Source organism: Rattus norvegicus, chromosome 12 (genome assembly GCF_021556685.1).
Source record: "Rattus norvegicus strain SHRSP/BbbUtx chromosome 12, alternate assembly SHRSP_T2T, whole genome shotgun sequence".
NCBI lineage: Eukaryota > Metazoa > Chordata > Mammalia > Rodentia > Muridae > Rattus > Rattus norvegicus.
The window spans coordinates 52,211,130-52,282,553 of NC_141545.1; the positions used below are offsets into that span (position 1 = coordinate 52,211,130).

Genomic DNA, 71,424 nt, shown 5'->3' on the forward strand with positions numbered 1-71,424 from the left:
ATCCTTACCAGACAGTTCCACAAACTTAGGACCCAGTACTCAAATATAGGAGCCAAGATCATCCAAGAAACCGTATCATCTTCGAGGGAAGTCAGGACAGGAACTCAAAGTAGGAGCCATGAAGAAGGCTGCTGACTGGCTTGTACCCAGCTTTCTCATTGGCTCCAGCTCAACTTGCTTACATATACATGTCAGACCCTCTGCCTAGGGTGGCACCGCCCACAGTGGCTGGGCCCTCCCCCATCAATCATCAATCCAGAAAATCCCCTCCCTACAGGCTTACCTCCAAACCAATCTGAAGAAGGCAGTTTTTCAGTTGTGCCTCCCTCTTCTCTGGTGACTCTAGGTTGTCACATTGAACAACCCAGCATGGGGAGTTCCTCCTCCCCACAGAACAGAAAAGGAAACCGAGGCACAAAGGGCGGGCCTCGCCTTGGACTCTGCATTCCCTACCCTTCTCACTCCCCTGCTACTGCAGAGTCCCCGAGTCCTGACTGGAGTGGGTCAGGACCTCTGGCCACCATCTGCTCCTTGTTCCCAGACTATCAGGGTAGGGTGGAGGGGGAGAGTCCGTCTGAGGTGGTGTGGGTTGGGGGCTCCCCTGCCAGAGTGGGAAGGCTAAGCTATGAGTGGCAAGTCCCTGAGCTGGCATTCTCCAGGGCTAGCCCCTCCCTCCATTGCTTGCATCTGGGGGTCCCAGGTCATCTGCAGAATGACTCAGTCCCAGAAGCCCCCATCAGGCCAAACACACACATTCTCCACATTTGTGCCCTTCCCTTGGTCCTGACCATGTTCATCAGTGACACTCTAGAAGGAACCTTTTAAAGGTTAAAGGATCCTTAAGCTGAAGACAGAAAGTCTGTCCTTGAGCTACTGAAGCTCTATGATCTTGATAAAGATGACTTCATACCCCTCCCAAAAAATCTGAACAATCAAGGTCAATTTATATGATGAGAGAAGTAGGATAAACTCCTACCCATCCTTCAAAACCCTATCTGGACATGCCCGGCTGGAGGAATCCTTCCTTGGGACCCTTATGCCAGCTGTGGCTTGACTCACCACTTTAAACTGTCAGTTAACTCTCCATGTTCCCTTCCTAGACCTGGATAATTTATGGATAGGGAGGCCATGGTGTCTGTTGTAACAGGACTCGATGAAGCTTTGTAAGCTGAGTCCTTGGTCCCATCTGGCACAAGTGGCCATGGACACTCAAGGAGACAACCTCGGTCTGGGGCATGCCTCCGAGGACCCCACCTCTGGCTTGTGAGCATTGAATAGTCATCTGGGCACCAGAGGAAAAATAAAATGGCTGAGTTCAAACACAGCACTGATTTCCTTGTGCCCCTGGTGTCCTTTGTAAGGGGGTTCAGGTCTCCCATCTGCCCCCCACCACCACCCTGCATCTGGCTCTGTGCCTACAGACCAGCTTTGTGGGGTCAGCAGTGAGTGCTCTAGGTGCACTGCATCACGGAGGAGTGGGGCTCAGGGAGGTCCAGGTGAGGCCCAAAGCATTGTGGGAAACAGTATTCTTTGCTCCTGAGAGAAGCATGGACAGCCTAGCTGGCTAGTTCAGTGCCTATCTGGGGATCAGCTAGGTAGAATAAACAGCTGGGGGAGGGAGAGGGGGAGGGGCAGTAGAGTCACATGTGGCGGGGAGCATGCCGCTGGGCTCCCATGAAGTATCCAGTGTCACTGTTGACCATGGCAGGCTAGGAGAGAAGCCCGGGCACATGACTATGAGGTTCAAGGTCAGGGTCTAACTCTGGCCAGCAAGCCGATGTCAACAAGCCCTTCTGGGTTTTTGCTGGCACATTTCATGTACCACACTGTAGGGGACACATCATTAAAGATGTGATGGGCAGGAGGGCCATCTTAGTCACACCATAGGGCTGTACTTGGAATTCTGGGCCACAGAAGATGGAAGGAGACCCTCAGATTGGGTGCTACCTGCATCCCTGGAACATGAGGGGTGGAATCCAGGGCCGCACACCAACATTCCATGGAGCATAAGAACCCACAGGGGATGGGCTATGGCTCAGTGAATTCAGTGCTTCTTGCACAAGTGTGGGGACTAGAGTTTGGATACCTCACATTTACATATCAGATGTGATGGCCACCTATCACCCCCATACTCAGGAGGTAGAGATGGCATCCTCAGAGCAACATGTCTAACCACACTAGCCAAACTGGTGAAAGAAGGGCTCTACAAGTGATAGGAAGTGATGAAGGAAGATGCATGTGCACACATATCTGAACACACAGGTGTGTGCACATGCACATGTAAACACACATGTGAACACACGTGAGCATGCATGCACACATGTGTGTACATGTGTGAACACGTGTGTGAACTACATGTGCACACATGTGAACACACATGTGCATACCACACATAACACAAGCCCTGCCCACAAACACACCCCAGACACCGTTAACGTTGTATTTATTGTTATTTAAGCTGCTCAGCAAAACATATACACGTATATACAGTATGCGTGAATACGGAAGACTCAACTTTACATATTTTGTTTTTTTTAAAAAAAGAAAGAAAAATACCACTCAGTTTCATGAGCTATTGTCAGTCACTGTCTTCCAACCAAGCATTCAGAAATGGTTTTCTTTAAGAGTCAAGAAAGCTGACAGGCTCGCGCACCGCACCGCACCGCAGGGCTAAGGGTTCATATGATACATGTGCAATAGCAATTCCCTTCTCTCTACTGGAGTTGGCTGCGCACTGATTACAGTGTTCCCAGGCTCCTGCGCTTCGGGCGGGGTTTTCTTCTACTTTTATTCTTTCCACCAAACCAAATTTTAGTGACACGATGATGTCCTTTTGCTTAAGGCTATTTTAAAAGCTGCTCCACCCGGGGGTCGTGGGGAGTGAGAACAGATAACACTGTGGACACTTCCGGGTGACCTGAGCCACACGCTGCGTGTGGGTTGATGCTGGGAAGTTCACAGGCGGCCGTTAGCATGCTAGTCCCAGCCTTAAGCACTGCAGACTGTCGTTCTTGTTTGGGGAGTGAAAGGCTGACACTCTCAGATAGCTAGATGTCACAAACTCTGGGCAACCAAAGCCTGAAGGATGCCTCTGTGGAAGAAGGAAACCACCCCTCACTGCTTTGGGCACAGAACAGAGGGCCCTTCTTCCTCACCAGCCCGTGCCACCTGTCTCTGCCCTCTGAGTCCTATCACACTACCCGGGCAACAAGTACAGACCCTGGGGGCTCAGGCCTCAGCCATGAGGAGGAGGAGGAGGGCTTGAGGGAGATAGCCTGCTTTTGGGAAGGGGCTCCCACAGTTGAAAGTCCCTTGACACGAGCAATATGGGTATCTGGACAGCCCCAAGCTTTCGGACCTCTTGCTAAGAAATGGAACAGGGAGGGGTCTGTCAAGTTAGGGTTGGGGCTTAGAAAGGAGTAATTGAGGAGACGTGCCGACAGCAAAGACCGAGCTCTGAAACATCAGTGCTAGCCCTGGCCTGACCGTCCCAGGGATGCACAGCCCCGCAGCGTAGCAGTGGGCCCTGTAGGTTGGCAGAGGACAGATCACACCCTAAATGCTGTCCATATCAGCTCGGCCATCTCGACTCCTCTCCACTTAGGTGGAAGCGTCTCTCGTGGAGGACATAGTGGGCAGGGCTCTGCTTTTAAATCAGAATGAAAGTGAATCAAAAGGGCAGGAGACATCCACGAAAGGGAACGTGAGGACCAGGGATGGGCATCACGAAGCCACTACTCCGTTTATTTTCCTTCCTTCCAGGATCTGTGAGTGTCTGGGATTGAATCTGGCTGCCTCAATGCCTCCTCCTGGGGATAGAATCACATAGGGCATGCTACGGTAGATGGGACTCAGGAAGCTGAGGCACTCTGTCCGCCATCTGGGAAAGCAGGGCCAGGAAGTCCCTTGGACAACTGACAGACCCTCCCTTGTGCCCTTTGAGGGTCACAAGGCCACAGAGAAAGCAGATGGTGCCACGGTCACTTCAGTGAAGGAGAGGATGCCTATGGCCCTGACAGGCTCCTCCCCATTTATCCCAGCATCCAGTTCACAACTTAGGAGGGACCAGAGGGACAGCTCCCAGTGGGAGGGATGGAAGCTAGCTGAAGGCTAAGAGCCAGTGAGGAAAAGACCTCTCTGCAAATTCTCAGGGAACAGAGAAAACCCAGTGCCTGAAGGCTCTTCTGAGCTGTTCGGTGTCTGTCAGCAGTCAACGCTGCCATGACCCTGCGGCTTCCACCCAGCAATGCTCCTCCAAGATCTCCGTAGGGATGAACAAAGCAAACAGAAAAGAGTGAGGGAAAGAGAATCAAAGAGAATTTTTAAAAAATGGGGTTACAGGTACCCCTGGCCGGGCTTAAACAAGGCAAGAGCCTTCTAGAACACACAAGGAGTACAGAAAATGGGGTTTCTCTAGCAGGGAAAAGGCTTGCACCAGCGTCTGCTCTTGAGGCTGACACAGGCACGTCACGGTGTGGCACACCGTTTCTTTAAGATAACTTTCTGAGGTTCTTTTCTTAAAATCACACTCCCCAGCCCCTTTAAACCAACCCTTTCCATTCCGAGTGCCACTAAGCAAGTACCAACCTAGACCAAAAAGAAAAAAAAACAAAAACAAAAACAAAAACTGTAAAGAGTCTGCTCAGCCACAGAGGCCCTCGCTCGAGGTGGTTAGGGCAGCGGCTCCTGTGGGCTCAAGTCAGGGCAGCCACAAATGTCCCGAATCGGTTGGAGATGTCAGAGTGCAGAGACCGCCAGGTGGGTACGGAGGTGCGGGCCTTGGGGTCGCCGTCTGTGCAGTGGACAGTCAGACACTGCAGGTGACTGCCAGGCTGGGTGGCTGAGGCCTTGTTGGTGGGGTGGTCATGAACTGTGGAGAAAGAAGACACAAATTAGCGACCACTGGGAGACGGTGCAGGGTGACAGCAGAGGGCGGGAGATGGCCTCAGAAGCTTGGGCTGTGAAGACCATGTGAGCAAAGCCCACCACACCATGGTATGCCATACCGCATCCAGGTCTGTTACCCTCTGGGAAGCGGGGGATGGATGGGATGGGATGACATCATAGTGTGTCCATCTCCAGTGGACAAAGACTAATCAGAAACCAGGAGATCGAGAAGCCCATCTGAAAGCACATCGGAGGGCACACAGGGCTTTACAGAGGCTCTGAAGGGGTGGGGGAGACTGTCCACTCCTTTGGACAGACACCTGCTGTGGGCCTACTATGTGCTTGTAACTTCCTTAAATAGACTGTTTAGCACACCCCAGGAGCTAAGAGTGGTCACCTCACTTTATAGCTAAGAAAACTGAAGTCCAGAGAGGGGAATGGCCTGCCTCGGGGGACATGGCTGACAGGATGGGGGAGTAGTCAGGCAAGTAAGGTGGAGGCCAGACTGTCCTGTGGCCACATCTCTGTAGCTCCCTTCTATCCAGAGACTTCTGTCCCTCCTTTGGACACAGGGAGTGAGAAGAGGTGGCTTGGGGAGTGGGCTGGCAAGGGGAGAGCCTGTGGGGTACTTCCTATTTCTTTCCTATTTCCTTCACCTTCCCAGCCCTGCTCTTCACAGACAAGGCATCTGTGGCCCAGAGAGGTACAGAAACTTGACTGGAGGCATACAGCTCTGAGACCTCAGTTCTAGCCCTACATAGGAGCACAAGTCCCGTTCTCTGAAAATGGGACCCAGACACATGGGCCTCACGGGCTTCATGGGCCTCAAGGCTAGGACTGTCCTCGGGGGTTTGTATAAACTGTAAAGTGCCTTGAAGTGCTCTAGGTAGTAGACAGGGCTCAGCTCCCAGACTATATCGGCCACCACGATGGAAAGGCCAGTGGTCGAGGTGGCTCATGGGAACTCACTTGGAAACTTTCACAGCCACTGCCAAGCAATGCTGGGCCACGCCCTACTGTGTTCGAAGGACAGTTTCCCAGAGGCTCAGGAATCCCTACCCGAGACTACCCTTCTGCCAGGAAGGCTCAGATAGCAAGCTTTGAATACGGGCTAGTGGTGAATTCCCGAAATCCGGGTGGGGGCCCAACTCAGGTTAAGGGGTCACACCCAGACACTGAACTCCATGACCCCGCTCACCTACCCTCAGGGCTGCAACAGAAGTTGCCCACCCACCCCACCCACTACCTAAGATTAAGAGCTTAGCCCTAACCTGCAGAGAAGAAAGGCTCTGAGTGCTAAGTCCCACACCCTGGGCCAGGCAAGCCTCCATGACTTAGGGCCTCACTCTAGGGCATCTGGACCTGCAAGGTGGGGAGAGCAGTGGGATCTGCCCTCACTCAGTCAGTCAAGAAGCACTTATCTGGGACCTATCATTCCCCGGCATGGTGGCCCATCAATCAGGCTGGCTCAGAAGTGGCATTTCCACTACTCTGTGACAGTTCTACTGCTTTCTTTCCCTAGGCCCCGTGATGGCCTGGTATGGAGAGGTCCCAGGTAGGGCTGCTTGGCATGACCCTGGGAAGGTCATAAGGGAGCGACCCAGAAGCCTGTGAAATTCCCTCATCTCCTAAACCTTTGTCAGGTGGCCTGATTCTTCACTCATCTCAACAAAGAAACCGAGGTTTCGGGCATAGGTTACGGGTTGATTTCTGCTGGTGGACCAGAATCCAGTACGCCTCAAGATGACAGAGACAGGCTCAGCCCTCAGCACAGGCAGGCTCCAGCCTGTCCTGCAGTCCTCACTCTTCTTGGACCCACTCGGGCCCCGCTCCCAGCTGAACCCCTGCTTCCTGCCTCATGTTAAATTATTCTAGAGTAAGGGCAGGTCATCTGCCCAAGGGACTTCATGCAGCCATGCCTGTGTGCAGTACACAGAGAGAGAGACAGACAGAGGCACTAAGACATAGGACCCCTCATCACAGCAGGCATGAGCCACCTGGGCTCAGGGCAGAAAGACCCTGGCCCAGCTCTGACTGCAGGCCCCAGGGCGATGATAGGAAATAACCCCCGCCCCCCATTTCTTAAGCATGTATAACTGAATCCACCCCCTGGTCACTCTCTGCTTTTGTTACCCGCTGCCTGACCCTTGCTGTGTCTGGATCTCAGAGTCAGGCCTTTGCTGCCCCTGAGGTAGAGTCCAGGACTGTCTAATCCCATCCCCCAACGAGCTGGCAAAGCACTGTTCTTCCTCCATTTTGGTGTGAAACGCCTGTGGCTCAGAGAGGGTGAGGGTCTGGCCTGATGACACACAGCGTGGGTACAAAACTCCCCGGTCTCAGCAGGGACCTTTACGAGGCAGTCAACCCCAGCCTAGTGTCTACACGTAGTCCTTTCAGGAGAGAATGCTATTCTTCAGCTCTTGACTGTGCAAGCACAACTGTAGTCGACCCGTCTACAGAGTCATTACAGTGGGAGTACCCATCATGCCCTAGGATGGTGGTCCCTCAGGCTGTCAACTCACGGATGAAAAATCTATCACAAAGAAACTGTTCAAGTCTCCAGCTTATCCCAGCCAGGAAGACTCTGAGTCTCCATGACTCAGGTGGTGGGCCTCCATTTTAGCAATCCAGAGGTAACACGGTCCCCTCACCCAGTCCCTGGGGTACAAGGCACCTAGGATCCCTGGGTACACTGGGTGGCACAGGTTAGCTTTCTTTCTTTAGCCTGGGGTTCCTGATAGGTGAGGAACCCTCACACCTAGGCTGCTAGACTGTCTGCAGTCCCTGTTTCTCCATTGTTACTGGAGGGGACACACTAGGCAAGCCAGGCTCCCAGCAACTAAGGGACCATGGAGCAGAAGGGTATAGGTGAGGTCTGACAGGGCCCACCCAGAGGGGACGGGTACCATCGTCCCTTGCATGAACCTCACTGACGGTGGCAGAAGCCAGGGCCCAAAGCTGACTGGCCAGGAGAGTTGGAACAGCACCTATGACACAAGATCATTTCTCATGCCCACAGCCAGGATCAAGGCCAGCTCTGGGTAGCGCCTGTAAGACCTCCAAGGCCCTTCCTCCTCACAAGACCAACCCTTGACGGCCACAGACCCCACACACGATCATCACTGCAGATGGTTTCACCTCATGGTATTGAGGTCAGAGCCAGTCTGGCTCACCCAATGTAGCCTCAAGACCCATGTGGGCTTCTGTCTGCCAGGTTTCGGACCACAGCGAGACTTTAGCCACAGAAATAGAGGAGGCAGTGCAGTGCAGCCACATGCTCCGCCCAATGTCACCTTGCTTCTCCTGTAGGTCCAACAGCAATGGCAGCCAGCGCCTGTGTACTGGGATATTCATGAGTGTCTCACCCTTGGCCTTTCTGACCCTGAAGTCAAAGCAATGGGGAGCAGCTGTGCAAAGGGAGCAGAGAGACCAGGAATGGGAAGGGGCTGACTTCGGCGGAGTGGCTACTGGAGCCAGCTGCCCACTGGTTGCCTGTTTTCTTCCCTCCCTCCTCCTCTCTCCCTTCCTCCCTCCTCCTCCTCTCTCCCTTCCTCCCTCTTCCTCCTCCCTTTCTCCCTCCTCCCTTCCTCTCTCCTCCTCCCTTTCTCCCTCCTCCTTCCTTCCTCCCTCCTTTGCTTTGGGTGCATCCTCCCCTGTCCTTTCTTTCTTCCTCTAGGCCAGCACAGCAGTCCAGGCTGCCCCTGTCTTGCACCAAATCTCCAGCCAGGATCCCACATGGGGCCCATGCTCAGGCACCAGCAACCTTGTTGGCAGCCTCCTGCCTCAGCGGCTCTCCAGAACCATTCCAAGTCCTGGGATGAGGATTCTGGTCTGGCCTTCTGTTCTTTGCCCACCAGAGGGATGACCAGGATGGGGGAGCGTGAATGGAGTCCAGCTAGTGCGCAGATCAAGGGTGGGCACGGAGGACGATCCCACCTCTGGGCGTGTCCACGAGACACCCAAGATTCTAAAAGGCCCAGGGCCTGCACGTGCTACTCAACAGTCCAGGATTTGGGGGTGTCAGACCGAGAATAGCAGTGCTTTCGTCTCTGTGGGGGCTCCCTATGGCCGGCTTGAGGCTGAGCTGGTATTTTTAACTCATGGCTTATGTAAGAGGGAGTGTGGGCCTGAACAACAGCTAATGCCGCCCCCGACATCCACCTCACCCGATTCCCACAAAGGGAAGCACATTTTGAATTTCCTTTATTTGGACCCAGGATGGGTAAAGGGAGAGATACTGTCTCCTGTGACCTCTGCCCTCCGGTGGGGCAGGGCTGCTGGGCCTCGGGGCTGGAAGACTTCCTTTCCTTGAGACTGCACACACCAGCTCCAGCCTGCAGCCACTTTGCTCTCTCTATATCTACTGTGCACAGGCCTGGGCAGACCTCTCTCCTACTCATGCCTTCCATAGCTCCCCAGTCCCTAGGACTGAGCCCTGACTTTACACAGCCTCCTGGTCACACTTGCTGCTTGGCCTCTGGGGTGAATCATTTTCTGAGTCTCTCCTTCTGTGTACTGTCCCTACACAAAGCCCTGTCCCAGCCATATCCATCCTCAATTCCTGTAGCACCCTCCCTCTGCACCCCTGCTGACTCCCACCATCCTGCCCAGCTGTCAAATCCATGGGGGGTCACCAACCTAAGGTACATGACCTCCAGCCCTGCTGGCAGGCACAAAGGGAGGCAGTTGTAGTTCCAGGATTCTCCCCACAGGCTGCCAAGATCAAACACCTGGAAACAGGCTCAGGTGGATGAATTCCTTTCAGCAGGGGCTGTGTGGATGATCCCACACAGCTCTGTAGCCAGTATCACCTGCCTCTCAGGAAAGGCAACACTCCTCAAGGCTTTACTCCTGTGGGAGGACCATCAAATGTATGTGTATGCTCCTATGCATTTGTGTGTGTATATGCATGTGTGCTCATGTGCCTGTGTGTGTGCATCTCTGTGTGTACACATGTATGTGTGCATATGTGTGCCCGTGTGCCCGTGTGTGTTCATGTGTGTGCATGCATGTGTGCATATGTGCCTTATGTATTTGTGTGTGTACATGTGTGTACATGTGCATGTGTGTATACTCGTGTATCTATGTGCCTCTGTATGTATGTGCCTGCATGTGCGTGCACATATGTGTGTGCATGCATATGTGTACTATGTCCATGTGTGTGCACAGGAGTGCACCTATGTGTATATGTGTGAGCCTATGCATTTGTGTGTGCATGCATGTGTGCTCATGTGCCTGTGTATGTGCGCATCTTTGTGTACATGTGTATGTGTGTGCATGCTCATATGTGTGCATGTGTGTGTGTATATGTGCCTGTATATCTGTGTGTGTGTGTGTGTGTGTGTGTGTGTGTGTGTGTGTAGCACGTAGAAGCCAGGGGAGTCCACACAGGTGTCTTTTTCTATAATTCTTAATTTCTGAGACAGGACCTCTCACTGAGACTGAAGCTCATGGGTTTGGCTATACAGATTGTCGAGCCCCAAGGACCTTCTTGTCTTTACTTCCCAAGTGCAGTGATTTTAAGTACGTGCTGCCATGTCTGGGTTTGGCATGGGTGCTGGGAATACAAGCCCAGGTCCATTCCAACCACTCTACCCACTCTATTGACTGAACTGTCTCCTAGCCCTCAACTCTCTTTACCAGAGTGCTAAGGCTTGTCTCCATGAGTTTGCTTTTGGACAGGGTGAGGCATGGCTGTCATCCCAACACTCAGAGGTTGAGCCATGAGGACCACCTGAGTGGAGGACCCAGCTCTACTGTCTGTGTTGAGATTCAGGAGACAGGCCCACAGCTCCGCCTTCTTGCTCCTGGCACACAGGGAATACCTCTTAGGTATCTGTTTGATGTCTTTAGGACTCCCTGACAAAGCCCCCTTCTTTAAGCCGCTTCTGTTTCTTATCACAGCAACAGGACAAGTAGCTAGGGTACTGGCTGGCCCACAGTCCTTCAGTTCCTTAGTAGCAAGTCCATCTTACAGACAGAGGTTGGGGCAGAACTGAGGTGCCTAAAGCAAGAGACAGAGGCCTTGACCTTAAGGATTCAGGGACAGTGCCCTGCTGGTGAAACTACATGGCATCTCACAGGGACCAAGACAGGCAGCACCTGACCTTAGCTACCTGCCCGCCACCATGTTGTGGCCTCAGCTCCCTCCCTATGATGTCCAGTCCCAGTGTCATGTAACAGAGAAAAGGGAGAGACATTAGCTATAGGCTGCAAAAGTGACAAGAGCCACAGGCTCAGCTGACCTTGGGTCACTGCAACAGCCAGGGCATGGGGGCCAAATATACAGCCCATTTCACAGCATTGGAAACTGAGTCCAGGGAGACTAAACTCACAGCATTACATCCACAGAAACAGTCAGCCACATTCACACTGTCTGGTACAGAGTCGTTTGCAGAGATAAAATGTCCCAATACTTGTAGGTGGTGGGGACTGTGGCCCCAGTGCCTCTCTTGCGGTTTCTCCCCCTTTCTCTATTTCCATCACTTTCCTCTGGTCAGTACCCTCCTTGCTGTCTAGGAAGGATGCTCAGACTCACACAGTGAGCTAAGAATTACCCAAGCTAGACAGATACAGGGCCCCTTGGACGCTGTCTCATGAACACCGCTCCATGCAGCTATGCCCTTTGTCACTGGTCCCAAAAGAAAGTCCTGCATCCAGCACAAGGCCAGGCTGGATAAAAGCCTCACTGAGGATTGGGAGTCCAAGAGCCCAGCTTTCAGGGCCCAGAAAAGTGAGGGCAGCCATTGTGGGGAATCTGGGCAAACAATTCCACATTGCCAGAAGACAATGGTAGCTGTCAGTCAGGTGGGCCCCGAGGGAAGGAAAGGGCAAAGCCGGCAGGGGAGGGTGTGGGAGAGGGAATGTGGGGATACAAGGGACAGTGTCCACAGGCTGGGCATCATCTCTCAGGGCTGGAGCAACTCTGATGACCTTCTTCTGGGAGATCTTAGCCTGAAACACGCCCTGCGGTCTCTTGGTTGACATGACTCTTGGGGACTTAGCTCCTCCAGCCACAAGTTCCCACCAAGCCTCGGGTCCTCATCCAGGATGCAGGACAGAAAGAACATGGTTCCCAAAGGCCAGCCCATGAGCACCGGGTGACCTGTCCCCCGTGACCACTCATGCTGCAACAACCCTAGGGGCCTTTAGCTGTTCTTTTGTTCAGTGACTGGAGACTGAATGCTGGGAGACCTCACACATAACACTGAACCTCTCTGAGCTCTAAGGGCCTTTTCACGAACTCTGCCATGGTGTGGTGACTTCAGCAATAAGTGTGGGTGAAGAGTGGGTGATGTGGGCATATGAATGTGGTTTGTTTGTATGTGTTGGGAGGTGTGTGTGTGTGTGTGTGAGAGAGAGAGAGAGAGAGAGAGAGAGAGAGAGAGAGAGAGAGCGAGCGTGTGTGTGGTGTATGTGTGGTATGTGATGTGTATGTGTAGTATGTGATATATGTGTGGTTTATGATGTGTGTGTTTGTGTATGATGTTTGTGTATGATATATGATGTCCATGTGTGTATGTGATGTGTGTGTATGTGTGTGTGTGTGTGAGAGAGAGAGAAAGAGAGAGAGAGAGAGAAAGAGAAGAAGAGAGAGAGAGAAAGAAGGAGGAGTGTGGTATACAATGTGTGTGTGAGAGTATGGTATGTATGTATATATGTATATGTGTGTGTGCATGGTGTATGTATAAAAGAGAGAATGTGTGTCATATATGTGTGGTATATGATGTGTGTGTTTGCGTATGATATATGATGTCCATGTGTATATGTGGTATGTGTGTGTGTGTGTGTGTGTGTGTGAGAGAGATAGAGAGAGAGAGAGAGAGAGAGAGAGAGAGAGAGAAGGAGAGAGAGAAGAGAGAGAGGAGTGTGGTATATGATGTATTGTGTTATGTGATATGTTTGTGACATGTGTATGTGAAAGTATGGTATGTATGTATGTGTATGTGTGCGTGCATGGTGAGTGTGTGTGTGAGAGAATGTGTGTGATATATGTGTGGTATATGATGTATTTGAGGTATGCATAAGTGTGTGGTATGTATTGTGTATGTGAGGTATATATAGAAGTAGGGGGTATATGTGATAGGTGTGGGGGGATGGCGGTATGTTGGGTGTGTGTGTTGGGAGTACCTGCAGGTGTGTGCTCTGTAAGCACACTTATGGAGCCAGAGGACAATGTCTATGTCCCACGCCACTGCTCTCTGCCTTATTCCCTTCAGGCAGGGTCTCACTGGACCTGGAACTAAAGCTGGCCAGCAGCAAGCCACGTCCATCCCCCTGCCTTCACTCTGCATGCTGTCAGGGTTGCAATCTTGTGAATTCACACCTAGCTCTCCAAATGGTGCTGAGACCTGAACTTGGGTCCCCATGTTCACACACCAAGTTGCTGTACTCAGTGAGTGTCTCCCTGACCCAACGATATTCTGCCCATTGGGACAAAGAAACACGCCCATTTCATTAGTGATCCAGTCTCACGGCTTCCATTGCAAACACAGATTTCAGAACATGTATGGCCAAAGGGCTGATGTTCCAGCTTGAGGTCCTTGGGGTGCCTGCTCCTCTTTGTGGGGTACTTCTTCAGGGGGGACAGTGGAGATGGTTACTGCCTGCCACATGTGTAACTTCCCACAGCTCATGTTTCCCTGAACATGGGGTCTGTGGGTTGTCATTCACGTTTGCAGACCAAGGTCTGGGTAACTGATACAGAAATGCCAGGCTGTGAGGCTAAGGAGGCACCTTCAGCTCCAGGAGTCTCCATGTCCTACTCTATAAAGCATGATTGATTACTCCTGCCTGGCAGTGGAGGGACATTGGGCCTTTGTCTCCAACTGACCCTCATCGTGGTCCTGTGGAGATCCTGATGGGACAGAATGACATGTACCATGCAGTGAACTGGGTTTTAGGTTCTGAGACGTCACTCCAACCCGCGCCCTGTCCTCAGAGCTTGTGGCCAGAGAAGAGATTTTGTCACATGTTGGTAAATAGTGAAAGGTTGTGCCGTGGGCTGTGCATGGGCCATGCCATGGGCCATGCCATGCCATGGGCCGTCCCGTGGACTATGCTGTGAACTATGCCGTGGGCCGTACCATGGGCTGTTGTGTGGGCTGTACTGTGGGCCGTGTTGTGGGCTGGGCTGTGAACTATTCCGTGGGTTATGCCTTGGGTCATGCTATAGGCTGTGCCGTGGACTATGCTATGGGTTATGTCATGGACTGTGCTGTGGGTTATGTCATGGGCTGTGCTGTGGGTTATGTCATGGGCTGTGCTGTGGGTTATGTCATGGGTAGTGTTGTGTGCTATGCTGTGGGCTGTGCCATGGGTCTTGCTGTGGATTATGTCGTGGGCCATGTTGTACGCTATGCTGTGGGCTGTACTGTGAACTATGCGGTGGGTTATGGAGTGGACTGTGCTGTGGGCTATGTCATGGGCTGTGTTGTACACTATGCTGTGGGCTATACTATGGACTATGCTGTGGGTTATGCCATAGGCTGTTGTATGGGCTGTACTGTGGGCTGTGCTGTGGGCTGTGCTGTGGCCTGGGCAAGAGCCATGGCTCAGTGAGGACTCAGAGTTGGGGGAGGTACAGGGGCAGATTTAAGGATGAGCACGGATTTTTTCAGGAGAGGAAGAGGTATGTCTGATGCCATGTGGTAGAGGGGGCTCTTTCTGAACAACAGAACTGACAACCAGAACCCTACCTAGACTCTGATTTAGACTTGGGGTTGGAGGTGTGGAGAGCATGCTGCAAAGGCCAGTGAACTCAGTCTTGAGGTATCCAGGAAGGAGCTTAGTCCTCCTGAAAGCAACAGTGAGCCTGAGAGGAATCAGAGTAAGGGCAGGGCATTGGGAATATGTCAAGGAGGGTTAGAGTTTTCACCATCCTTACTCCAGTCTTGGCACAGGGCTCCTGACTGGAGAAAAAGAAAAACACATAGTCCCTGGTATCCTTAAACCATAAGAAAGCTAGAGATCAAAGCCACTGTCACAACCCCTGAATGACACTCTGAAAAACTCTTGCCTAACTAGGCCAACCAGGAACCCTGGATGGCGTCCAAGTCACACCTGTAGCCTGGGTCCCCAGACCCAGGTGGCCTCACCTCAGGCCGCCACACCTGCCTGCACCTGTGCCTTCCCTCTGTAGGAGAGACAGATGCAATGCTCACAGCCTACACCTCACATCAGCTAGTCCCAACTAGAGTTACAGGGTGGGAGACAGAGGCTCAGGAAGGGAAATACTAAGGTCTTCCCAATGGTGCTGAGTCTCAGTTTCCCTATGTGTGTTGTGAGATCAGAGACACAGAGGAGACTCACTCGTGCAGATATTACAAGGACAGGCAGCACCCGTGGCTAGCAGAACCCCAGTCTAGTCCTCAACACCGCTGAAGGCCCTGTCTTGTCTCCTGATCCAGTCACAGAGACAATTACCCCAGGCTAGTCATAGAGAAGTTTGTCCCAGGTAAGTCTTTTTTTTTTTTTTTTTTTTTTTTTTTTTTTTTTTTTTTTGGAGCTGGGGACCGAACCCAGGGCCTTGCGCTTCCTAGGCAAGTGCTCTACCACTGAGCTAAATCCCCAACCCCCCAGGTAAGTCTTAAAGATGCTTACCTCAGGCTAGTCAAGGAGAAGCTTGCCCCAGGCTAGCTGACCTTGGCTCACACCTACAAGTGAAGTTATACTAGCATGTGGCCTTCCTGGTGGTTATTTTTCCAAGTCATTGTGGTATCAGTCTGGGCTTTGCAGACAAACAATAGTTAACCAAAAATCTGGGCACCCCACTACCCAGGTAGAACGAGCCACTGTGTCGTATAATGCATAAATATTAGCTGGCCCCTGCGCAGAGAAAGTTTGCCAGCCTTCAAATCCCAGGCTCAGGTTTATACGAGGAGGAAGGCATCCGTACACACTCTAGACACATGATGATATTACACCACGGGGCTTAGGGAGTCTGAAATACCCTCACTGGCCTCTGTAACTCCACCTTTCCTCATAGGTGACCGGACACTTTCTTACCTCCAACTGAAAAGATAAAACCAATGAACTGGAGTTGCTCTAAAAATGCTTTCCAATTAAAAAAAAAAAAAAGACAAAGGGAAAAAAAAAACAAACCAGTCGCTTTCGAATTAAAAAAGAAAAAAAACAAAAACAAGACCAAAAAAAAAAAAAAAAATCAGTCTAGGCGTTTCCATAGAAGGAAGATGGGTCCTCTGAGATGGAGCAACCCAGCCACATCCGGCCAGAGAATCATCCTGGAAGCTGAGCCTCAAACTATGAATACAGAGGTGGGATAGCCTGAGCTACAGTAGATGCCCAGGCCAACTGCCAAGTCCCTCAAGGCTGACTGATGTCTTTCTGAAAACAGGGTCTCACATAGCCCAGGCTAGCCTTGAACTCAAGGAACTCAATCCTCCCATGTCCACCTCCCCAGGGCTGGGATTGCAACTGTCAATTTCAACACCGGCTGCTTCTGCTGTACTGAGGATCGAACCCAGGGTTTCACGAACGCTGGGCTGGCATTCTACCAACTGAGCCACATCGGCAGCCCCAGCTGGTCCTCCTGGCCGCCTATGGGAGCTAAGGCGACATGACTGAAAGTGACAGGCTAGATTTGAACACATGTCTGTGTGAGTCGAGAGTCCACATCATGTTAGACACTGGCTGGATTTGGAGCCATCGCTTACATCCAGCCCAGCAGTGGGAACAGACATCTCTCTGGGCGCTATGTTCAGAGCTCACCCCCCAGATCCTACCTCCCAAGACATCCGTGAGAGCCCACCCCTGAGTCTCTGGAAAGAGGAGTACCTGGTTCAATGTGCCCTCTCATCAGGCTCTCCTCCCCCATTCCAGAAAACCAGGTGCCAGGTCGACCAGAACCTGGGACAGAGGCTTGCCTGTCTCTTGGCTGCTATCCCTTTGGTGATTGGAAGGCGAGAGTCAGCTGACAGAATCGTGACTCCGTGACCTGCAGAAGCCCCCAGTGGGTGTTTCCCACCCCCAAGCGGCCCCATGGACTGCTGGGAAATGTTCCCTAATCTCTCCCTTGAGGGTGGGAGGCGGCTTTGAAAGATTGAGCACCAGTGACTGGCTTACTTCTGAGGGTTCCCACTGGGCCTGTGACACCCAAGTGAGGTTTCTGGTGTAACCTGGGAAGGTGGGGTGTGGATTCCTTGAGCAGATGAGGCCTCTGAAGGGATGAGGCAGGTGTGGGGGTGGAGGCCAGTGACTGAGTCAGCATAGCCTCACCTCCTGTCAGATTCCCCCCAGCCCCGACAAGTCACATTTGGTAATACCCATACTCCACCTCGGGAGCGGTTTTCTCTGTTCGGCTTCTGTCTCTAGGACACACGGGCCAGACTGGAGCCCACAGCTCCTCCTCCCAGGGCAAAGGGCAAAGTTTCTCGCCCCTGTGACCTTCCAAGGAAGACAGAAAAAGACCCCAGAAGGCAGGGCTGGTGGGAGCCATACAGCCTGGAAGCCGAGGCGAGGCCTTTTAGGCCATGGCGGAAGTGTGACGGGCTCCATCAGAGACACTCTATGGGCCCTCACCTTGTAGTACCTGGTGCCCTCTGTCCTGTAGCATGGCACCCCAATTTCTCACATTCATCTGTACAAACCCAATGGTGGGGTTTCTATATACCAAGGGCCCTGTTTTCTGCTTGCTGGGCTGGCTCCAGTATTGCACACAGTAGGTCTTGTAATTTGCCAGTTCCCAACAAAGCCCCACAGTGAGGAAGCTCTGCACTGCTCTGGGTCTCCAGGTAATGCGACTAGGAACTTGCAGAAGACTGCTGGAGGTTGAAGACACAGAACTTCCAGAGAGCCTACTGTGCTCCCCCAGGCTCACAGTCAGGTGCTCCCCCAGGCTCACAGGGGTCTCGGGGATCTGAGTGATATTTAAGTTGACCTCGGACAGGACAGCATGTCTGGATGGAAGGAAGTCGGCGAGAGCAGGGAGAGGGGTGGGAGAGGGAGCAGGGAGAAGGGGCAATAGGCACTGTGTTCCCTCCCACACACCTGGTGCACCCTGCAGGGTCAGCAAGAACTCTGCATAGGAAGTGTCTGCAGCAAACGGTCTAGAGGACAGAGTCAGGGTGTCCCGAGGTTACCCCTTCCTGCATGCAAGCCCAGAGTCTCTGTGAGCAAGGTTACCCCCCTTCCTGCCCCCGCACCAAAGGCCCTGACTTCTCTACATGAGACTCACAAATGAGACGCCACCCAGCCAGACCTTTATAACCAGCCAGGCCAGGCTAGGCTGTCCCATGGGGGCCATGAGGCCAGGCTGTCCCATGAGGGCCATGGGGCCAGGATAACCTGCCAGATCCATCCCAGTCGGCCGAGGGCTAGCTCGTGACAAGTGTCTTTCCTACAAAGAGCCACCACCACCTCCTGACAGGAAGACCCTCTTCCCATGGTGGAGTTTCGGGGTCACAGGATACCCTCTGGGTCACAGGGACACCTTCAGGGTCACCAGACACCCCCAAGGTCACCACACAGCTCAGGGTTCAGCCCCCTGCCAGTACAGGCGGCCATGACAGTCCATCTCAGTTAACATGTGGTGCCCAGCGTGTGATGTTACTAATCCCCAGAACCACAAGCGACCACAGCCGTGGCAAGAGGGCGGAGAACAGCCTGGGCTACCTACTGAGCTAAAGCCAGACTAGGCTATCCCTCCGAAGACAAGGAACCTCAGGGCCTCGCCTGTGAAATCACTCAGCAGAGCCTTGGAGATGCAGGGGCTGAGGGTGGTGGTGGTGATAATGGTGATGATGATGAAGAGTGTGATAATGACGGTGATGACAGTAATGTTTGTGGTGATGATGTCAGAAGTAGTAATTGCAAATGTCTCACTCACTATCACCATCACCACTGTCATCGCCCTCATCATCATTACCATCACTACCACTACCATCGTCATTACCACCGTCATCACCACCATCATCATCACCAGGTCTGTATCTCGTAGTCTGGGACTTCCTGCCTACTCTGGGCCCAGTTCACGAAACCGAGGAAGGCCTAGCTTTCCCAGCCTGTCCCTGAGGCCTTATGCCATGATGGAGCCCAAATGAGCCTCCAAATATGGCCGCCCTGCCTAAGCCGCAGACCCCTCCTGCCCCTGCGGACGCTCCATGGCAGAAGCTGGAAAAAAAGGGGATGCTGATCCCGGAGGCCTGGGGGATCACTCGCTCATCCCAGGGAACAGCTGAGCAAGTGAGGAGGGAGGGAGGACTAGAAACAACGTGGAGGGGAAGAATGGACCGGGAAATTACATAGGAAGGAGTTTGGAAAGCACATGGGGGGCCGGAAACCACGTGGGAAGGATTGGAAATCACGTTGGGGGCAGAACCAGAAACCAGGGGCAGAAAAAGAGAGGACCAGAAATCACGTGGGGGTGGACCGGAAATCACGTGGGGGCAGAACAAGGGGGAGAAAAAGAGAGGACCAGAAATCACGTGGGACAGACTCATCGTCCAAGCTGGAGATGGGAAGCAACCTTCGGGTACCCACAATGGGCTAACCCTACTAGGCCTTCTTCCTCTGAGACCTGACACGACCTTCTTCCCAGTGCTCAGATGGGGAAACTGAGGTCTGGAGGCAGCACGCATCATTACAGACAGGCCAGTCACCCTGGCAGCTCTCTTCTGGAAAACCACCACCCACCTCCGATTTCCCCGGAGTAATGTCTATGGGCCAGAGCTTTGTGTTACCCTAGGCTAGCCAAGGTCAGTATTCAGCCCCACCATGTGCCTGCCACCCCACTGTGTGCCCACAGCTCCACTGGGTGACTACAGATTAGCTAGGACTCCACTTGAGTCAAGCCCTCTCTTTTGAGAGTGGCTTACAGGGGTATGGCTTATGAGGGCGTGGCTGTGGGGTGGGGCTGTGGGGGCGTAGTATGCAAGGCGTGAGGGGTGGCATATGGGGGCGTGGCTGTGGGGTGGGGTGTATATGCGAGGGCGTGGCCGTGGGGTATTGGGGGCACACAGGCAGGATGTGGCTGCAGGGATGGGGCCTGCAGGGGTGTGGTGGGTGTGGCTTGTGGCGTGGCTGTGGGGCAGGGTGTGCAGAGAGGTTTGAGGACTGAGACCTGGGGAAGCTGCACCCAGCTCTACCCTCCCTGTCTGCTGCTGGGCAGCTGAGCCCAGCACCGCCTGCCAGACCTAAGTTTCCCTTCCTGTGAGTCCAGACACAAAATAGCCTGCAGTGAGGAGTGATGTCCATCACCTGAGCCTGGCTGAGCCTGCCGGTTTGAAGCAGTGACTAAGGTCTAGCCTGCACTACATGACCACATCCGAATGGTGGCTGCCATCGTGCTCACAGGAGCCTTCCGCTAAGGCGAGCCGCCATTCCCACAGCTCATGTTCAGATCAGTGTCAAAGGATAGATACTCGGCTGTCCCAGAGTCCCGGGCAGGGCAGAGCTCTCTCCTGGCACACCCAGAGCAGCCAAGGCTAGCTCCTGCAAGCTCCACCCTAGCATTCTGTTTGAAAGGGGAGAGAAAGCATCACAAAGGAGACAGACACTTGTGTAGAAGGGAAGAGGGGCGCAGAAAGAAGCCAAGCTCTGGCTTTCCTCCCGCAGAACTCCATTACCTCCCCCCAAGCAGCTGGGGGTGGCATGCTTTGAACCAATTAACCTTGACAGGGTCTTTGGCCCGTATCTTCCCGGGCAGGAGTGGCTCTGTGAGGGCAAAAAACTTAGCTGTCCCACGCTGCGGGTGCTCAGGCTTAAGGCCACCTCTAGTGGGAGACAAAGATGGTGATGAATTTATCCAATGTGATTTCTAGGGCTGGTCACACAGATTTTTAACCTGACCCTGTTAAGTGGGAATAAAAACCAAGAGGATGCACAGGGAAGTCTGGGAATGCATGGGGACGCCTAAGGAGGCGGGAGGCTGGCCAGCCGCACCAGGGCAGGCAGAGGACAGCGCCTAGAGCGACTCTGACCCTTTAACAGTGTTTCCTCCTGTTGCAGTGACCCCCCAGCCATAAAATTATTTCTGTTGCTGATTCATAACTGTGATTTTGCTACCGTTACGAATTGTTATGAATCATAATATAAGCATCTGATAGGCAGGATATCTAATATGAAACCCCTGTGGAAAAGGTCACTTGGTCCCCCAAAGGGCTCACTACCCCGCAGGTTGAGAACCACTAGCCTAGAGGAAGGTGGGGGGACTTCAGTCCCTAGGCTGTGCATCACCGGGCTCAGGCTGTTCTTTCTTGACACTGCACAGCTCTAGGCTCCTGCACAGCTCTGGTCTCTTCCAAGCCACCATAACAGTCAAAATGACACAGGTCCAGCTACCCGGGGCACAGATTCATTGGGGTTGTGGGGGAAGAGCATGCTGGTAGAGAGAGAGAGAGAAATGTGGGGGGTCCAGGAGGCAGCAACCATACCTGGTCAGCTGAGTCCCGGCCTTGAGAGTATGAATTTGAGGCAAGCCTGGGCTGTGTGTCAGAAGAGGGAAGACCTCCGGGGTGTCTTCCCCATCCTGCCTTGGTGACCAAGGTGGGTGACAAGCAACAAGGATGGGCCCGTGACAAAGAGCCGTCCAGCTTGTGTATTTACTGCCCACGCCCGCACGCAGGCGATGTCTGTGAGATGTTTTTAGCAGCCTCCCAGGGACCTTCTACAACAGTTTCCTCGAATTAGCAAGGGGCAGGTTTTCCAAAGCCCACACAGGCAGAGATCGAAGAAGCAGCTGCATCAAACAGAGGGTTTAAAACGAGTGGATTTGGGCCGGCAAAATGGCCCAGTGGGTAGGGCCACTTGCTGTCAAGCCTGATGACCTGGGTTCAATCCCCAGGACATAAAGTAGAAGGGGAGAACCAACCTCTACAGGTTGTCCTCCGGCCTCCACGGTCCTCCCATACAGTGTGAAATGTGTATACACACATACACAAGTAATAAGAGAGCAAAAAAAATTAATTAAAAAAAACCACCGATGTTCATGCCTCAACAGATGCATTTTTATACTGGCTTGCACTGGAAAACACACAGCCACCCTAGGAAACCCCACACCGCAGCCCCTGGGATCATCGAAACCCCAAACTACAGACCAATCTCTCCTTGGGTCCTGCCAAAGATCGTGGTGCACAGACACTGGCTCTCCCCCACCCCACCCCCTGCAGCATCCCTCACCCCCCTCCTGCAAGTCTGTGATTCTACCTATCAGTGAAGGCCTGTAACAGCTGTGTGAGAAATCCAGTAGAGTCCAGGAGGAGCTGGGCCAGTCATCCTGGTCCTGAAGACGTTAAGAAACTGAAGGTGGGAAGTGGCGTATCACAGATGTGAAGGGAAAGGAGAGGTGAACAGGCCAAAATGGAGATTTCCTCCCGGCCATGGTTGAATGATCTTGGTCTCTGCCCTAGTTCCCAGTTCTTAGCTTCAGGAGTCAAAGACAGCAGGGTGCTGCTGTGCTCAGTATTATCTGTGACAGGCACTGGGCCCACCTGAAGCCAACGGGAAGCAGCCATGCCAGGGTGGCCCTGTGACCCCTGTACACACAAAAGGCTCCCCACTCATTAGGAGCGGCCAGGATCTGTGTCTTAGATCCCAGAGGCCCAAAGAGATAAGGCTGTCTTCTCCCCAGCCACACCCCAGAATGACACTGATGCCCAGGGCTCTAGGCCCAGCCCTGTTGCCTATGGGGAACACTCAGCAAAAACTGTACTCTGGAAAGCCAGGGAGTGTGGGAGAGCAGTTTTGCCTCCTGTACATGGTAGGGAAATACACGCCCCTGTGCCCTCACCTAAGCATGACTCAGAAGAGCGGGCGTGAGTCTGCACGCCATCCCTCCAAGATGGATGACCTTGGGAGCCGCGCAACCTACCGATGAGCCTTGATTTCCCCACTTGTAGACTGAGGTTTAGGCTCCAGGTTCACATTCCTTTGCCACACACAGAGCTAGGAGGGAAGCAAAAGGGAGAAGCTTCTGGAAGGTGGAGGCCAGGGGAGTCACCCAGGTGGAGCCTGTGCCTTCCTGCTGGTGACATCTGTGGGCCTCAAGAGCAATGGCTGAGGGACTCAACAGAGGAGGCAGGCGCCCCGGAGCAGCACGCAAATCCAACCTTGCCCCTGGAGAGAACAACAGACTCTCCGGGTGCCCCAGCTCCCCCCTCCCAAGGTGACAGGGACATCCCTTCAATAAGCCAGCCAAGATTAACTGGAAATCTATTCACCTTCCGGAATCCAAAACCTCCCCAGCTCCCACCATACCCACAATGAAATATGGCTGCCCCAACCGTGTCTCCAAACCCTCTAGACTAGGCTACCCTTGAGCCTCCACTGTTGGACATGGCTGGCTTCAAGATGCGGGAGTCCGTGTGACAGAGCCCGAAAGCCTGTGAGTGATGCATCAGCTACAGTGTTTATACCATGGGCATCCGTAGCTTTGACTTGATATCCCAGAATGCCACGGTCCACTCTTTCTCACCATCTAGAACTCAGCTTGTGTCTCCATCTCCTGCAGACCTCCCTGTAGCCCAAGCTATATACACTGTGCACGTCCCTCCTCATTTCCAGCCTGGTCCATCCTGAGACTGTTTTTGCTGTCTGTGGCCTGTCTCCTTCCTTAAAAGGCAGACTGCACCAGAGCGAGGCAGCCCCTGTGGCTCCCTGTGCCCCCCACTGCATGGTGAGGGCTTGGGGTACACCTGTTGAATGATCTGAGGTTTATCCTGAACCCAGGACACTTTGCTGCCCTGGGGCTCCATGGCTTCCTGGCCACTACTGATGTGCATTGCTGGATGGGTTGTTATTATTATTATTGTTGTTGCTATTGGGGAAAGGGGCCACACCTCACACATGGTGGATCATTTAAAAGCCTGCCAGGCCTCTATCCAGTAGACTCCAGGAGGAGTTGGACTTAGAGTGTATCTAGACACTACCAAAATTCACCCGGGGGGGCATCTCCCTGAAGCTACCACAGCCCAGTTGGGAGCCATGAACACTGAAGTTCATAACTGTGTTGAAGGTAGAGAGCCATCCCTTCCCTCCAAATTCAGTACCCCAAGCTCCTGCCACCTCTCCTCTCCTCAGCCAACACTCACCCTTGAGAAGATCACAGGATTCTACCTGTCTACAAAGGGAAGGAACCAATGATCAGGGAGGTGGAGTTCCTGCCCCAGGTTGCACGGCACAGGGGGCATTCGACAGAGGCCTCCCTGTTCCTTACACCCTACAGCAGCAGAGAGAGGCTTCAGACTGTCAACACTCTGCCCCCAGATCACTCTCCCTGTTCAGCCCCGTTCTGTAGGTTGCCGAGGCCCCACCTGAGGTGCTAGACACTGGGGTTTTGCGGGTGTACTGTCAGCTCCCAGACTGTTTATGGCTGGCTCTGGCTCCTTGCCCAGAACTGGGAGGCTAGGGTCGGGGGTAACTCATGAATTCCTCCAACGGGGGGGGAGGGTGACCGTTATGCACACCAGGGACCGCTTCCCAGCCGGGTATTGCTGTCAGGAGGAAGAAAAACACCTCCGTGCATCCAGCTGCTGGCGACCAACAGTGCTTGACAGCGCCTGACAGCGTCTCCACCGATGCCTGCATGAGGTCTGTCCAACAGGCTCAAACAAGAGGGTCTGAACATAGCTTGTCTCCCACCCTCCAGCCTGATGGTGAGGCGAAATTATTGTTGCAAGGATCACGTACCCCATCCCCGTGACACTGCGACGTGCCTCGGTTTCCCCAACCCTTGGATCGGACGAACAGTGAAAGTGATGCTTGGTGTATTTCTTGCAGCTCTGAAGGTCTCATGAGTAGAAACCGGCAAAGCAGGCTGTCGATAAAAGACTGGACCTGTGCTCAGGGCACCCGCGTGCCAGCTCACCGAGGTAGAATTATTATCAGCCTCAATAGAAACACAGAGTCTGAGTGAAGCACCCAAGGGCACAGGGTAGGAAGGAGAACCGCTGGGGTGTGAACCCAGGTCTGGCTTTGGAGCTTCTCCTCCTGCGACGTTACCCAACACCTGCTACCTTCTCCATACACAGAGATGCCAGTCGGCGAGTGAGGAAGAGGATGTCAGACACCACACAGCTCAGAAAGGCTGGAGAGCAGGGCCTGAGGCACAGTCTCTCCTCGGGAGGGATGAGGGTCCATCGAGGCCTACCCAGAATCCAGATCCATCTGTGAGGATGAGCACAGCATGGACTGAATGCTCCTGGGTGATGTGCATCCTGGGGCAGTCTAGAAAGGTTTGGAAATTTCTGGTTTGAAATCTGGCTTTGGTCCTTACAAAAACTTAGCTGAATGAGAACCTGGCCCCCAGTGATAAAGAAAAGGCCTCAGGCAGGCTCACCAGAAGCTATGCTGTGTGATCTTCTCTGAGTTGCCTGACCTCTCTGAGCAGTTCTCCCAGCCGGGAAATGTCTTAGGACAGGACCATTAAAGATAAGCAAGTGCTATGTTTCTCCCATCTTAGAACATTTGCTTTAACCCTGCTTCACGCCTGGAGACAACACAGAGCTGTGTTCTGGGGTTCTGTCCTGGTCTCCAGAAGCAGCGACATCTCCCGCCCTGATCACCTGAGTGAGGCAAGCCCATCAGCCAATCCCAGGGAAGCCCAGACAAGTGCAAAACACTTTCCGCTGTAAAACACTTTCCCAGGGAAGCTGAGACAAGCGCAAAACACTTTCACTGTGAGCTGTTGTCTTGCCTGTACCTGATCTCCGGCCCAGAACATTCAGGCAGACATTGCTGGACCTGGCCCCCACTGCAGCCCCTTGCTGCGTACCCAGGACAAAGCAGGCCCTTCCCCAGCTGTCACCCAGAAAGAAGCTGGCCTGCAGGCAGGCAGACACAATCAGAGAGAATCATGGGAACTCCTCACGCTGGAGAGGTGAGGTCACTTTCAAGGGAAGGGCCAGGGCCCAGGGGCTAATTGCTCAATGCATCAAAAACACCCCAAGCCTACAACAAGAAAAAGGAAGGAAACACACACGGGGCAGATGCAACCCTCTGCCTGTCTCAGCCTACACATGCATGGTCAGTCCCCGGACTCCCCTGCGGCCAAGGGCTGGCAGCAAGGAGAGCTGGGGTGCAGGCTGCCTCTGCCAGCTACCAAACACATCCATCCATTCTACCCCCAAGTTCAAATGAAACTTGTTCCTGTTTGGGAAAAGAATTTCATTAGGGGGAAAATATAATATGAAAATACCCATTTAGAAGGAATATGCTATTAATTCTTAGTACTACATGCAGAAGGGAAAATTGCATTTTTATCTAAATGGTTTTTCTGCATAAGCCATTTACAATGTATTTTGCTTCTTGTAATAGGCCCTGCTAACCATTAGTGCCGGGACACCCAGGCCGAGAGCTGAGATCGCCCTCAATTTACTGTAACCCCTCAAATGCTATTCAGAGGGGGGACTCAGCGAAAGGGCCCGGATCCCTTTTTTAAAAAAAAGAAACAAAATATTGCTGAGTGGAGGAGAGAGCGCCAAGGAAGAGAGGAGCTAGTTAAACCAAAAGCAAATGTTCCTCTCGCCAGCTGCCACGCCGAATCCCCCGTTGAGTTTTGGTTGTGTGGTTCCAACCATCTAACCAACCCTGCCCGTGTGCGACCCAGGCATTATGGCACGACGGTGCACATGTCTCTGTCAAACAAGCAAATAAGGATAGGATGGAATTCAGAACATCAAAACAAACTATTTTTAAACACGGAGCAAACAGCAAGATAGCAAGGCCGCTGTTTCCCACTGAACCTCGTTTCTCTAGCTGCGGGAGGCTAGGGTGTGCAAACAGGAGCACCTGATGCCACGCAGAGGTTCCCGGCCACTCTGAACCCTGCTACTCAGAGCAACGGAAAGCTCGCTACAGGAGAAGTGAAGCGGGGCCACCTCTGGCTTCGGTGTCTGTCCCCACAGTATTTCATGTCAAGTGGGCTCAAACTTCAAAAGTGGTGCTTTTCTCTTTTTTTCTCAAAGTGCCTTTTTTTTTTTTAATCTCCAAGCTTTCTCCTTTGGATTCCCAGAATAACTACTGAATACCAAGTATGGGGAGCTAAATTAATTCATTAAAGAGAAGCAAGGCTGTGGCAGAGGCTGGGCGTGAGGCTCCCTCACTACCACGCCTCTGGCTGCCATCTTCTGGCACGACCTGGCCCATAAATTCTTACTACCAACCAGGAGCTCAAAATGTCATAATCACAGTTCAGAAAGGTAACTGGTATGCCTCCACCCTACCAAAGTACCCCAAACAAGGGAGATGGGCTTTGTCATTACAGGAAATGGCTCCGGTTTTAAGGGTTAGATAAAGACCCTCTCCAAATTTAAAGCCAGACACCAATGTCCATTAGAGTTTAACAGACCCACATAAAAAAGAAATTGTGTTCTCATCCTTCCAAACGCCCGTCTCCTCGGAGCCCGAAGTTCACCGAAGGTTGGTGCAGCGCCAAAAACACCCAGCCTGGGTCTGGCTGTGCAAAGATGAGGCCTTAGAGGAAAACATGAGAGTCAAAGCAAAGGGGGGAACCCAGGGGCTCTCAGGAAGATGTTTCCTCAAGAATTGTCTTCACCAATCTAGCTTTAAGGTGGTAGTAGTTTCAGAATATGGGGTTTTCAAACACCATCTTAGAGACAGGCACGTATAAGGAGCCCACATAAAGAGGGGCAGTGGTTGAAGAGCCCACCACCATCCCATGGAGACTATGCTCAGAAAGGCTCTGGGTCAGTCTGCCATCTCCTTTCTTCTTCCGGCTTACGAGACCCCCGCATGGTTTCCCTTCCTTCTTTGGAAATGCACCCACACACTTCTGAAGTTACACACATGCACAGAGGCCCACACACCGCCATTCCTACCACTCACCAAGGCAAGAGGTGAACAGGGTGTGCCTCAAATCACTTTGAGATGCCTCAGGCTTGGGGTCATACCACTCGCTTCCCAGGCTATCGGGACTTAATGCTCAGGAACCTCCCAGAGTCCAGGGATGGGGGCATCAGAAGAGGCCACGTTCTATGCCTGCCCCCAAGGCCCTGAGTAGTAGGAACAGCTGAATAACTTCCTTCTCTCCCAGAGAGTACAGCTGAAGGCACTGTCCCCTCTTCCTGGCCTATGAAGGGATGGCGGCGTGGGGATATTCTTCTGTAACCAATGTCTGGACCCCTTCACTAATGCATGCATGTGCTTGTGTGCGTGTACAGATACTTCTAACCTCACATGTGCTCACAAATCGAACACAAAATAAATGCTTAATAACTAAACTGAGCCAAATACTGAAATACACAAGGAACTTCACCGGCCCTCCTCCCAGAGGCCCCGCAGGATAGCCAATTCAGCGAAACCCGATCATACCGAGATCAGTGAGCTTCTACCTCACACTGAATGGGGCCAAAACTTTGAGCTTCGAGGAGTGAAAATTATCTTTTCGTTTCCTAGTAAGAGTTCTGAAGCCTTAGCTCAGAAGGACACACATGCATAAGCATTTGTACATGCGCACGCACGCGTACACACACACACACACACACACACACACACACACACGGGAGAGGGGGAGTCCAGAGCCTGGATCATTTAGAACTGGTTGGAACATAAGGATCAGACAATCACTCCTTCTTCAAAAACAAGCCAAATCCTGACCTCTCTCAGCCACTAGCGAGCTATGCAGTAGTCGGCTGCAGAAGTGAAAAGAGATGACCTGTTTCAACCAACCAGGCCTTTCACGGGGGTGTGAGGGTTTCTGGTCCCTTAAAGGCCAGGCATAAGTCCCTTGCCTAGGCTTCTTCCTATACCTGCTGACCCCAAGTCAGGAAATCTCCCTTCTGCTAAATCTGTCACTGACTTGAGTTCCCTCTCGCCTCACCTCTTTCATTCAGAAAAAGGATAAAAATATCTCCTGAGTAGGAGGCCAGTGGGAGTTGTGACGGGCCTGCCTCAGGGACTGAGGAAGGTAAGGCCAGCCCACAGGTCTCCAGGGGAAAGGACACTCCCCATCCCATTGTCCCTGGCTTACTGACCGACCCCAGCACACTCTCTAATCTCACTGCATCTGTAGGACGTCTCTGGAAGGATATTTCTGTGGCTCAAGCCACCCAGGGCCGAGAACCACACAAAAATGATTCCTGACTGCAAACAGACCTTCCAAGCAAGAGCTTCCATATCTGTGTCCCTCCACATCCAAGGCCCTGTGGGGGAAAGTTCAGCTCTGTCATTTGTGATGGGTACGTCAGTCTCCGAGCAATTTCCACACCCTTGCCTCCCGTGCGGGAGGTGGAAATGACTCCCACTGTTAGAAGTTATTTTCCATACCTAAATCTTGAGATGCAGTAAATAACACTGTACTCTTAGGGGGCACTCCAGCCTGTCCATCATCTCTGGGGCACCCACTCCTCCTACTGTAAGAAAATATGCTGTACCCCAGTCTGGAAAAGCTAGCTAGTGCTCTCTCATGTGTGTGCTTGCTCTCTGTCTCTCTGTCTCTCTGTCTCTCTGTCTGTCTCTTTCTGTGTGTGTGTGTGTGTGTGTGTGTCCCTGTCTGTCTCCTCCCTCTCTCTCCCTCTCTCTCTCTCTCTCTGTCTCTGTCTCTCTGTCTGTCTGTCTCTGTCTCTCTCTGTCTCTCTCTGTGTGTGTATGTGTGTGTGTGTCCCTGTCTGTCTCTCTCTGTCTCTCTCTGTCTGTGTCTCTGTCTCTGTCTCTCTCTCCTCTCTCTCTGTCTCTGTGTGTATGTATGCATATGTATGTCCCTGTCTGTCTCTGTGTCTCTGTCTGTGTGTCTCTGTCTGTATCTGTCTATCTGTCTGCCACCCCCACCCCCCGCTTTTCTGGCTCCTGAGAAGGAGAATAGAGTACCCACAACCTTAAAGCAGTTAAGAGTTTCAAACAGGAGAGAACCCACCAACTTCTAACAGATTCTCGGCCTAGGCGCTAACTTCCTCCCAAGGCTGATTGGGGGCTCTCTGCAGCCTCACCCACCCGCTTGGATCTAAGAGATCTTCACGAGTATCTTTTTCCTGGTGGCCACTGTCAATCATTTAACAATGCTGCGTTCGAAGATCCAATTGTCATGGTAACTGGGAAAGGTTCTATGCCCTGTGCCCTGAATGACTGGAGAACTCGTGTGTGTGTGTGTGTGTGTGTGTGTGTGTGTGTGTGTGTGTGTGTGTGTGTGTTGGGGGGAGGGGGCACCAAATGAACACACGCATGGAGGAATTCATTAATTATCACCTCACGTTCCAGGAACGCCCAGACACACCAGGAAAGCTAGACAAAGCATGCTAGGGTTCCCAACTTCACAACAGACTCGTGGTCCCACTGACTTCATGTGAAAACCAAGGCATCAGAAAAGCCAGAGCATCCTGTCAGCCCCAGGAAAATGCCTTTCCCGTACTTTAGGGTCCAAAGATTCCTATCAGCACCTCGGAAGAGAAAGTAGTTTTAAATCTTGGAGCTCAAAATACTAAGTTGCCACAGGCCAGTTGCAGGAAGAAAGAAAGGACATGAGGTTCAGGAGTCCCTCAGAGTCGGTTTACAGTTCCCCCGGGGCATCGGCTCTCTGAGGGGGCTTGGGAGAGGTTCTGGAGTACAGTTCTCCACGTGTCTTTAAAGCAGCGAGTTTTCCAAAGACCCTCAAAGGCGACTTGTCCCCAGCATGCTTTTCCAACCCAGTTTAGCTCACCCAGAGCAAGCGTCAGCCTAGGTAGATTAGACTACAAACCCAAAAACCAATGGTTGACGGCCATCTGAATCCTAGGGGTGAGGGTTCTGTGAAGAGACCAGAACTCTCCACAGAGAGGTCAAAAATGAAAAAGAAAGACGGGAGATTTCTAGCCACACAGCTTATCCACAAACTAGAGGGAGCATGGCAGGGTAGACGTGGTGAACCTCCGTGAGGGCAAAACTGTCAAAGAGTCGGTTTCTGCTGCCAAAGATGCGGTCTGCACTGGCCTAAACTGACTGGGTGTTTTTACCCTCCTTCTTCAGAGCAGTTCATTTCATATAAGATGTCTCTTCTGGGACATTCAGAAAGAGCTAGCGATCGAATAGGAATGTGCTAAGACCTCAACTGCCTTCTGTTTAAAGGGCATTTGGGTCCCTTCGATGGTATATAAATCGTGGAAAGATTCACAGGCAATTGCTATAAAGTTCTTTCTGATCTAGCTTCTCGAGGGAACGGGCATAACGCAGACCACCCAGCTTCTTCGGCCCTGAACACTGTGGCTAGGTCCAAGCCCCACTCTGGAGGTTGATGGGTCCAAGCTGAAATGACCAGAGAACTGCAAGACTTAGGTGGTGCCTCTTGGACCTGGGACCCCTGTAGGGCAAACACTATGGCAGACTTTCCACTGGCCTCCCAAACCTCAAGCCGGCTGATTAAAATACAGGCAAGAAAACAGAGCAGGCCTTAGCTCCCTCTGGTCACTATACCCTCAAAAAAAAAAAAAAAAAAAAAAAAAAAAAAAAAAAGATGGCTTTCAAACCTGCTCCTCATACAAGAAAAGTAAACTCAACTCCCTACTTCTGGCCACATCCCTGTAGAGTCTGGGCCCTCAAGAGGCCACACCCGCAGGACCTCGTTACCCTCACACCCAACAGAGCAACCGGTTGTCCCCAAACTGGACTGGCATGCAGTTGCCCCCACATGAGACTGGATATTGCATGCAGGCGCTCGGAAGACGGCAGGAGATGCCGGCCACCTTGGGCTGGCAACCCATCCTGACAGATGTGCCAGGATCTCAGCAGTTGCTTGAGCTTGGCGCCCCATTCTGGGCTTTGCAGTCTCCCAAACAGCTGGGCATTGGGGACGTGAAGGGCTGTGCCTTTGGACACAGAGGGTCCCTGAAGGCTGAGCCATGACTAATTTGAAATCCCGGCGTCATTTGGTGCCACATCATTGGCACCAAAGAACTACAATAAAAGAGTGGAATTTCCATAAACAGCCAGCAGTGTCCAGTGCCCACATTTGGGGGTGGGGGATCGCCGACCCAAAGGTTTCTCCCCTCACAGGAAACCCAGACCTGGCTGAACTTAGCTGGGAAGACATTGCCACACCACAGGGTCACACACAAAACCCAGCAAACAGTGGCTGTGCCTACTGCCGAGGTACTGCAGTCGGAAGCCACTGCAGGCCAGCAGCCCAAAAGGCCAGGGGCTTTGTCATTAGGACCTTCAACACAGACGGTTGGGCATTTATGTCCAGTCCATCCCGCTACGGAATCAGAACCTGTCTACGGCCTGTGAGACGTAGATTAGCTCACTTCTGGGACAGCAGACAAGAAAGCACAGATCTGAGGGTGAAAGGCACACTTAGCCACACGCATACATCTCTGTGTGGGGAGAAGCGGCCCAGGACTTTCCTTGGCTATTCATCCCAAGACCTGACAGAGGATTTGAATCCTGCTTGGGCTATGCTCTCTCCAGCAAGCCCCCAGACTATTTATTCTGGCCTCGGTGTATTTGAGGAGGCCAGGGAACTCCAAATGCCACTCCATCACACACCGAGGGATCTATCAACATGTCTGCCACAAGCAATCAAATCCCACACTCAAATCTATCTACCAAAGATACATCCTAACAAACCCTCCTTCACCAGACAGACCCTGTCTAAAGGTGAGGAAGCCGGGCTATGCCAGCTCCTCCTGGGCAAAGAACAAACAGAGAATTAGCCAAACAGGCTTGCTGGTTACAGGAAAACATGCTAGCTGAGGACCCTTGGGCAAGGGAGGAGTTGGCGGTCCCTCCTGTTGCCTGCCCGTCCCCACACATTCCCCAGACATTTGATCCCATTATACAAATCTGCAGGCTTTTCATCTCTAAAATTAGCCAAACAGAGGTAAATACAGTATTCCTGACTATTTCTCCTAAATGGTTTTGGCAAAGCAGATTGCTCCCTGGGCAAGGAATGCAATCCAATGTTATTGTCACTTGAGTGGAGAGAAACGGGCCACTAGTGATTTGCCGGATTCCACGGTGTTGAAGAGTCCCTGATCCCTTTCCACCCAGAGGAGATTTTCAGCCCTCTCATTCACCTGGCTCTGCTTATTAAAGACGCATATTTTATATCAGGAGAGCGGATCGGGTAGAATGTTGACGGGGGCAGCTGTATTCTCAGGACCTATTAAGATTCTTTGCAGAAATTTAAATACCTCTGTCAGGCAAACAAAATCATATCAGGAATCATAGAATTTCATTGCTAGAAAGAGAAATGAGATTAAGCCACCCACGCGCCTTTCCTAGAGCCCTCTCAATAAAACAGGAGCGCATTTCAACAGCCTCTCACTTCCGGTCTGAAGGGGCCTCGCCAGCAATCTAAATGAATTTATATGAGAGAAAGCCATCGTGAGGAATGCCTTTCGATCAGCCCAGGTTGTACGTAACTATAAGTAAATGGCGCCTGTTGGAACATGCTGGTACTTAAAATAAAAAAAAAATAAATAAAAGTAAAAAAAATCAAGTTAAAAAAATATAACGGAAAAATGCAGGAGCAAGAGTCTATGGCAAGTCCAACTCTTCTGAGCGTTGGCCCCTTAAAAAGCTGATGTCCTTTATTAATATTTAGTAGAAATGTATAATTGCAGATGTGTGCTACTTGGGGCTTTATGTTGGGAGGCGGGCAAGGAAGACAGGTTTATTACAGCCATGAAATATTAAACAAGCGTAGAAGAACAGTAGTTAAATGCCCTCTGCTAGCCAGGGAGTGGGCAGCCGGAGCACCGGCTGCACAAAGTGGGCCCCTATCAATTTACAGTACCCTTGATCAGCACCTGAGGAGCTTGGGGTCCATCTTCCTGAGGCACAGAGGTCGCATGAAGGCGTACAAACTGTTGGGTGATGCTTCCGAGGAAAGGCAATTTAGTGCCGGCTTACTTTCCCAGGGAAAGTCCGAATGAGACTTTGAAATTCTGTCTCTGGTGCAGGAGGGTTGGACAAGCAGTCCCACCAGCCAGGTCTGAGCCAGGGTTAAATCTCCCGTCCTCAAGTCCACCCTACGTACAACGAAATACAGAGCTCCATTCCCGCCTGCCTAGTATTTCTCGGCCCTGCCTGTGTTCCTAGGGGAACACAGAGAAGCATGAAATTCCAAAATATGTCTCCGGGGTCTCTGTAAAAACACACAACTTCCAAAGGAGTGGGGGACAGGGCAAGGTTTGGGCGCAAAATGCACGCAGAGGCATCTCCAGCCTCACTGTGCGCAGGGTTTAATGTACGGAGCTGCCAGCAGAAAGAAGGAAGTTCGGTGGGAACAGACTCAGTTCGGAGCAAGGATAATTCCCGGCCTTGAAAATCATGTGGAGCAAGGGGAGGGGGGAAAACGGATTTTCCACGTCAATACCCACGGCCTATCTCCTATCAGTTTTCCTTCCTTAGAGTCTTGAAATCCCCCCCCCCCAAATCTACAATATTCCACATAGGTAGAGGTCTGACTAACTATCTGAAACCCATGTTGACCTTGCTGACGTCACAGAGTCCCGAATCACCTCAACATCAGGTTGGCTCACTCTACCCTTTCACCTATTCCGACTCTGGGGAAGAAGCCTCGCGCACAGGCATAGAGTTTCCTTATGGAAAGTTATTTGTCCCATTGGCAGAGAAGTAAGGGCCGAGTCATCCAGAGATGCTCACTGGCTTCGTCACCACATGACCTCCTGGTCTAGACTTTTAAAGAACCGCAGTGGAGCAGTCCGGTGTGTTCCCCTCCCAGGGACCATCTATATCCAGCCCAGAGAACTAGCAGGGCACCTCTCGGTATTTGTGATGTCTCTGCGACATCTCCAGCACAGATCGCTTTGTAAAACGAGCAGGGAATTTCAGAAACCGAGTTAATATTTAATCACATTAGTACTGGCATGTTTTACAGCGAGACAAAATAAAATATCATTACAGGAATGGCCTTTGCCTGGGAGAGTGGCGGAGAGAAGTGTTTTCTGAGCCGGAAGGTGGGGGCCCATTGGACCTCTGGGTATCCCCATTCCAGCTAATGGGGCTGCGGGACTTTTAAGAAACAGACCTTTTTTTTCCTTTCTTATACTATTTCCCCCCCCTCCCAACCCTGACTTATTTCAAAGTGGTTCTCCTCGCTGGTTTTCTGCTAGGGTTCTCAGAGGCTGATGGAAAGCCCTGTATGTTTATTTATGCAACCTGTACAGGTGGAACTGTGGGGTGTTATCTTATTGTAATGAAAAGTTTAACCATTCTTGTTTACTACCAGTAAGGGAGACAGAGTCTGAGGGACTTTACTAAGCCCCAGCTTGCTGTCCAAGTAGCAGCATTCAAAAACCTCACTTCCAAGAGCTACCTAGGGTTCTATCCTTCCTACATCAGAACGGGAAACAAAGGAGACACAGGGGTGTCGTTGTCCCCCCCCCCACCAAGTTTGGGAAGCAGCCAGCCCTTTAGGTACCAAGGAAGTCTCTGGCTTCTCACACGGGAGGACTTTGCTCTGGTTTACATGGAGAATCAACCCAAAAGCTACTGGCACGTGCTTCCATAAACGTATGTTCTTGGGACACTGAAACGAGCTAAAAAAAAAAAAAATGTCTATAAGGACATTTCAGAGCTTGCAGCCCGCACCTCTCTCCCTTTGAGAATGAGGCATGAAGCTACATTTAAAAAAAAAAATCTCATTAAAACCTCCAACACTTCTCCACCTACTAAAGACCTTCGAAAGAACTGGAAGGAGAAATACCAACTGGTTTTCTTTATTAATTCTCTAATTTTTGAAAACTTTTTCTCGCCCCATTTTGGCCAACGTGTTCTTAATTACTGGGGGTGGGGGGGTAGCAGGCTGGGCTAGGAGAAGTGTCAGGGCTGAGTTCTGTGCTAACTGACTATCGATTGTGCTAGATCGAGATGTTATATACAAGAAAATAAGGGGGTGGCGGTATACCCTGTCCAATTCCATTTTAAGAGCCAGAGGAGGTGGGGGAGCTGAGGGTCCCAAACTAACCAATTTCTGTCCTTGCCTGGAGCAGTCTGTGGAATGCTGATGTGGGGTTTGGTGTCTGCCGTGCATGCTAAACACACGGCTTCGAATGAGAGCACGAGTCTGGGCATCCCAGGCTGGGCAGTAGGGAGGAACAAAGAGAAAAGCAGCCAGGCCACACTCAAGAACCAGAAACCAAAGGAAGACGACCCAGACAGAGTTCCAAATCACCCAAACTCCTGCCTCCCTTTTCCCTAAAAGGGACTATCCTATTTTCTTAAAACCTACCCTCCCAAGGATGTACTTAAGACACAGTAGACTGAAAACTGATGGAGCAGAAAACGGAAGAGGAGAGAAGTGAGCAAGGGTGTATTTTTTTTCAAAGACAGCGGGGCCACGGACACCACGGTATTATTCTGTCCAGCAGAACCTGAAGAAGCTAACTAGGATTTAGAAACAAAGTAAGGACAGGAGAAAGAAAAAAAAACAATGTTGCCAATTTTTAAAAAGCTACTAATTATGTTTTTTGTAAAGGAAAAAGAAAGCCCCCATTAAAATAAAAAAGCGTAAACTTAACTACAGCCTATTCATCTCTAGATTTAAAAGCTGTTCAACTGCCGTCCCTACCACCTTAAAGGCCTTCAGGCCTGGAGGGGAAGGGGTGTTCTGAATGCAAATGAGACATGGGACTGGACATCTGTCACCAACACCAAGTGAGATATTGACAAACGAAGGTCCTTTGTGCCTTAGGAATACATAGTCATAACCCCAAACACAAATGACGTCTTGAAGGAGTGCTGTGATTGCTGCCAGGAAGAACCCAGCCCAGCCTTGTCACCCACTGTCAAGCAGATACACCTGAGACTGTGGTGATTTGCCTAGAACCCTGCCAGGTCCTCAGGTGTTTCGCTTTTCCCTTGAAACTCTCCAACTTAAACGCCCAAAGAGCTATCCTCTGAAAACAAATATCCAATGAGGCCTGACCTCCGAAGTGACGCTGCCCACACCAGGGCGGGGACTTTGCAAAAGTATTACCACCTAAGCCAACTCCAGCGGAAGGCTAAGGAGGACGTGGGGTGGCAGCCCTGCGGCCTTCCAGGTGTCCTGCCAGAGAGGGGCCCCAAACACTTAAGCAGAAGAGTAGAATGCTGAGAGCAGCAAGGGTCTTAGTGTGAAATGGGAGGGGCCCAGCTTCTCCAAGGCCTGAACCCTGAAAAACTCAGAAAAATCGGGAGGCAGAATGCATTAACTATAGACAATTCTCCAAAGGGGAATCTAAGCTCTTGCCACCAGGAAAGACAAAATCTACCTGACAGCCCAATAGGGTGCAACCAGAGAGTGCCCGAGTCCGAGTGAAGATGAAGAAGGCCAGCCTAGGCTAGGGCTGGCACCAGAAAACATATACATACATATACATATACCTTCTTTGTTGTTGGGGTTCTGGGACTTGGCCTTCTCCCAGGGCGCCAGCGTCTTGTCATCGTCTCCACCATCCACCAGGGCCTTGTCAGGCGGCATGTACCAGGTAGTGCTGTGTTCTGCCATCAGGGAGTCCAGGTCGATGGTGCTCATGGCGCTCTTGACTGCTTCTGAGCAGCAGCTACCCAGCTCGCTGTCACCATTCTGTGCCCCAGAGGCCCCTACAGCACACTCGGTTTTTTTGCTACCCTTGAGCCCCAGGGGTTGGTCCTCCGAGATGCTAAATTGCTGTCTCTGCAGCTGGATCTGGGCTTGGAGGATCTCCAGGGGATGAATCTCGTCAGGAGGCGGCGCACCGCTGCTGCTCGTTGGGGTCCGGACCTGTTCCAGGCCTGGTGTGCCGGGATGTCCGGTGCCCACGCCCCCACCATAGCTGTCAGGGGTCGAGGTAGAGGTAGACAGGATGCCCAGGCCCAGGGCAGAAGCCTTCGGTGTGTGTTCCCCAGCACCCACTCCTCGAGGAGGGAGTTTGGGTGAGCTGGTCACCAGGGGACTTCGGCTGGCTTTGGCCAGGGCTGTAGTGTTGTCAGAACTAGAGGACACTTCGTCCTCATTCGCATAACTTGTGCTCACCTCATCAGAGGCGAACTCACCCACGTGTGGGGAACTACCATCTGATTTGGCGGTGCTGTCCAGGGACGCCATGAGGTCCGGCTGGTCCCCAAGGAGCAACTCGGCTCCCTTTCCCCACGATGGTGATGTGAGGGCCTTCTCATGGGGTGTGGGCCCTCGGGCTTCGTTTACTGAGCTTCCCCCAGCGGCTGAACCAGGAGCCTGCTGCTGCCCCGGGCTCACCCCTGGTGCGCCCCCACTGTCAGGAGCTGCGGAGTATTTGTCGAAAAAGGTCCCGGGGCTCACATGACCACTGTCCCGTTTTCTGCGTCCCCTTCCCCGGCCACTACCCCCAGGGACAGGCTTGCCATCGCTACCCGATGTTGATTCCAGGGTGTAATTGGGAGAAAGACTGGTGCTGTCCCCCTGAATGGGAGGGTTGGGCGGTCCTGAGGCTTTGGAGCCACCACCACTGGTCCCGGAAGGGCCTCCGGGTCCAGGGGCCCCAGGAGTAGTCCCTCCGGGGAAGTAATCCGAGCCCGGGTTACCGGCTGCAACCGCGCTGTCGGGCTCATTCTGGCTCAGTTTCCTCTTCCCCTCGGGTGGGTTCTTCTTGTTGAAAGTCACGTTGAGGTTAGGAGCACCCAGGCTGGCGATCATGTTCTGGCAAGCAGTGGAGAGCGCAGCCAGGCAGCTCTGGCCAAACAGGTTGTCCTTAGAGCTGGGCTTGTTGAAAGACCCCAAGGACAGCGCGCCCAGTTTACTGGCCGAGTTGCGCTGGCTGGATTGGAAATCCGGCTGTGGTGGGTAAGCGCCCCCAGCAGCACCGGAACTGCCGCTGCCCGCGCCCGCGCTCGGGGGCGAATTCACGCCTGGAGCGCTGTGCGGCGTGGCCTGCCGGCTGCCTGAGCCAAAGGGAAAGCCAGGCTGGCCCCCGAGAGCTGGCGCGGGGAAGTCCGGAGGCGGAGGCCGTCGCTCCGACGGAGCGTTGGGCAGTCCCACACCGGCCCCGGGCGACTGCAACTGGCCTAGGCCAGCCAAGCTGCTCCCAAACTGCAGCCCAGGCGAGGCCAGTGCGGGCACGTGGCCTTCCCCAGGCATCCTCAGAGGCTCCTGCAGAGAGCCTCGGAATAGCACCCCTGAACCACCTGGAGCAGGGGGAGGCGCCAGACCAGGGTCGTGCGGGCCGCAGTCAGCCGGCAACCCCGCGCTGCCCATCCTCCGGGGCAGCAGGTCTCCCGGAGGGTGTGGACCCGGGAACCACGCGCTCTCCTGCGCCAGGTGGGGCGCCTGCTGCTCAAAGCCACCCAGGCGCCCCGCACCTGTGCTGCCGCCTTCGCGCTCAAAGTTCGTCTGGGCCAAGCCGCTCACGGAACCTCCGTGGACAAGGCCGCCCTGGCCCACGTCCCCAGGGTGGCCTAGCTGGGCCAGATTGGGCTGTCGCAACCGTTGGTGCTGGTTCCGGGACGCCATCTGTTTAATCATGAGGGCCGCGTTCTGGCGTTGCTGCTGCTGCTGCTGCTGTTGTTGCTGCTGCTGCTGCTGCTGCTGCTGCTGTTGCTGCTGCTGCTGCTGCTGCTGTTGTTGCTGTTGCTGCTGCAGGGACTGGTGGTCCGGCCCCGGGTGCTGCAAGGGCGGTCCTGAAGGAAAACTGTCCGGCACAGGCGGCGTGAACTCGCCTGGGAGGCCTGGGTAGGCGGAGGGAGAGAGTTGGTTGTCCAGAGTGCCGTTGTGCATGCTGCCATTCCACGAGGCGCAGCGGTCCACGCCTGTGCTGCCCGGAAAGTCAAAACGCGGCCTCTTGGCCACGTTCATGTAGGGGGGCGCATCGAAATGCTGCAGCCTCTGGTTGGGTGCCTGTTGAGGAGGGGGATGCTGCATGCTGAAAACAGGTTCAGAATATGGGTGCATGCTCCGGTTCTCTAGCCGATGGATAGGGTACTCAAACTGCGCGTGTTGGCTGGGCAGCATGGGGCCCCCGTCCTGCAGGCCGCCACTGGGTGTGCCAGCCTCACCCTGCTGGGGCCGCGGGAGCGCAGGAGGGCAAGAATTCTGTCGGACCAGAAGCCCAGGTGGTGGCGGTGGCTGCTGCTGCTGGGGCTGCTGCTGCGGGGGTGGTGGGGCCTGCTGGGGAGGCTGCATTAGCGGGTGCCTGGAGCCCACTGCAGGCTCCAGACCCACAGGCATCTTCCGGGCCCCGCCAAACCTCTCGAAGAACACTCCGTGCTGCGGTTGCTGCTGGGGTGGTGGTGGCTGCGGTGGCTGACCGTGCATTTTGGACAAACCCACCATGCCTGAGGCTCTGGGCATGGCTGAAGCACCCGGGAAAGCGCCCCCGGGAACCTGGCGACCCGCAGCATAATGTGGCAGCTGCCCTTCAGAGTCAGAGGGTGAAAACATGTCAAAATGTCCTGAGGGCGGCTCGCTCGGGTAATTGTATTCCAGCGAATCTACGGCTCCTTGGTTCGTCACCCTCCGGGGTTCCAAGCTGTGAGAATCCGAGCCGCTAGAGGCGGACAGGCCATGGAAAGAGGCAGCCCGGTTAGGGCTCTGGTCCAGCGGCAGGCACGGGGCAGGCACAGCGTGGCCCGAAGTGCCCGAACTGTGGAAGTCCGGGAGGTTTCCTGGCCGCTGCGGGCCGAAGCCCTCCGGCCCCTGGCTCTCCGCCATGTGCTCGTAACTCTCTGCGAAGGGAGGCTGGCTGCCGAGGCCGCTCGCTGCACCTCCATAGCCAAGCAGCCGGCCCCCGTGCAGACATGAGGCACCTGGGTCCGGACCACCGAAGTTGCCCCCAAAGTGTGGGTGATGCTGGTGCGGGTGATGGCCTCCAGGATGGCTGTGGTGAGGCTGCTGACCACCGAAGAAGCCGTGCACAGGCTGTGCCTGCAACCCCCCTGCGTGCAGCTCGGAGTGACCGCGCGCATGGAAGCCGTATGGCTCCATATTCAAACCCAAGATCGGGGGTTCGCCCAGAGCGCTTATTGCAGGGTCCACGGGGCCAGGAGGAGGCCCGGCGTGGAAAGCAGGGGCCTTAAAGTGAGCGTTCATACTCAGTCCGGCTTCGTTAAAGTTCCCCTCGCCCTGACCAGCGTGCCGGCTGTTGATCTGGGGCTCGAATTGGTCCAGCCCAAACATACTTGGCGGGGGGGCGGGGGGATCAATAGGGCATGACAGCCTGCTCCGCCGCGCGCCTCCGGCCAGCTACTCGCCTCAGCCGCGGCTCCGGAGCTCCGGGTTCTGCACCGCGGGGCGCAGCGCTCACTGCCGCCCGGCCGAGCGCGCGGGCGCTGGCTAGGAGCTCTCTCCGCTGCTCTCCGGAACCTCAGAGTCGACCCAAGCGGGCCTCTCACGTCTTGCGAGGCCGCGGCGCCTCCTGGAGCCTTGTCGGGGGGCCCATGCCCCGGGCGGATGGCACGGCCGCGGCTGGGTATGCGGAGAGGTGACCTGGAGGCCGAGGAGCTGAGACAAAAAGTTAGGTAGGGGGGAGGGAAGGGGGCGGGAGAGCGGAATGATCACCTTCTGGAGTCCGCGGTGCGGTGGTTGGGGCCGTAGGGGAGCCCCTTGGTCCTTCCCCTGCCCCGAGTCTCCGCGCCCGGGCCGCGCCGGCTCCCGCACCTCCGGTCGGCCGAGGGCGATCGGCGGCGAAAGCTTCAGCGGCTCGGAAGACGGGCTGCTCCGCTCCTCATCGCCGGTGATGGCCCCGCAGCAGGAGATGCGGGCGCTGGAGCGGGAACGCAGGCTGCGGGAGACGCGCGGCTCCGCGGCTCGGGCTCGACCGCCGGTCGCTGCGCGAGTTCGCGGGAGTCTCGGGGCGCGCGCGGGAGGGGAGGCGTGGGGCCGGCGGCTCCTAAGCTGTGGTTCCCGCCTCCGCGCTCCACGGGTCCCCTCGGAGCCGGGAAGGGGCCGCGCGGGCAAGCAGGGCGCGCGGGGCGGGCGAGGCGCTGCGAGGTCCGGGCTCCCGCTCCGCGTCTGCCTCTTGCCGGCGCCGGGAGAAGCAGCAACAAGTTTTGCGTTTCAGCAATCCATTCCAGCCATTACCTCTGCACCAATCAGCGCCTCCCGAGCGGGCCCGGGGGCGGGGCTCGCTCTTAAGGTGGTCCCGGGTCCTGGCTGCGCAGGCCGGGCCACCGACCCGCGCTACTCCGGGTCCCGCGCTACGGCGTTGGGGGTGCGCCCCGGGTGCCCCGGGCTGGGGAGGGCGCGAGCCATGGACGACGGCGGGAGCCAGGCTTTGTCCGTCCCCTTCCCATTCACGCTGTTCCCAACTCCCCACCCCCAACCGGAGCTAGCACGACCTGCCCGGTGGGCAGGGGGCGGGGAGGTGGGCGGTGAGCTGTGCGGGGCGCACAGACAATGGGGTAGCCTGGCAGAGCCCCGGGACGCACCAGGGAAAGTCGCTAAGTGTCGCCTGTGCTGCAGCCCGGGGCGGCGCCCCAGGGAGCGGCCCTGGCAAGTTCACGAGGTGATCGCCGAGAGGAAACACGAAGGTTGTCTCTGGGACCAGAGTCTGGCTCGCTCCTTCCCGAGACTCTCACCGTTCGCGGCTTCCGGTTCTCTGCCGCCGGCTCCACCTGGAAGAAGCCACGCACCCTCGGCCGCTTTGTGGGGACATTTCGGGTGAGCCCGGCGCGTGAGCGGCGAGGCGAGACAATGCGAAACCCCGAGGAGAACGACGCGCAAAGGCGCACGGGGGTGGGGACGGGGGGGGGGGGGCGACACCTTGCTGTGGCCACAAGCGCGCAGGCCCAGGCCCTGAAGGGCGCGAAGTTGGCCTCCTTAAAAGATCTATTAAACTAAAGAGGTCAAAGAACGGAATTGGATTGTGATACTAAAATCAATAAGAGTGATTTAATACCTGCCCTATTTCATATGGAATATTTATCCCAATAATCTTACTTAAAACGTTTAGATCTTTCTACTCACGGAGTAGAGGCTGAAATCTATCTTGCAATTAAAAGTTAGAAGTTGGAGGTGATAGGAGGTGGAGGTGTTTATTCTGTGGACGCGCGCGCACCCAAGCGCCAGCATAAGTGTGCGAGTTTTCCTCTGAAAGTGTAAGTAGGGGAGGAGGGGCGGAAAGGCCTTTAATTTTCCTTGCCACGAAATAAAGCGAGACAATTTTGCTGGCAGGCCAGGATTCTTAAAAGAAGAGAGGAAAAGGAAAAAAAAAAAAAAACTTTCGCTGAAGTGCCCCGCTATCGCTATTAAATCTAAATAAAATTAAGCATGGTGTATAAAAATGCCTTTTCCCCCCACAAAAGAAAGTGTTTATCGCCCAAGTCTGTCTAGCGTTTGCTAAATTACGCATGAAATCTGAAATGAAATAAACGTTATAATAAAACCAACCCGGAGCCCTTTTTATTTAAAAACCTCAGATTAAGCACTCTACTGTCGTGGGCATGAGTTAAAAGTTACCGTGTCATTCGCGGCCCGATTCATTACTCCCCGGAGCTTCTGAGCAAAGTAACGTTGGAAAATGGGCTGGATTTAGGAATGGGGGGGGGGCAGGAAGCCACAAGAGACTTCTGAAGAAATCACCCCCCACAAACACACACACACTCACCCACGCCACACACGCTCCCCACACACACATCCCCCACACAAACCCATCCCCCACACATTCACCCACACACACACGTACCCACCCCCCACTCTCACACACACTCGAAATAAAAGCTCTCAGGAAGCTGCAAAAAAAAAAAAAAAAAAAAAAAAAAAAAAAAAAGCTCCGGCTTTTCCTGCAGTCTACAGATTTTTTTTTCCTTTTGAAATTAAAAATGAAAATTACCCCCACCAAAAAACGGGTCCCATAAATAAGCATTGGGAAGAAGTATTTGTGCAGGGTGGTGGAGTTTTAAAAGGATTTTTCTGCAGGATCAGGTTGTTGGTCTGTGATTAAATATTGATTTTGTGTAATTAGTTTTCATGCGAACTATCCTCTTGCTGATAGCTTAGAGGTTTCAGAACTAGAAAAGAAATGGAATTGGACATGGAAATTATTACTTAGCAAAGTGACAGGGAAGGAAAGCCAGAGAAGACAGAGGCTTTGCCTGTGTAGGCACAAAGGAAAAAGCTCCTTGTCAGACACCCCCAACTGACCCTCCAGGCCCAAAGCTAGGGGCCCTTGAACCTCCTGGGCAGAAAGGGGGAAGAGTTCAGGAACAGATGTCAGGAGGAGACCCCAGGCAGCAAAGCTGTGACACCTGGCCATGTGCCACTGTCTTGGGGACAGTAGCCTTCTCAGGAGGCAGAGATGGAATGCCTTGTATGTCCTGTCTGATGGGGACAGGGGTGTGTGGGGACCCGTGTGAAGCACTAAGGAGGGATGTCAGGAGCTGGGAAGGACTCATAGGTCTGCTGTCTGGGAAGCACTGCTTTGAGGTTGTGGGGTGTCACTTCACAGTCCTTGGTAGAGGGTCCCCACGTCTGAAGGGAGGAGGGGCAGGCAAATGTTTCCCGGGCTCCTTCCCAGAGCCAGCACTTTGGGGCGTGTGTCTAAAAGGGGGTGTGAAAGGGAGGGTCCCCATCCTTAACACTATAAATGGACTCTGCTTACATTCGTCCTTGCCCCAGGAGGCTAGCCTGCACCTGTGTTTCTATATATGGCATATGCACGAATCTTTGGAGGCCACTGTGGTGTGTGTGTGTGTGTGTGTGTGTGTGTGTGTGTGTGTGTGTGCACTCACATCGATGTTGTCTGCTCCCAGAGCCACCTGTCTCTGTGTGCATCTATGTATCTCTCTCTGTGCAGCTGCCTCTGCCCTTTGGGTGCCCTCACCCCTGCCCTTGTATGCCTGTTGTCCTACTAGCAGGAGCTTGTGCTCTTCTGCCTGGGGCCTCTTGCACCACAGCGTGAACCCTCTATGGTGTGGACACACACACACACACACACACACACACACACACACACACATATATGCCTGTGCATGCACACACCTCTACAGCTGGCTTCTAAGTTTCTTTCAAACAGACACATTGCCCCCTAGTGCTCAAACGAACTCAGAGTCCCTGCCGGCACCGAGCCAGGAGCTGCAGAGCCTCAGGCATCTAACAGGGCCTTCTCCTTCCTCTCCCCCTTCCTGTACCCCACCAACACCATCACGACTGAGCATGTTGGCACCAGCAAAGGAAGGAAGGGACACAGATGGGCTGGGGCCCTGAGGCTACTGGGGGTGATCTGAGCTGGTAACATGTGAGGAGCTGCCTGGAATGTCCCCCTAGCTGCTCAGAACAGCCTCTGACTGGGGCTGCAGAAGGGTTTCTGAAGTCCACATGCAACCAAACACACACTCAAAACGCCCAGCCCTGAGAGCAGGAGACACGGTGCTCCTATTTGCCCATCACCCCACACAGATCCAAAAGGGACCCGCCAGCACGTACACGGTAGACAGACAGTAGAGAGTCCTAGTAACAGGCCAGTGAAGTGGCCTCTCGACTGTGTACAAGAGCCTTCCCATCTAAAGTCCGACTTCATCTCCATGGTCCCTTCAAGGTCCAGACCTTGACCCATTTGACAGATGGCCTCTCTTGGTCAAGGAATTCGCCCAGAGCAAAGTAACAGCGGATCCCAAATTCCAGTCCACAGACAGCATCCCGGGGCTACTGCCAGGTCTACATAGCTGTGCATGGCCACCCTGGAACTTTCCCCAACAAATGTTCTTTCCCTTCCCCAAGTCTCCCATGCACTCTAGAGCTTAGACATTTAACACCCCTCTAAAAATGTCTGGAGGAGCCCATTTCTCCAACATCTTGCCACAGAGTAGCCCCAAGATGAAACTCTCTGTAGACCTATGGGTTTAAATCTTATCTTCACCTTCATGGGCTGTGTTACCTTGGGCAAAATACTACCCTCTCTGAGCTTCTGTTTTCTGTTTGGAAAGGAGCATAAGGGTGATTGATCATGTTTGCGAAGCCAACAGACCTCACATGTGGCCGGTGAGTAAGCCGCCCTCCAGCCACTGCTCTCATTGAGCCTCTGTTTACCTCTGCATTTGAATGAATGAAGGCAGTGGAAAACAGTGGCCCCACTCAGCCTTGCTCAGTAGCCCAGCTATCAAAGGTAGACATCACAACGGGCACTCTACCCCCACCCCCTACCCCCATTCCTCCAGACCCACCCCACCCCCCATTCCCCTGCTCCAAACTAGTACCCGTGAAGCAGGCTAGATGGTACCCTGGACAGAAACCTCCAGGCAGCCCCAGTGTGACCAGGAGAGAAGACCAAGGGGCTGACTAGTAGGTGCAAGGGATGAGACCTTCCTGTAGCCACAGGCAGCTGGTTGCTAAGCAACAACGATTCCTCCTCTCTACACAGGATACCTGATATCGTCTGAGAGTGTCTCTTCTAGTTGTCCACTGAATGCCAAGGTTCCATCTGGAAACTCAAAGAAAGGTTAGAAACAATTTTGACCTTCAGATCAGATCAAGGGAGTCCCATTTTTTTGGCATGAGGATTCCATCAGTAAGGGCTTAAAATACCTGTGATGGGAGGGTAAAAAAACAAAAAAGTGTTCCCAAAGGTGGGTTTTGAAGGTAGAATAGGAGTATGAGAATCAGATGAGGCCAAAGGACCTTTCCAGATATAGAAACCGGGTTAGAAGGATGTGGGAAGTTTCAGGCAGCATTTGAGAGAACAAAAGGACCAAGACCTGGATCAAGAGACCCACCAGGGTTGGGGATTTAGCTCAGCGGTAGAGCACTTGCCTAGCGAGTGCAAGGCCCTGGGTTTGGTCCCCAGCTCCGAAAAAAAGAAAAAAAAAAGAGACCCACCAGAGAGGGTGGACACGTGTGGGCCTGGGGAATACCATGAAAGATCAGAAGCAAATTCCTAGAGACCTGAGAACCATTCCTTTCTTTGCCCTTCAAGGTGGTCCCAGAAGTCATTCTCACCTGGTTTCCTTGGAAACCAGGCCCGGGAGAGAGGGAGTCCTATGTTTGTCCCTAAGCAGCTAGCCTAGAATGTACCATACTATTTGAACAGACTGGAGTTTCATCTTGTGGCACAAGGCTCGCTCCCTGGGAAACAGGTCTGCCCACTTGTCCCTCGTAAGAGCAGCTTGGGTATGAGAGTCATAACTCTCAGGTTCAGAGCCACTGCCACTGCCCTGACCAGGCAGCAGCCTCATAAGGTGTCTTATACCTACAAAGCTGCCTACAGAGGTGTCTGTGAGGGAAAGACGTGCAAGAAAGAACCTGGATCACTGGATAGATGGATAGACAGACAGCTAGATAATTAAGGAAGAAAGAAAGAAGACAAATGAGGAAGATGGATTGGATGTATGGAAGACAGGTAAACAGGTGATGAAAGAAAAGAGAAACAACAAAGAAACAAAAGGAAACAAAGAAGCAGAAAGAAAGAAGGTGACTGGATAGACAACAGAGCTAGATGGAGGATGGATAGATAGTAAGAAATGATGGATAGATGAATGGATGGATGGGTAGACAGACAGACAGATGATAGAGGGATGATGTGTATAAACGGGCCATTCGTAGGTAGGGATAGATGGTTAGTTTAGGTAAGCAGGTGATGTACAGGGTTAGTAGCAGGCAGGGTGACTGTTAGGTCACTGTTAATATAACCAACAGCCGCCTTTGGTTATTAGCAGGTTCCATTGCTCTCCACTTTCTAAACTTTTTAAACTGAAGCTCAGATAGGGGAAACGATGTACCCGAATTCACAAAGCAATGGCCAGAACTAGCACCTAAGCGGCTGGTGCCCTGGCCAAGGCTCTCCCTGCTCCACTCTGCTCAGCTCCTCAGAATCCAAGCTGTCGTCCTAAGGGACTGGCCCGATGCCCTGAAGTCCCTCAGTCTAGAGAGGGAGGCTCCTCCACTCTTTGCTCCTCCACTCTTTCCTTCCGGGCAGCCTGACCTCAGTGACCTTCCTGATGGTCCTCTCAGGAGGAAGGTTTTGGGGGGCAGGTGGATCCTGTGCCACAGAAGCCTTCTTGGCACTATAGACAGTTCAACTGCACAGTACCCAGCTGCTAGGGTGTGGGGACTCCACGAGTGCTTCAGGACTTGGCTGCACTGGGGCCCCTTGTGTCACACAAGGCAGTTCAGCACAGCCTGAAGCTGCCCAGCTGACCAGTGATTGAAGCTCAGGTAGCAGGCACTGGGGAAGCACTGCCTTGGGCACACAAAAGCTGAGGGGAGACCAATGTCTAAAGGGAACAGCCCAATAACAAGAGCTAGTCCTTCCTTTGTGTTTTTGTTTTCCTTGGTTTTGTTTGTATTTTATGTTGTTTGTTTTGTTTTGTTTTGTTTCTTTCTAAAGCGTCTTATAGCATAGCCCTGACTGGGAACTCACTAGATAGACTATCTGCGAATGAATTCTGATGAATCTCTTGCCTCTGCCTCCTGGAGTAGCACAGTCACAAGCCTGCACCACTGCCTGGATTGGAGTCTTTGATTTCTGAGCCCTGAGAGGTGTGGCTGCCTGCTTCAGGCCTCACAGATACCTCAGACCCCAGACTGTTGGATCCCAAAGCCTCTTCCCCAGTTACTAGCCAGGTGCTTCCGTTCTTCATCCTGTAAGCCAAGTGTGACGGACCCAACTCCTGTCCCAAAATAGCTTGCACCAGCCCCACGGGCTGAAAATGAAACCCAGCAACTCCGGGGCCTCCCTTAGAGTGCCCGATCAGCAATGGAAAATAAAATGGGAGTGAGGGAGAAGACACAAACCTGTCTAGCATGGTGATCACACACACACACACACACACACACACACACACACACCACCACCACCACCACCACCACCACCACCACACCACCACCACCACCACCACACCACCACCACCACCACCACCACCACCACCACCACCACCACCACCACCACCACACCACCACCACCACCACCACCACCACCGCCACCACACCACCACCACCACCACCACCACCACCACCACCACCACCACCACCACCACCACACCACCACCACCACCACCACCACACCACCGCGACCACCACCACCACCACCACCACCACCACCACCACCACCACCACCATCACCACCACCACCACCACCACCACCACCACCACACCACCGCGACCACCACCACCACCACCACACCACCACACCACCACCACCACCACCACACCACCACCACCACCACCACCACCACCACACCACCACCACCACCACCACCACCACCACCACCACCACCACCACCACCACCACCACACCACCGCGACCACCACCACCACCACCACCACCACCACCACCACACCACCACACCACCACCACCACCACCACACCACCACCACCACCACCACCACCACCACCACCACCACCACCACCACACCACCGCGACCACCACCACCATCATCTATTCTGGTGGCAATAGGACTCCATCCCACTAGAACTGAGCAGCAAGTGAGCTTCTAAACAGGCTTCACAGAGCCTCCCAAATCACGTTATCCCCTCCTCTGACCGCCTTTCTGCCTTCACCTCCTCAGCTGCCCACATCAAGACTATTGTGTCACTCCTGAGCTGAGGTTGGAGGTAGCTGCAGAGAGAAGTCCCCCACAGCCACAGCGAGGTCACCTGTCTCAGTGACTCCCCAGGCCAGTTGACCTGTGACAAACAATAGACAGCAGCGATGGTTGCCCTGGGTGCTGGGCAGGTAGGACCCTGTTCTACAGCATCCTTAACCCCCTTCTGCCAAGGAGAGGATGGTGCACAGCTTAGAGTAAATCCCCCAGGCCTCATTTTCTTTTGGCTTCAATACTGCCTACAAGGAGAGGTGTCAGCAGCTTGGGATGAGGAGATGGGGTTGGGTGTGGCCCTCCTGTGCCAACCCAGGAATGTAGAGAACCTAGTGGCTCCCTCTGCTGGACTCCTGAGGGTGTGGAAATGGTGGTGGCTTTGGGCATCCTCTTAGGACCAAGCTGGAGGGAAGTGATGGTCCTCTCACAAGGGCTCTCCAGAGGTCAGTCCTAAGTCCCACACCAGTCCCACCAAGGGATGTATATGTACCCATTTCACAGAAGGAAACATAGGGACAGCATCCCACAAAGGAGTGTACCTCCCTCTTCCTGCCCATAGGAGCTGTGGCACAGCTCAGTGGCAGGGCACTGGCCCACTACTACGTGCAAGACCCAGGACAAACCCAAGGGTCTAGCTAGGAAAAGAAGTTCTGAGGGGGAATCTTGGGAACACCCCTCACCTTGTGAGGCTGTCAGGATGGGACAGGGTAGGAAGGAACTTGCTGGCCTTCAGAAGCAGCCCAGAGAGTCGTGGCTGGGTCCTCTCCTTGTGTCTTCCAGCTGCCTTGATTGTCCTGAATTTGCTGTGGCCATGTAGCCACCCATTCTCTGGATGCTGTACTGTAGCCAGCCAGGGAGATGAAGGCCGTATGGCTTCCATATTGGCCACTCATAGTACCACACCCTCCTGGCCTCAGTTTCCCTACTTGCCAATTGGGAAGGGTAAGAGAGATCTTGAGAACATCAGGAGGGTGAATGGGGCCCAGGCACTTTGCACATAGTTAACACTCAATAAATGGTTAGCTACTGCATTGGAGGGAGGCCCTGAGGCCCTGAAGAGTGGGTAGCTCCCTGGGGTAGCCCCAGGAAGGGCGGGAGCCAGGCTTCTCAGAGTGGCTTCCCCAGTCCCTGGCTGTGCTGCAAGGCTCCTGGCCAGTGCCTCCCTAGCTCTGAGGAAGGGCCCTACACAAAGAACCCACCCTGTTCAGGCAGACCCAGCTGTGCAGGGGCCCACCCTGCCTTGCCTGCCTTCTTCCCAGCTGAGGCTTAGCCTTCTCCACCATTTGCCACCGGGGCCACCTGGGGAGCGCTGGTCGGGCTCCAGGCGCCAGCTGCCCCCACCTCTGGCTGAGATGAGCTCATCTGGGTCTGGTAACTTCTAAAGCAGCCAGGAATGTTTGCTCAAATGTTCCAGGCTCAGGGAGCAGAAAAGCAACCAGCCGGCCTCCGCCCCTTCCCCCTGCACAGAAAGCAATCTGCCATAACTCAGGCGGCCTCACCAAACTGTGGATGGATGCTGCACCTCAGAATCTATATCACCCTAAAGGAAAATGCCTCTTAAATCACAGGGAGCCAGGAGAAAGCGGGGGCGGGAAGCAGGGACACAGAGACGCTCCAAAGGAGAGGACTGTAGAGGAGGGGGTTGCTCCAGGCCCTGGGTCTCTTCCTGTCACAGCTACAACCACCACCCCAACCCTAGGGAAGTCTCAGATTGAGGGAGAGAAGCCTGGAACACCTCCCCGCCCTGACATCTGAAGGATGCACATATGTGTCTTGCACTCACGGGAGCACACACGCACACATGCACGTGAACAAATGCTACATACCCGTAGCCATGTCCTGGACTTCCCTCCCCAGCCCTTACCTAGACAGCAGCCAAGATCTAAGTGTGTTCAAACCAGGTCACACGCAGGCACCTACGCATCCCAGCGACATCTCTTGAAGATGGCAACCGGGTTCTTCAGGGTTGTCTGTGAAGCCTGAAGAACTAGGCCATCCAGTCCCTTCAGCCTCTGCTCTGCTCCACTGTCTGTTCTACTCAGTTCGTGTACACACTGCATGCTCACCGCCCCACCCCACCCCTGATGCCCGCTGATGGGTGACATAACCCCAGACATTCCTACAGTTGACCCCAGCTTTGAAGTACCCTCCCAACCTGAGCTCTGGGTACCTCTGGGAAAACTTTATGTGACTGGGTCCTAGCAAGGCCCTGAGGCAGGAGAATGGAGACAAAGGGAAGAGAAGAAGCACAGGGCCTTCTGCAGAAAGGCAAGCTGTTTTTGGACTTCACCTGAGCCTGCATGGACCTCTTTGTGAGCCCAGGATCCCAGGTTGGTGGACATGCTGCTCTGACCCCGTGACTGCCTCTTTGTGCCTCTGTTGGAGTTGTTCTCCTAAGGACACCCTAGATTTAAGCTCCCTCCTCCCTCCATCCAGTGCAAGGTTTTTATTTTTAAGGTAGGGTCTCCTATTAGCCCAGGCTATCCACAAACTCAGTAGCCAAGGATGGCTTTGAATTCCTCCTGCTTCTACCTCGTCAGTGATGATCTATCACAGATGTGCCCTACCATACGTGGTTTGGGCGGTACTGGCCATGGAACCGGGTTTCACGCACATAAGGGGAAAAAAGTACTCTACCCACTGAGCCACACCTTCACCCGTGGCCAGGTGACTCCATCTGGACCCTATCTCCAAATTAGGCTCCCTGTGAATGTGAATATGGGGGTGGAGGGGGCACCATTAAATTCAGCACATGTCGATTCTTTCAAATGCCCTAGAATGTTTCCCCTGGGGAAACCAGAGTCTCCAAAAAACACTACATAAAATCTACAGTAAAAATGTCAGGCCATTTTGTCCAAATTCAGCTTGTGCCATTCAATTCAGCGTTCAAATGTATTTCTCTAATAACATCACAAAACACTTAATTCCTGCTACTGTGGCTCTGCCCTTCAGATTGCACAGTTGTTTTTTTTGTTTTGTTTTGTTTTGTTTTTTTTCTTTTCTATTTTTCGGAGCTGGGGACCGAACCCAGGGCCTTGCGCTTGGTAGGCAAGCACTCTACCACTGAGCTAAATCCCCAACCCCAGATTGCACAGTTTTTAATACGTCCACTGCCCCCCTCCCCGGTCAACCAAAAAGCAGCTGGCTGTGTGCTAAGGGGAGGTCTCGACGCTGTGCGTGTTTGGCTTCAGTTCAAACTCGATTGTGGGCTCGGCTCATAATAGGATGCATGTATTAATACATGAATTAGAAAGAAACAATTGTTTTTAGAAAATAATTAGAATTACCTTGTTATAGGTTTATGGTTGTCCTGGTAGCATCTTATAATAACTGAACGTAAACAACGAACATGGGTTCCACGGCTCAGCCGAGTGCCGGTGTTGACTGTGCTTACTCGGAGAAAACAAAACTGCAAGACGGCTCAGTGGGCAAGCATGTTGGCTGCCTAGCCTGATGACCCGAGTTCAATCCCCGAGACCCCAAGACGTAGCAGATCTAACATTCACGTGCTATCCTTTGATGGCCACGTGAACTGAAGTTCATGCATGCCATCCCACAATATTTTTTGTCTTCTGAATTCTCGAGACAGGGTTTCTCTGTGTGTCATCCTGGCTGTCCTGAAACCCACTCTGTAGACCAGGCTGGCCTCAAACTCACCGAGATCCACCAACAGTTGGGATATGTGACGGTGTGAAGCTTTTTATCCCTGAGGAGAGGAGGTGACGCCTTCATGCATTCAGCAAGCCTTTGCAGAGAAATAGGTACTGGGGGAGTACAGCCTCAGGGTCAAATCCAAGTTCAAACTCCTGCTGGGTAACCAGCCACGGCTGTGCAGGGAACCCAGACGGAGTTCATGTTCTGCTCCACTTCAGGAAATAGGAGTTGCTGGCCTGAGAACAGGACTACTGTATCATGGGGCTAGTAGCCTTTCCCGCAAAGGACCAGCTTCCAGCAGCTCTGCCACCACTACAGTGGGATACGTTTGTGTCCAGTAGCCGCTGATCAGTGTTAGGGTAAGATCCCCACAAGGCTTCTGGCCCAGCTGACAACAGCCCCTTGTAGCAGTGCAAAGCATTCACCTGCAAAACCTTCAGAAAGTGTTTGAGGAACGTTTTTACAGGAATAATGTGTGGCCAGGCAGCCCTGGCTGGGAGCTCCCTGGGGTCTCAGAAGGCTTCTGCTTCCCGTGGTGGATGACCAGGTACGCCGGAAGCTCCTTCCAGACTCCAGCACCAGATTCAGGGGAAGCTCCCCGTCACACATACACCTACCCAACAGCCCCCTACCTGTTCCTTTCTCTGCTGCCCTCTGTCCTCTCTGCCCTGGAGCACTGAGTTGCAGAAGTGACAGATGGCTGCTTCCCTAACTCTCAGGACCAGGAAATCACTATAGACCAGAGTTGGGGAAACTTACTTGATCTTGATTGTGGAAAACCGATTCAGACTCACTAGGAAGTGTTGGCTTCCCATTCTTGCTGACCCCTACACACACACACACAGAGAGAGAGAGAGAGAGAGAGAGAGAGAGAGAGAGAGAGAGAGAGAGAGAGAGAGGAAAGCAGGTGTTCCAATGAAACCTACACTCAACTGTTCCTATAACTCTTCCCAACAGCCCCACGTCCATCAGTAGATGGTGAAATCAACCAAGCGTGGTCTATTCATGCAAAGGAATAGTATTCAGCCATGGAAAGGTGTGTGCCACACATACAGTGACCCAGCGCTTGAAACTGAGACATTGTGTGACAGACACTTGGGTTCTTTCCCAAGTAGTTCTATTCAGAAGTCATGGGTAGAACAGACAAAGCCAGAGACTCAGGAAGGCATGGAGCGCTTGCCAGCATAGGGGGCAGGCAGGGCAGAGAGACAGGAAGCAACTGTTCGGTGGCTGAGCAGCTGGGAGCTCGGTGGCATGGAGCTGGTGTGTAATTGACGATGGCTAACGCGTCTCTCTATCACAACTGAGAAAATAACACAGTGGAGCTAGCACTGAAAAGACCAGAAGACACAGGTTCGAGCCAACTGATATGCTGGTTCACCTCAGGGACCCTCCTGGGATTGGCGTCATTGCCCCTGGCCTGGTAGTTCTCACAGCCCTGAGGTATAAGGATGTTCAGGGTATGGTATGACAGGCCAGTGAGGAAGAAACACTACCAGTGAGCAGCATGAGGCTCCCAGGACAGCAGGCAGCTGTGCTCTGACAGCTAACCCTCCTCCCTCTGACAAGGGCCCTTCCACGGGTGGTTTTTACGAATGCTCTGGAGGAAGACAAGCTCCACATCTGATGGGGCAGTGTCTCATCCTCACTTGACCTTGCAAAACATACTCCTAAAAGTCTAATCAGGACGGTGGGAGCTCTCCAAGCTGTATTTGCCACAGACCTGGGTTAAAAGGATGGTAGCCCCTGACAGCACATGAAGGCATGGCCATGTCCTTTCTCATCCTGGACCTTTACCGATGATGCTGTTCCACCACCAGGAAACCCCTTCTGCAATTTTTGATACTGCTGCTATAACAAACCACCACAGGCTTTTAACTTTAAATGACACAAATGATTTTTAATTAATTAATTGATCAAGGTCTTAAGGATCCCCACTAAAGGACTTGGTTCTAGGAATGGTTGTCCAAGGCCCAGACATCCAGACACTGTGCTACTAAAGGTGCCACTCTCCCATTTCTAGTTGGCTGGCAAGAGACTGAAAGCAGTCTTGGCTGGATGTTGAGCAGGATGAGCTGCACAGAGCAGGTGCTTGCACAGCAGAGTGAGCTGCACTGAGTAGGTGCTTGTTCAGCAGGGTGAGCTGCACAGAGTAGGTGCTTGTTCAGCAGGGTGAGCTGCACAGAGTAGGTGCTTGTTCAGCAGGGTGAGCTGCACAGAGCAGGTGCTTGTTCAGCAGGGTGAGCTGCACAGAGCAGGTGCTTGCACACAGCACCATGTGGTGCTGGACACATGGATCTAGTTCATGCCCTGTTCTCCCAGAACCAGCAAGGCACCTTGGACATCCATTGCTTCTTGGAAGTAGATTTACCTCTTAAGAAAATGGATTCAGGGGTTGGGGATTTAGCTCGGCAGTAGAGCGCTTGCCTAGCGAGCACAAGGCCCTGGGTTCGGTCCCCAGCTCCAGAAAAAAAAAAAAAAAAGAAAGAAAAAGAAAATGGATTCAACCCTAACAACACATTTGTAAGATGGGAGAGGCAGCTTGGGCTTGGAGTGAGAGCAAGAGCACAGTGGTGGGCAAGAACCAGAGCCTGCTGCCTCTGCGATAGAGGACGTGGCCACCACACACCCATGAAGCTACACAAGGTCAGGCTCCAGTTTCCCGTAAGGGTGACTCTGCTCACAGCCTGACTTCGGAAAATATTCCCAGCGTTTGCCGTTCTTGATCTGGGCCCAATGCTGAAATTATTCCAGGCTTTTTTCCTTCTCTTAGTTAGTCTTTCTTTTTGACATCTTGAGCAGAAGGAGCTGTTTTTTTCATTTCACGAGGGGAAACACACACACACACACACACACACACCAGAAACATTTAACACACTAACACACACATACACACAGACACACACACAGAGACACACACACTCACACATACACACACACCCCAGAAACATTTAACACACACACCCCAGAAACATTTAACACACACACACCAGAAACATTTAACACACTAACACACACATACACACAGACACACACACAGAGACACACACACTCACACATACACACACACACCCCAGAAACATTTAACATACACACCCCAGAAACATTTAACACACACACACCAGAAACATTTAACACACTAACACACACACATATACACACAGACACACACACACCAGAAACATTTAACACACTAACACACACACATATACACACAGACACACAGACACACACACGCACATGCTCACACACACAGGCACATGCACACACACGCACACACACTTACTCACACACCAGAACCATTTCAAGAGGACAGAATGTCCCCTGTCCTGGGAGAGCAAGGGGCCCACCTCTCAGCCAAGCTCACTCACTCGGCATCACCCTGGGTTACATAAGTGCGGTTTGGACTTGGAGGTTGAACACAGCCTTGGGTTTTGAAAGGAGGAGAAGGAGTTGGGAGTGAGGAGCTGCCTGGCTCAAAATAAATCTAGAAACTCAATGCAGGAGTGGGGAGGGGGGCGAGAGACTCTGATGGGGGAAATATTCAGACGTGCAGTCTGGAAGGGCCAAGCTCGAGCCTGGCCATCACAGGCTGGGAAGAGGGTGGTCGGAAGTGAGGGGTGGTGCAGTGTGGCCTTAGAAGGGATGAAGACTGACACCATTCTCATTCCCCTGAAGGGAACAGCCAATCCCTCGGGTGTTCAAAGCCAGCTTGCAGTTCCACGCAGAGCCTGAAGCCCCTGGGTTGGATGTTGGACATACTTGGCATTTTCCAAGTTCTGGTCAGGCAAGACATTGTTCCAGAACAAATAGTACAGGAGAGGCAGAGTTGCCAACTCATGGCTGGGTCTGACAGTCCCCATGCTTTGAGCCTCACCTTCAGAAAGATCCTTCAATTTGGGGCAGATGGAGACAGTTAATCACCGTGTAAGAGAGAACAGCGTTCCATCATGGTGGCTAGGGACCAGTGTCCTTGAGTGGCTTATGATCATGGGGTCCCTGGCAGCCTCTCCTGGTAGACTTAATATGCTCAACTTACACAGAGGGCAACTGAGGTTTGAAGATGTGTGGGGACAGGAGGGAAGGAAGATAGGTTATCTTCTCATTTATTTTTGTGTGTTTTAGATAGGTCTATGTGGCCCAGGCTAGCCTCAAACTCATGATCCTCCTGCTTCAACCTCCTAAGTGTTAGAGCCACAAATGTGTGCCTTGTAAAAAATCCCAGCTTCCTTAGCTGTGTCCCAGGAAGTGAAGTTCTTCCTTTGAGGTGCCTGGGTTTAGGGTTTAGGAGACATTCCTGAGTTTACTTGGAGCAAGTGGCTTCAGCGTCACAACCCCAGACTTAAACTGTGGAGATTGCCTATCCTAACGCGAGCAGGGTCTCAAGTGTAGGGTGGGCAGGAAGGACATCAAGGACAGTGGCGATGAAATAAGATGGCGTTAAGATAGGTACAAGCCTAGAGGGTTTGGATGGCAGCATGAGAAAGTGGGACTTCGTTCTGAGGGGACTGGGGAGGCGTGGGAGTGTTTACACAGCACTTGCAGGGTCAAGTTTGTAAGTGAAAAGCTGCCTCTAGCTGTTAGCCCGGCAGCCATGTTGGAAGAAGAACAGCTGGAGGTAGGAGGACAGCTAGGAAAGAGAGAAAGACCGCACTTCCACTGGCTGACAGGAAACAGAAACCAGGACTACAGAGATGTCCGGTGGTTAAGAGGGCTGGCTTCCCCTGCAGAGGACCTGGTTCAGTTCCCAGCATCTACATGACAGCTCCCGACTATCTGTGTAACTCCAGTTCCTGGGAAATTGGATGCCTTCTTCTGATCTCTTTAGGCAGGAGGCAAACATATGGTACACATTCATGCATGTTGGCAAGCGTGTGATATACATACATACATATATACATACATACATGCATACATACACACATATATGCATGTTGGCAAGCATGTGATATACATACACACATACGTGCATGTTGGCAAGGGTGTGATATACATACTTACATACATACATACATACATACATACATACATACGTGTTGGCAAAACACTCACACACATGCATTACAGTAAAAAGGTTCACAAAAAGCAATGGTCTTGTATTAACACATCCCCAGGCTCCGGGCTCCAGGGAACCCGGATCATCCCGCACCGGGTAGAATCCTCTCTGAGGAAAGCAGAAGTGGTGGTGTTTAATAGACGAGGCTGTTGTTACCCTCCCTGACTTAGCTTTGTGTTGTCCTTGTTGTTCTGCACATGCTGGATAGCTCTGGGAACCACACAACTGAGGTAGGGCTCGGCGGAGCACAGAGGCTCTCACCGCATGCCCTGCCCTCCAGACAGGGCTGAAACGGTCTCGGTCTCTGCCTCAGGAGCCCCACCTAGAATTGGCTCAGCATGGACGAGTGATAGAACTCTGAATGTATGTCAGATTCTGCGTGGCCAGGGAGAATGTCTTGACCAAAACAGGGGTAGCCTCTGAGTCCTACCTGATGGAGTCCATGATGGCCTTAGGGAACAAGGCTGAGGTGGGCTTCCCTGGGTGCTCACTGGTAGGGAGGCAATTCCCTTCCCTTCCATTCCAGGCAGCCTGTCCAGAGGCCCTGCAGTAGTACAGGCCACAGAGCACCTCAGGAATAAAATGATTTTTAACAGAATCAGGTACAGCAGTGTGTACCTAATCACTACCCTACAGGCTGAGGTGGGAGAAAGCCAGACCCCAGAATCTGAATGAGGACCTGTCTTTTCTTGGGGGGTGGGGGAGCCGCTAGGACTGACCAGGAGGCCACTTGCACATTGAGGCTGAGTTTCTACCCATGGGATCTCATACGCATGGGCTTTTGTAGGAGGGCATCTCCCTATTTACAGTAAAAAGGGAATGGAATGTGAGACTCTAGCGAGTCTGAGCCTGTGGTGCCCCTGTAGGGGAATTCTGGGCCCAGCTTTGCATGACGAGCTCACTGTGTGCTACTCCATTACTGGGTCCCCTCTGTGACCTGTGGCACAGGGTTCATTTCAGAGAAGAAAGACGAAGCTCAGAGAAGTAATGGGACCCACAGTCTAGGAGACTTGGAACAGGGCTCCTCTAGACCACACTTAAAGCCTTGCGTCTTGCAGCCTCTCTGAGCCCGTACCTAGCCCGTGGCTGTCACACATTGTGTGCAGTTTGTTCAGCTCCACCGCCATCCGGATCTGTGGACGGCTTCAGCTGATCCGTAGGCTCCACCAGCCCCTGACCTCCGAGTTCTCAACCATCATGGACAGACCGTAGCGTCCTATGGCGTGGGACTACTCCCACCATCCTGCCAGGCTCTCTCGTCGCCCATTCCTTCATTTGGAGGACCGTTTCACCACAAACGAGACCCCTTGGCAGAGATTAGGGGTAGGATTGTTACGTCAGGAGGCCCCAAGAAATGACAGGAAAGCTGTGTTCTATACACGGCCTCTGTGGTGGCCTGGGATGCTCAAGGGCAGGAGTGCTAGGGACCTTGGGAGATCTATGGGTTTCGCCCAAGATTCCCTAACAGGAGACCAGGGAGCTGGGCTATTTGTCCACCAACATTCATCTCTCTCCATCTGATGTGAGCTCCTGGGGGGATAGGGTATGTGTTCTTACGCAGCTAGGGAGCGTAAGAGCTGTGTATAGGTGGCGGCCAGGGTGGCAGAGATGTGGGTGGAGCAATAATTCATGGACACCTCCTACCCACGTAACCTCCCTCCCCCAGCCAACGGGCCCTTACTCTGCTTCAGGTGTGTGATGCTGGCTTATCGAACTCTGTGCCTACGTCAGAAAGCAGCACGGGGGATTGCCACTTGCTGGGCACAGGACTCTTGAAACTGTGTTCCATCCAGCCACTTGGGGTTGTCGACCCCTTGGCAACGTTTGTGGGAGACAGGTGACATGCGTTAGGCCTGCTGCTTTTCTCTTACTGTGAGAGTGCATTACAGTCAAGACACCATTGCTTGTAAAACCCGTCTCAACTTTAGAGGTGCAGAAAGAGTGCCTCTTTGAACAGAGAGGCTGTGGTACTGTCCCAAGTTAAGACGCTGTTTTTTTCTTATGTCCGTAGCATTGGGGATGGTCCAGTGGCTTACCACTGAGCCCCGGCCCTAAACCAGAGCATTCCTGAGGCCTGTGTTGTCTTTAGCAGGTCACCCCAGTGTCAAGGCCAGGCACTTGTGTGGTTAAATGCCAGGATGGAGGAGAGTGAGCCACAGAGTGAACTCAGCCGGTGCTGGTCTGGAGCAATCACTACAGGGCCCCCACCCACCCAGCACCCTCCTGGGCCTCCACCAAGATGATTCAGCCCCAATTATCCCCTAATTGCCTCAGCCTGTGGACTCCCAGCTGGGGCCCTCCTCCCCAAGTCTTCTTGACTGGATCCTACAGGGCTGCAGGCTGGCAGGCAGTCCCCTTTGCAATGGAATGCTACCTTCCAGGCTTCTCTAGGCTCTTCCGAGCCTGCTTTTGTCCCTCCTTCTGCAGGCCTCCCTCTGCACACAAACCTGCAGGTTCAAGCTGTTCATGAAGTTCCAGCTGTTGCAAAGCACTTCTTTGGAGGATCCCTGGGCCTCACGCTGACCCTGCTTCCTACCTACCCGATGACCCGCTTTGGGTAGGGACAGCAATGATTCTCAAGCCTCTTAGAGGAACTACCTTACTCAACATCTCTGTCTCATGCAACAGCGTTGGCAGAGGAATCAGGAAAGACGCAGAGGGGCTGCCCGTGGATGGAAAAAGACTCAGGAAGGGGTGCAAGAGCCAGAGGACAGGAGAACCCGGTACATGAGGCTCCCACAAAGCGAGAGGATGCTCCAGAATCTCGGGGGAGGGGAAAACACAGTAGGATGGAGGTTTCCGTCTTTTCTTGGCCAAGTCCCTTTAATTTGAAGCCCGCCTTCTGAACACGTTGATCCAAACTCTGCAAATACTTAGGTATCTAGGAGACGCAAACAACATTGCTCTGGGTAGAAAGAGCTCTAGGTCCCCAGCATTTTGGACTTGTGATGCCCAGATTAAGGATGTCGGCTGTGTAAATACACTTCCAGCTCGGGATACTGTCTGTGCCTGTACGCTTGACAAGTGCAGAACTCCTGATCATCCATTTTTCTTGTGTGTGTGTGTGTGTGTGTGTGTGTGTGTGTGTGTGTGTGTTTATTTCTGTGTCTGCCTGTCTGTCTGTCTATGTCAGTATACGTGGGTGCCCTTGGAAGCCATCTGGAGTTTCGGGCAAAAATGAGCTGCCTGGAGTGGGATCTGAATGGGCCTGGGTCCTTGGACCTGGGGACCTCTGGAAGAGCAGCAGTCTTAACCCCTGAGCCATCTAGTTATCCTCTGACATACAGTTTTAGAACCCATTGGGGAGGCAGGCTATGGCTCATAGGTTCCTCACTGTTTTTAAGCCCCCGGGACCATACCTGAACTTATTTCTTTGAGGACACATGTCTACAGGAAGGTCAGAGTCCTCATCCCTTGACAGTTCTCCTCTAACTTGTTCTCTCCCCTGCCATGCCCCATGGTCTCACCCCCCCCCAAGCCATTCTCTCTGCATGCTCATAGTCCAGGGTGACAGGCAGCTCTCCCTTGGTATATAGCTCTCGAGAGCATAAGTGGTGTTGCCCCCCTGCAGCTCACCACCACCTTCTCATTTCTGAGCTTCACTCTTGTGGACAGTTGAATGCTGCTCACTTGCTTTTATTTTGGGGGAAGATGGAGATCAGGGCCATGGGGGAAGCTCTACACAGAGACTGGCACTTCTGGAAGGGTATGGGAGGCCAGTGAGTGCTGGCTGGGAGGGAAGGGTGGTGAGGCACACCTCAGATGGTTCCATTACACTGACTTGGTCCTCTCTAGCAGCCAGGGCTGGGCAGTGTTCTCATAGTGGAAATCGTTGCTTATACTATGCAAAATCTAAGAACTTGTCCCTGAATATACAGCCCACCGTCTGGAGATTAAATTTCTTTAGCGTGAGCCTCACTCTCCAGTATTGCCCTGCAGTCCGGACCACAGGGTCTGTCTTTGGGGGATCCAGATTTTTTGTTCTAGCAAAGAGAAACCAGAACCCATGTTGAGTAAGCTCAGAATCAGATCTCAGCCCAGGGAAACACTGCCAGATGCTTAATTGTGCTCCAATTACACAGAATGCTCCAGAATGGCTGCTCTGGGCAGAACAACGCGGATGGCCATTATTACATTTGGACAGCCCTGTTTGGTTGTATGCAATATCTGTACTACTGTGTGTCTTCTTGAGAGATGCCAGCCCACCCTAAATCTGAAGACAGTGACTGCTCAACTCACACTTAACAGCCACAGAGGCAGGGGTCTCCTGGAACGTCAGGTCTGGTGAGAGATGCCTCGCTCCTCCGTTCTGTCCACCCACCCTGTGGTGAGTACTGAGTAAAGCCATGACTAGTTGCAAGAGGGTCCAAATGGTGGTTCAGGAGACAAGAAGAGGGGACACTGGACCTAGTGAGTCAGTGGAGGAGCCTTGAAGGGATACAGTGGGCATTCCGAGGAACAGATTAGCTACTGCTGAAGGGATCTGCATGGCAGGTCACAAACTAGCCAGGAGGAGTCAGTGTAGGTGGGACAGAATGAGGTATTATGAGCAGAGGGGTCTGGAGAGCCACCAAGGAATCTGCGCATGACCCTGTTTTGTGTGGGACAGCATTGAGCACAAGCATGTGACCTGTCTACTTTGGAGTCAGGAGGCTCCTTTGAGGGGGAGGGAGGAGCCCTGGTCAGGCAGTGAGAAAGGGAAGGCTTCAGAGTTTTCTGAGGGTGGAGACCACAGGATACACGGCTGTATCCAACACCAGCGCAAAAGGTGTGTCCGACCCAGCCAGGGAGCTGGATTGAACCAGCGTCCGACTTGGCTGCACCCTTAGCTCCCTCTACCACAGCCCGCGGCTGGAGCTTTGGTCAGCCCACCTGAACAAACATGCTGCCTGCCACCGAAGCCAGCGGGCTGCAGCCGGAGGCTCTGGTCCTGCTGGATGGACCCTGGGTTCCTTTTGGCAGCTCCTCATTGGCTGCCGATCTCTTGCCAACAATGCATTTCAGGGCCCTGCTTAGAAGTCTTTCCATCTGCACATTACCGGCGGCCTCGAGCGAGTGGAGGTGGCGTGGCTTTGTGTGTGATTTGTAGATGGTTAGAAAAGCCTCTTGCTTTCTTGTCTCCATTGTTTTATTTCACTCTGGAAACTTTCAGGGTCTTGTTTTGGCTTGGTTGTGTGTGTGTGTGTGTGTTCTTTTTGTTTTGTTTTGTTTTACACACACACACACACACACACACACACACACACACACACCCCACTTCTTTTGTTTATTTGAGAAAGGGCTTCTCTATGTTCATCTGGATGACCTGGAACTCCCTGGATAACCAAAGCTGGCCTCAGAGATCTCCCTGCTTCTACCCTGGGTGCTGGTATTAAAGGTGTGCACCGCTACACTTGGCTCCTTTTAATTCTATACCTAATTCCTGTGTGTAGAATCAATCTCCTTGATCTAATGTCTAATCAAGTCTACCCAAGAACAATACCCTCTACACCCAAAGGCACATGAGATGCAGGCCATGGAGGCACTTGAGACTCACTGCTTGTGCTTCCCAAATCGTGCCCCCCCCCCTGCCAGAATCACCCAGAGGACATGCCACAACTCAGGACCTTCAGAATGAGCCCCAGAGGTTCTCTCTGCAGAACTAGAGTAGACAGGGCTATAGGGTAGGCAACTGCCTCAGTTTCCCCAGCCCCGAGTGGTGCACAGGAGGTAGGGGCTAAGCCAGAGCATCCCTGGGTAACCTGGACCCATCTGGTAGAGGGAACCCTGCAGCTTTGGCACTCCCAGGTGGTCAGATGCAGGCTTCAGACTTCCCTGCACCACATGCTGAGGCCCAGGAGGAGTCTAGGGGACAGGACAGAGCCTGTGTAGAGAGGTAGTCAATATTCCCCAGAGTGCAAGCAATTCTCCCCTACCCCAAGATCTGCCTCTGCGTCCTTCAGCATAGCGGGTGAGCATGATCAGTAACAAGAGTGCAGATCAGCTCGTCTGAGAGGGGACAGCAGATTTGTTGGTATTTCGGGGCCAAGTTTCCCAGCAGCCCCCAGCTGGGCACAGCTGAGCTTCAGCTTCTGGGAGCTGCAGGGTATTTAGAATAAAGGCTCAACCTTGGAGAAGTATTAATGAAAATGTCACAGGCACTAAAGTCAAAGCAGATGTGAAGCCGGCTACACAGGCAGACCTAGCTGATAAGAAACAGCCCAGGAGAGAACAAAACCTCTTGAGATTAGGTCAAGGACAGAGGGGAGGGGAGGCACCCAGGGGTCCCCTGTGGCAACTCAGGGGAGCCCCGTAGCTCCTGCAGAACAAGCTGACATTTCTGTGCTGCTGTGTTATATATTGACATCCCGACAGGGCAGCGTTTGGAGGCCTCCACATCAGCAAATAAATATTACGTCTCCATCTTCAGCTAAGCAGAGCCGTGGTGCGTTCCCATTACTTCATGTGGATTAACCATCTGGAAGTTGAATCAAGCCACAGAGTAAAGAATGGGATCCAATTTTGCATTCACCAAAATAAGCCGTACTAGTCTCAATTTATGGCAGATGGTTATGCAGTCTCAGCGGGCCAAAGAATCTCTCTGCAGAAGAATAAAGTTCATGCCAATTACTGTAATAGGAACCGGTACAACAACTGTGTGGAGCTGACTAAGATCGCGGTGATCGCCGAACGGCTCGTAAACTGTGGGGGGCCAGGGAGCAACGGGCACCCAGTTAATTCATTAAGATGATGGGGGGAAAGAGAGCGCATGCGGTCATAAAGCAGAAATGTCTCCTCGCAAAAAAACGGGAGAGAGCTGAGCGGCCTTCGTTGGGTCATGCGTGCCACAGGCAGGGGGAAGAAACGGTTAACGGCGGCGGCAGGAGGCAAGCTAGCCAGGAATGGGTTAAATCCTGGGCTGCTCCGTTCCATTCATTCAAAGCAGACCTATGGGCTCTCTGGTCTCAGAATCTGGCGTGAGGCCACTGTGGGTGGAGCCTTGGAATGAGTGGCAAGAATAAACCATTGGGAACGCTGCGGGCTGCTGCCCAGAGGGCACCCTCCCACCACCACCCCTCCGCCCCCGCACGCCTTCGGGAAAGGGTCTTTGGCTGCTGCAGAAAGCTCATACGCTCGGATGTACTTGCCCTAACTGTCCATGGCAGTCTGGGAGAACAGTGCACTTGGAGGAAAGGACGCTTTGGGCTCTCCCTGGCCTGGCTAAGTGTTTTCGGAGACTTCCTGTGAGAGTAGCTTCTCCTGCTCCTGCTTGCAGCTCTACAACCTGTGTGCTGGCAGAGCTGGAGGCTGTCAGGTTACAGCACTGCTTGTCTCCTATGCAGTGGCCCAGTGTTTACATCTGCCTTTAAGTGAAAGCGGCTGCATTCTTGTGATGGGGTGACCAATGGTCAAGGTGGGGAGGGCAGGCATGAGGATGTATGTGCAAGACGCCAAAGCCCTTGAGCCAGCATGGCCTCTGGCAGTGTGAGCAGACAGCTCCATGCTGACACTCCATGGTTTCAAGCACACTTGTAGGGCCCACTAACAGGAGACAGGCAGCAACAGTAAGTCCACTGAGCAAGCACTGGGTCACCATCTCATCCTGGCACTTCCCTGCCTCAAGGCATCCCAAGACAATGGCTGCCTCATGCCCGAGTTTTGGGGTAGGTAGAAATGAGGTGTAGATCCAGGGTAGTGAAGTCCCACCATGGCCAGGTGCAGGTCTCAACCTCACAAGTGAAAGAGCTTTGCCTGTGATTCAAGAGGGGCTGAGAAAAGACTGGGATCTCATTAGACTTCTGGACCTCACATAACAGGACCCTGAGTTTGTGGCCCACTAGATGCCCAACAAATGTTGTCCCTAGCTAGAGAAGACAAAGCTGAGCAGTTGTCTTTGGTGGAACAGCCCTGCTCAGGGGTTTGCCATTGTTCCACCCAGATATTCACAGGCCAGGCTCCCTGTCATTGCTGATGGCTGTCAAGCACACTTAGAAGGCTCCTGGAGACCCCCATGTCCATAGCACCAACACAAAGCCAGATGGGGGGTTTGGGGGTAGACATGGTGCACTGAGGCAGGGAGCCTCAGCAGGAGCTAAATGGTTGCCACCCCTTCTGTATCAGTGAGGCCTCCAAGTGTGGAGCCTTAGGGTTTCCTTGCCACCGTGGAGAATCTCAGCTGTGCCTCAGAGGCCTTTATGAGCAGATGCTCTTAAGGTGTTGATTATCAGAGGTGGCACGGGCTGACGATCCAGCATGCAGGTGGGTCTTGGACTTTGAGGACAGCCTGGTCTATAGAACAGGGCTACACAGAGAAACCCTTGTCTCAACACACACACACACACACACACACACACACACACACCACACACACACATACACACACCACACACACACACACACCACACACACATCACACACATACACACCACACACCCCCACACCACCCACACACTCACACACACTACACACACTCACACATACCACACACCACATACACACATATACCACACACACCACACACACACCACACACACACACTCACACACACACACTACACACACTCACACCACACTCACTCACACATACCACACACCACACACACACATACACACACACACCACACACACACACACCCACACCACACACACTCTACACACTCTCACACCCACACACTCACACATACCACACACCACACACACACACACATACACACACACCCCCACACACACACATATATAAAGGCTGTTCTGCCTTTATGCAATCCACATGCTTGGTGCTCCTGACCTGGAGAGATTGTAGTCTGGACAAGCAAGTGAACTGTAGGACCCTTGATCAGAAGGCAACCTGCCTCCGGTTTTAGCAGACAGCGGCAGCTACCTTATAGGCACTGTAAAGCCGCAAAGCCAGTGTGAGGTCTACTTGGACCGCGGTGCTGGCTGGTGGCGTTAGCGCTGTTTTTGAAGTATTAGATGATGCCTTAAAAGAAACAACTGTCGGGAGAAATCTGAAAAACTATTAGCAAGGGGTCACCCAGCCCATGTGGAGCCACAACCCTCATCCTTGGATGAAGCCATACCATTCTCTGTGATACCAAGGCTATCTGCCTGCTACAGGGGCAGCAAGAGGCAGTTGTACAAGACTGGCATCAAAATCTCAATGAACACATTGGCCCTTTACAGGAAGCTTGCCAGCCCTTCAGTCTGCACAATCACTGTGGACCACAGCTGTCCTGGGGTCTTTCACAGATCCTCTCCTGCAAGGACACGTGGGAGTGGAGCCTAGCTAGCACACGTTGGAGGGGAACTGAGAACAGCAGCACCTCTGGGTGGGTTACAAAGTAAGGGTGGTGATCAGATGACGATACCAGCATTCGGGGATGCAGGGAGCCATCTTGCCATGGGCCATTCAGAGCCAAAGCTTCTATTTTACATAAACAGTAATGAACCACTCCTGTAGGCCACGCCTCTGTTCTGCTTCTCTGTGCCTCCCATGATCTGGAGTGTAATGGTATTTTACTATCAACATACAATAAAAGATCAACGCATAGGCAACATGTGAGGTGCACCACAGCTTCTCAGAAACTAAGGCAAACCCCATCAGAAGCCGTGGCACAAAGCCTAGGTCAACAAGTTAGGAGCCAGTGCACACAGCCAAGAATTTAATCAGCATTGTCTTCGATGGCTTCTGTGAACTCACTGGAGTGCCACCCTGCAACTCTGGGTTTGTGCTGGCTGGAAATGAGATGCTTGTAATGATTTCTCTGAATGTCACAGATAGGGTAGCATGCTGGCACCGTCAGGATAAAGCATCTAGTCTAGTGGAGACTCATCCTGGACCTCGTGGGGTCAGGAACACCCACCATCACAGAAAGCTGTTCTAGAAAGCTGCCTGTGGATATCCAACATAGGAGGATGGCTTTTTGGCTACACGCTATATGAAGGTCACTGACTATTTCTGTGTCAAGTGTAGACAAACAGCTGTCACAGGAAATAGGACACAAAGCCTCAAATGCTGCACCACCTTAAAAAAAAAAAAAGCAGTGTTTTGCTGTGCAGCTGTGGCTCATAAGGAACTCCCTATGTAGCCCAGTCTGGTCTTGAATTGAGAGATCTTGCCTTTCTTCTGAGTGCTAGGTTTGCAAGCTGTGTGCCACCAGGCCCAGGAAGCTTATCTTTTCCTATGAGACTTGCGGCCCCCTTCCCGAGGGTGATCGGAACATGTCTTGGATTGGAAGGGTGGCTGGATCTCACCTGCAAATGCAAGAACACCCTTTGAGACTGGGGGAAGCAGCGAAGTTCCTACCTAGAGTGGCTAGGGCTGATTGACGGATTCTGGGCTCTGGAACTTCTGGCTTTGTAGACTGGGGAGGAAGGAGTAAGGGTAGATCCAGGTTGGTCAAGAGCTGCTGAGGCTGCTCTTGTAGGTTCTGAGGGCAGAAACCAGATCGTGTTTCTCCTCTGCTAGACAAGGTGTCTTGTCTAGTACTAGAGGCGGACATCTGCTGTGGGAGAAATGAGGTCCATGACTGAAACTTCCACAACAGGTGACAGAGAGCACAGCTGTGACCTGCCTCTGAGAAGTGCCCAAGCCAAAATAGGGTGTGAAACTGAGACTCAAGGGCACCGTCCATCAGTCAGGAGTGATGGCCAGTCAGAACTGGAACTGTAGCAGAGGCTGTTTCACAAGCGGCAGCTTCCTGTAGGAGTGGCGCCACTCCTAGGCTACGCTTTCAGGGACTTAGCTACCCAGACAGAGCTCAGGGTCTTCTAGCAGAGGACAGGGATTCTCTAGGCGCCTTTCCCGCTTTTGAAGTGGGGATGCCCAGAGACCAAGCCACAGAAAGATGGCAGATGAGCAGGTGCTATCTGTAAGGGTTTCCTTCCATTCATTCTCTAGGGTTTTCAAGTCGGCCTGTGGCATGGCACCATCAAACAGATGTAAGAGGTGAGCGGCAGACAGCCTGACACCCCAGGAAGGTTCAGGGACATTGGGCTGGATTTGGTCTCTGCTGCTCTCCTTCTTCCCAGGTCACGCCAACCCAAGCCCTAGACTCCTGCAACTTTACAGACCGTCTGTGTCACAGCTGACCTGAGCACAGTCAGCATGCTCTCCATCTAGAGGGCTGGGGCACTCCAGTGTCCTCACAGATGCTGAGGTGACTGAATACCTCTTACCTCCTGAGACATGTCTGCAGGGGCCTGAGAGGGGGGGTTGGGGAAGTGGACACATTAAACACCAAGCGAATGAGGCTGGAGGTCTGAGCAGCCTTGCACACATGGGGAGGCGGTGTGGAAAGTGATTGGGAACAGAAGGCTCAGCGAAGGCAGCTGCCATCTGTAAAAAGGGTGCAGGCTCTCACCTGCCCCACCTGCAGGCTTTAGAGCAGAACTCAGAGAGGTCCCAGAGCTTCTGGGGCCTACCTACAATTTTGATTTCTTATTTGCTGAGTGAATATCTAACATCTGTTCTCCAGCGCTATCCCTGGGAAGATACCACAAGAGCTCGTGTTAGCCTGTCCCCATGTCTGTCTCCCTCACTGACAGAATGTTTGCCTTTACTTGCCTCAGAACCTCTGCTGGGTTGACAAATGCAAGAGAGATACAGGTCATCGTGCACACTAATGCTGCATGCCAACACCAAGAGAGGAAGCGCAGACACCGTGGAAACATGGTGCCCACTAAGTCTGACCAGGCAGTAGGCTTTCCTCAGGGCTTAGTGTTGCAAGCATACAGAGCACAGAACAACACCGTTCTAAAGGACAAAACACCTCAGAGCCACAAGCTTGGGACAGTTAGATGTAACAGTAAAAGCTGACAGAGCACTTAAAAATGCCAAATTCTCTGTATGTTTTCCTTTAAGAATAATCTTTTGAGGCTAACAGGACACGTACCTGACTCAACTCCAGTAAAGGCAGGAAACCACCTCGGAATCTGCGTGGGACAACCTGACAGGCAAAATACTTCTCAGGAAAAGCGGACAGCAAAATCTTTTTGTCCTTTCAGAGCAGGGCTGTAAAAACCAGAACTCTCAAAGGCCAGCAGTGGTCTGTGCTGTCCCAAGCATGTGGCACCAGGGAAGTAACAATACAAGCACACAAGTGGCATTTTGAGATCAAATTTATTCTTGTTTCGATTTCACTTTGTTTTACTGTGATTTACACAGGAGACTGCCAAGTAAACTGGGTTCTTTGCATTCACCACATCCCTCAATCTCCACAGCTGCTAGAGCAACACAAGAATCCATACTGGGCTCTGGTTTCCTTGTGTGCCCCAGCTCTCAGAGAAACTATGGATGTCTGTGATCTGGTTTCACTGGAGGAGACAAGGCTGGCAATGACCCTTCTGGTGGTGACCTTCCCAGCTTCCAGCAGTGCCCAGGGAATAACCACCTTTATCTAGAGCTTAGAGGACATGGAACCCAGGGCTTGTTGCTGAGGCTAACAGGGCAGTGTGATGCAGTGGGACTCTCTGCCATTTCCCCCATGGGACACAGGGCAGGGCAGAAGGGACATGAAGGTCAAGCCTGTCAACAAAGGGGTGTCACCACCGTGCTCTGACTGCAGGGTGGAGGTTAAAAGGCAGTGTGTAACCTGAAGGATTCAACAGTGTGATGCTGGTCAGGGTTCCAGGACTGACGAGAGGAGAATAGCATCAGACGGAAAGGTAAAAAAAAGAAAATCCTTCCCAGCTACTGCTCCTTTCTCTTAAAAAAAAAGGAGAAAGTAGAGACAGAAGAGGAAGGGGGAGGAGGAGGAGATACAGGAGGAGGAAGCAGAGCTGTCGGCAAGGCCCAGGTCTAGCTGGGCCTCAGGACGGGGACAGGCCTGTGTCATGCTCAAGCTGTGCCTGCTCCCATCAGCATTTCCTCCTAGCTTGGACTGTAACTGGAAACAGCCGGGCGGGACCACTCTCCTACCCTGTGAACTGAGAGCAATACAGACCATCCAGTCTCCAGGCCGTAATTCCAGAAAAGCCATTTCAGAAACAAAACTCCACAGAAGTGCTCTGCACAGCCTCCAGTGCCACTCAGGTTAATTGCCTGATCACCCTGTTTGCTTAGCCAGAATCTGAATATTGTCAGTGTTTATTATAAATCACAAACCGTCATCACCGTTTTTTGCTAGATTTGATATAGAAAAATACTTGAAATTCAAAATACAAAAATCCAATAAAAAGTGGCAATTTTTTAAAAAAGGATATCCCCAACCCTCGGGCAAACCAATAAAGAGCTTTCACTCCTTACTTGACAGATATTGTTGGATTTGGCTGGAAGATAGTGGCCACCCAGAAATAAATAGTTATAAATACATCCAGAGTTTACATTCCAGAGTCACTGGAGTATCTAAAAATTTGAAAAAATCTTTCTGTAGGAGTTGTTGCTGATGGGTTGAGACTAAACGTGTGTGTGTGTGTGGTGACTTGAAAAAAACAGAAACCTAACCAAAGGCTGTACACACTGGTCCACACCTGGCATTCACGAA

The 71,424-nt window shown here is 52.7% G+C and overlaps 2 protein-coding genes across 6 annotated transcripts in view; both read right to left on the bottom strand.

The window, feature by feature from the left end:
* Positions 1–2,426: 2,426 nt before the first annotated feature.
* Mn1 (MN1 proto-oncogene, transcriptional regulator) lies at positions 2,427–41,760 on the bottom strand. Its single transcript, NM_001191928.2, is given in 2 exon segments — positions 2,427–4,870; positions 37,159–41,760. Coding segments are annotated over 2 exon segments (3,921 nt in total). The 5' UTR covers positions 40,904–41,760; the 3' UTR covers positions 2,427–4,694.
* A 28,282-nt stretch (positions 41,761–70,042) lies between these two features.
* The window catches only part of Pitpnb (phosphatidylinositol transfer protein, beta), a 48,933-nt gene continuing 47,551 nt past the window's right edge, over positions 70,043–71,424 (bottom strand). For 4 of the 5 annotated variants that reach the window (XM_087577551.1, XM_087577552.1, XM_087577547.1 and 1 more), the window contains one exon: positions 70,043–71,424. This exon is cut by the window's right edge and continues 415 nt beyond it. The gene's annotated coding sequence lies outside the window, so the exon portion shown is untranslated. The other variant, NM_053742.2, reaches the window with a different exon arrangement.